Genomic DNA, 60,948 nt, shown 5'->3' with positions numbered 1-60,948 from the left:
TTCAGTCCCATAATGTTGTTTATTCCAGACAGGAGTCTGTCATCAGGACACCCAGCTGTCTCTTTCAATGACAGAATACTTTAAATATAAAAGATGGCGGCGTACACATTGTTGGATTACTTCATGGAGCAACAAAAAATATTTATTTTAATAACGGAGCATTTTCTAAATCCAAACGGACCCCCTGCAACTGGACAAAGACATTTTATGAGACTCCCGTTTCCTCGGATCGAGGACGAGGACGGTATTGCCAAGTATTGGTCGAAAATCGTCTGTGCAACACCAAACAGTACCTAACCTGTAACTCCCAGTATAATGGATACCACATTTGTTTGGTTAAATCACATTATCTGGTGTTACAATCTGTAGCTAAGTCTTGAAAGAAATGAACAATGATTAAGTGAATGGATAAAACACCAAGTCAATCAAAAGTGCCAGACGGACGTTGTGATATGTAGAATATCATGTTCAAGGAAGAATGTTGCAAATGTTTAGTGAGTGGACCATGATCTTTTCATCTTGTTTTGTGCATTACATGTGCATGATTGTTAATAATATGATGATGTATTTCCTTGAAAAATAATTAAAACTTAGAAATGAAGTAATGTTTTGTCTCCTCGTTTGTTGCGTTTAAACGTCTTTCTTTCTAAAACTACAAGTTCCAGCCGCCATGAGTCTACTTAAGTCATTCTGCTGCTGGCCGACCAAGCATGTTCACTGTGTTGGTGTGTTGACTTGAATCCGCTGCACAGTTCAGGGGAGCAGCGCACAGGTAAAACGATTCGTTAGAAACATTGTTCATTGATATAAACTTGGAAACAGATTTTATAATTGTATAGCATGTCCAACACCAACGTGTGTAAGTTAATGGTGTGTTTCTAATATCGTACCTAACTAGCTAAATAAATGACCGCACAACGACTTTACATAACTTCTGGTTTGGTAACCCCCCACATCCATTCATGCAAGTTAGCTGTAACTTTTGGATATTGCTTTGCATGCAATTTACCCGTGAATTATTTCTTGCATGTAACAAATTTCAAGACATTATGTCACCACTGTTAATTGAAAAATGTGAAAGTTAGCTACCTAGCTAGCTAACTAACGTTACATCACAGATAAATCGTCTTTGGTTACATAGTTGATCCGTCCATAGTGCGTTTAGAAGCATCAGATTTTTGTTGTTGATCTGGACCTTAACATAATGTAACCTAAACGAACCCCACACATTGTCAATTTGAAAATGTAGTACGAAAACTCATGACTGGAACCAAAGTCCCTGTGTCCTAACACCAATGTTGGTTAAGTATGTGCTAACACTTTATGACACTGACCAATATCCCCCTCTCTATCTGTCCCTCTGTCCCTCTCTATCTGGCCCCCTGTGTCTGTCCCCGTCTGTCTCTGTCCCCCTGTCCCTCTCTATCTGTCCTCCTGTCCCTCTCTATCTGGTCCCCTGTCCCTCTCTCTGTCCCCTCTATCTGGCCCCCTGTCCCTCTATCTGTCCCTCTCTATCCTTCCTCCTCTCCCCCTCTCTATCTGGCCCCCTGTCCCTCTCTATCTGGCCCCCTGTCCCTCTCTATCTGGCCCCCTGTCCCTCTCTATCTGGCCCCCTGTCCCTCTCTATCTGTCCCTCTCTGTCCCATTTCCCTCTCCCACTCCTACCCCTGTCCCTCTCCATCTGTCCCCTGCCTCTCTCTGTCTATCCCTTCTCTAGAACCACACCACCACCATGCCTGAGGGTCCAGAGCTACACTTGGCCAGTCTGTTTGTCAACAGGGTGTGTGGGGGGGTGGTCTTCACCGGCCCCGTACAGAGATCAGAGGTCAGTAAGAACCCCGAGGTCTCCTTCTCCTGCCCGGCCTACACCATCACCGCCACCTCCAGAGGCAAGGAGGTCTGCCTCACCCTCACCCCCAAGAAGAGTGACTCTGCCCTGGGGAGATGCAGGCGGTAGGTAACCTAGAAGTTTGAGGTGGACCAGTCGCCACAAGGTCACTGGTTCAAGTCCTGGGAATGGGAACTAATAATGGCGCCGGAGAAGATGGCTGCCGTTTTACAGCCCTCTAACCAATTGTACTATTATGTGTGTTTTTCCGCGTTATTTGTAATTTATTTTGTACATAATGTTTCTGCCATCGTCTCTTATAACCAAAAAGAGCTTCTGGATATCAGGACAGCGATTACTCACCTCGTATTGGACAAATCATTTTTCTTCAACGAGGCGGCCGCGAAGGATATCCTACAGACACCCGACAAGGCCCAAATCCCTGTCATTCGCATGAGGAAGAGATGGAGATATCGTGGACGTAGGTCGGGGTGCCTTGTAAGGATCCGACGGCGAGCGAGTAAACTGCCGCTCCCATCAACCCTATTAGCCAATGTTCAATATTTGGAAAATAAATTGGATGACCTAAGATTACGTTTATCCTACCAACAGGACATTAAAAACTGTAATATCTTATGTTTCACCGAGTCGTGGCTGAACGACGACATGGACAACATACAGCTAGCGGGCTATACGCTACATCGGCAGGATAGAACGGCTGACTCCGGTAAGACAAGGGGTGGTGGTCTGTGTATATTTGTAAACAACAGCTGGTGCACGATATCTAAGGAAGTCTCTAGGTTTTGCTCGCCTGAGGTAGAGTATCTTATGATAAGCTGTAGACCACACTATTTACCAAGAGAGTTTTCATCTATATTTTTCATAGCTGTCTATTTACCACCACAAACCAATGCTGGCATTAAGATTGCACTCAATGAGCTGTATAAGGCCATAAGTCAACAGGAAAACGCTCATCCAGAGGCAGCGCTCCTAGTGGCCGGGGACTTTAATGCAGGGAAACTTAAATCCGTTCTACCTAATTTCTACCAGCATGTTAAATGTGCGACCAGAGGGAAAAAAACTCTAGACCACCTTTACTCCACACACAGAGACGCATACAAAGCTCTCCCTCGCCCTCCATTTGGCAAATCTGACCATAACTCTATCCTCCTGATTCCTGCTTATAAGCAAAAACTAAAGCAGGAAGCACCAGTGACTCGGTTAATAAAAAAGTTGTCAGATGACGCAGATGCTAAGCTACAGGACTGTTTTGCTAGCACAGACTGGAACATGTTCCGGTATTCTTCAGACAGCATTGAGGAGTACACCACATCAGTCACTGGCTTCATCAATAAGTGCATCGATGATGTCGTCCCCACAGTGACCGTACGTACATACCCCAACCAGAAGCCATGGATTACAGGAAACATCCGCACTGAGCTAAAGGGTAGAGCTGCCGCTTTCAAGGAGCGGGACTCTAACCCGGACGCTTATAAGAAATCCCGCTATGCCCTCCGACGTGCCATCAAACAGGCAAAGAGTCAATACAGGACTAAGATTGAATCGTACTACACCGGCTCTGACGCTCGTCGGATGTGGCAGGGCTTGAAAACTATTACAGACTACAAAGGGAAGCACAGCCGCGAGCTGCCCAGTGACACAAGCCTACCAGACGAGCTAAACCACTTCTATGCTCGCTTCGAGGCAAGCAACACTGAAGCATGCATGAGAGCACCAGCTGTTCCGGATGACTATGTGATCACGCTCTCCGTAGCCGATGTGAGTAAGACTTTTAAGCAGGTCAACATTCACAAGGCCGCAGGGCCAGACGGATTACCAGGACGTGTACTCCGAGCATGTGCTGACCAACTGGCAAGTGTCTTCACTGACATTTTCAACATGTCCCTGACTGAGTCTGTAATACCAACATGTTTCAAGCAGACCACCATAGTCCCCGTGCCCAAGGACACTAAGAGAACCTGCCTAAATGACTACCGACCCGTAGCACTGACGTCTGTAGCCATGAAGTGCTTTGAAAGGCTGGTCATGGCTCACATCAACACTATTATCCCAGAAACCCTAGACCCACTCCAATTTGCATACCGCCCCATCAGATCCACAGATGATGTATTCTCTATTGCACTCCACACTGCCCTTTCCCACCTGGACAAGAGGAACACCTACGTGAGAATGCTATTCATTGACTACAGCTCAGCATTCAACACCATAGTGCCCTCAAAGCTCATCACTAAGCTAAGGACCCTGGGACTAAACACCTCCCTCTGCAACTGGATCCTGGACTTCCTGACGGGCCGCCCCCAGGTGGTAAGGGTAGGTAACAACACATCTGCCACACTGATCCTCAACACGGGGGCCCCTCAGGGGTGCGTGCTCAGTCCCCTCCTGTACTCCCTGTTCACCCATGACTGCATGGCCAGGCACGACTCCAACACCATCATTAAGTTTGCCGACGACACAACAGTGGTAGGCCTGATCACCAACAACGATGAGACAGCCTATAGGGAGGAGGTCAGAGACCTGGCCGTGTGGTGCCAGGATAACAACCTCTCCCTCAACGTGACCAAGACAAAGGAGATGATTGTGGACTACTGGAAAAAAAAGAGGACTGAGCACGCCCCCATTCTCATCGACGGGGCTGTAGTGGAACAGGTTGAGAGCTTCAAGTTCCTTAGTGTCCACATCACCAACAAACTATCATGGTCCAAACACACCAAGACAGTCGTGAAGAGGGCACGACAAAGCCTATTCCCCCTCAGGTGACTGAAAAGATTCGGCATGGGTCCTCAGATCCTCAAAAAGTTCTACAGCTGCACCATCGAGAGCATCCTGACTGGTTGCATCACCGCCTGGTATGGCAACTGCTTGGCCTCCGACCGCAAGGCACTACAGAGGGTAGTGCGTACGGCCCAGTACATCACTGGGGCCAAGCTTCCTGCCATCCAGGACCTCTATACCAGGCGGTGTCAGAGGAAGGCCCTCAAAATTGTCAAAGACTCCAGCCACCCTAGTCATAGACTGTTCTCTCTGCTACCGCACGGCAAGCGGTACCGGAGCGCCAAGTCTAGGTCCAAAAGACTTCTCAACAGCTTCTACCCCCAGGCCATAAGACTCCTGAACAGCTAATCATGGCTACCCGGACTATTTGCACTGCCCCCCCACCCCATCCTTTTACGCAGCTGCTACTCTGTTAATTATTTATGCATAGTCACTTTAACTCTACCCACATGTACATATTACTTCAACTACCTCAACTAGCCGGTGCCCCTGCACATTGACTCTGCACTGGTACCCCCCTGTATATATAGCCTCCCTACTGTTATTTTATTTTACTTCTGCTCTTTTTTTCTCAACACTTTTTGTTGTTGTTTTATTTTACTTTTTTATTAAAAATAAATGCATTGTTGGTTAAGGGCTGTAAGTAAGCATTTCACTGTAATGTCTGCACCTGTTGTATTCGGCGCATGTGGCCAATAAAATTTGATTTGAACTGGCAACTGGAGGGCTGCTGTTTTCATGGCTAACTTCTACCTTGAGCAAGGCACTTAACCCCCCACATTACTCCAGGGGAACTGCACTGCGGGTGACCTTGTGCTTCTCCAAAATATGTTGTGCGTGGTTGTTTCTGTGGTGTCGGGGGGTTGGGAGTGGACCAAAAATATGAAGTTACTTTGCAAGATCGACAATGAAGCACCATTCTATTGTATTGTAATGTATCAAGATCGACAATGAAGCACCATTGTATTGTATTCTATTGTCAGGGTGAAGGCAGGGCAGGCCAACCAGGGCCAGAACATGGACATCTTCTTCCGTTTCGGGATGTCTGGATTCTTCCGTTTCACCACGGAAGCGACGCTTCCTAAACACGCCCACCTGCGGTTCTACACCAATGAGAAGCCCTGTAGGGTTCTGAGCTTTGTGGATGCACGCCGCTTTGGCAGCTGGCAACCCAACGGGACCTGGCAACCCAACCGAGGGCCCTGTATCATGTTTGAGTACCAGAGCTACAGGTATAGTAGCTGTGGTTCAAACTCCAAAACCTAATAGAACATGAAATGGACCAGCATTACACAGTGGGGTTAGCTACTATTAGAACATGAAATGGACCAGCATTACACAGTGGGGTTAGCCACTATTAGAACATGAAATGGACCAGCATTACACAGTGGGGTTAGCCACTATTAGAACATGAAATGGACCAGCATTACACAGTGGGGTTAGCTACTATTAGAACATGAAATGGACCAGCATTACACAGTGGGGTTAGCTACTATTAGAACATGAAATGGACCAGCATTACACAGTGGGGTTAGCCACTATTAGAACATGAAATGGACCAGCATTACACAGTGGGGTTAGCCACTATTAGAACATAAAATGGACCAGCATTACACAGTGGGGTTAGCTACTATTAGAACATGAAATGGACCAGCATTACACAGTGGGGTTAGCCACTATTAGAACATGAAATGGACCAGCATTACACAGTGGGGTTAGCCACTATTAGAACATGAAATGGACCAGCATTACACAGTGGGGTTAGCTACTATTAGAACATGAAATGGACCAGCATTAGACAGTGGGGTTAGCTACTATTAGCACATGAAATGGACCAGCATTACACAGTGGGGTTAGCTACTATTAGAACTTGAAATGGACCAGCATTACACAGTGGGGTTTGCTACTATTAAAACATGAAATGGACCAGCATTAGACAGAGGGGTTAGCCACTATTAGAACATGAAATGGATCAGCATTACATAGTGGGGTTAGCTACTATTAGAACATGAAATGGACCAGCATTACACAGTGGGGTTAGCCACTAGTAGCACATGAAATGGACCAGCATTAGACAGTGGGGTTAGCCACTATTAGCACATGAAATGGATCAGCATTAGACAGTGTGGTTAGCCACTATTAGCACATGAAATGGATCAGCATTAGACAGTGTGGTGAGCCACTATTAGCACATGAAATGGATCAGCATTACACAGTGGGGTTAGCTACTATTAGAACATGAAATGGACCAGCATTAGACAGTGGGGTTAGCCACTATTAGAACATGAAATGGATCAGCATTAGACAGTGGGGTTAGCTACTATTAGAACATGAAATGGATCAGCATTACACAGTGGGGTTAGCCACTATTAGAACATGAAATGGATCAGCATTAGACAGTGTGGTTAGTCACTATTAGAACATGAAATGGATCAGCATTAGACAGTGTGGTTAGCCACTATTAGAACATGAAATGGACCAGCATTACACAGTGGGGTTAGCTACTATTAGAACATGAAATGGACCAGCATTAGACAGTGGGGTTAGCCACTATTAGCACATGAAATGGACCAGTATTAGACAGTGTGGTTAGCCACTATTAGAACATGAAATGGACCAGCATTAGACAGTGGGGTTAGCCACTATTAGCACATTAAATGGATCAGCATTAGACAGTGTGGTTAGCCACTATTAGAACATGAAATGGATCAGCATTAGACAGTGGGGTTAGCTACTATTAGAACATGAAATGGATCAGCATTAGACAGTGGGGTTAGCTACTATTAGCACATGAAATGGACCAGCATTAGACAGTGTGGTTAGCCACTATTAGAACATGAAATGGACCAGCATTAGACAGTGGGGTTAGCCACTATTAGCACATGAAATGGATCAGCATTAGACAGTGGGGTTAGCCACTATTAGCACATGAAATGGATCAGCATTAGACAGTGTGGTTAGCCACTATTAGAACATGAAATGGATCAGCATTAGACAGTGGGGTTAGCCACTATTAGCACATGAAATGGATCAGCATTAGGCAGTGGGGTTAGCCACTATTAGCACATGAAATGGATCAGCATTAGACAGTGGGATTAGCCACTATTAGAACATGAAATGGATCAGCATTAGACAGTGGGGTTAGCCACTATTAGCAAATGAAATGGATCAGCATTAGGCAGTGGGGTTAGCCACTATTAGCACATGAAATGGATCAGCATTAGACAGTGGGGTTAGCCACTATTAGAACATGAAATGGATCAGCATTAGACAGTGGGGTTAGCCACTATTAGCACATGAAATGGATCAGCATTAGACAGTGGGGTTAGCCACTATTAGAACATGAAATGGATCAACATTAGACAGTGGGGTTAGCCACTATTAGAACATGAAATGGATCAGCATTAGACAGTGGGGTTAGCCACTATTAGCACATGAAATGGATCAGCATTAGGCAGTGGGGTTAGCCACTATTAGCACATGAAATGGATCAGCATTAGACAGTGGGGTTAGCTACTATTAGAACATGAAATGGATCAGCATTAGACAGTGGGGTTAGCTACTATTAGCACATGAAATGGACCAGCATTAGACAGTGTGGTTAGCCACTATTAGAACATGAAATGGACCAGCATTAGACAGTGGGGTTAGCCACTATTAGCACATGAAATGGATCAGCATTAGACAGTGGGGTTAGCCACTATTAGCACATGAAATGGATCAGCATTAGACAGTGGGGTTAGCCACTATTAGCACATGAAATGGATCAGCATTAGACAGTGGGGTTAGCCACTATTAGCACATGAAATGGATCAGCATTAGACAGTGTGGTTAGCCACTATTAGAACATGAAATGGATCAGCATTAGACAGTGGGGTTAGCCACTATTAGCACATGAAATGGATCAGCATTAGGCAGTGGGGTTAGCCACTATTAGCACATGAAATGGATCAGCATTAGACAGTGGGGTTAGCCACTATTAGAACATGAAATGGATCAGCATTAGACAGTGGGGTTAGCCACTATTAGAACATGAAATGGACCAGCATTAGACAGTGTGGTTAGTCACTATTAGAACATGAAATGGATCAGCATTAGACAGTGGGGTTAGCCACTATTAGAACATGAAATGGATCAGCATTAGACAGTGGGGTTAGCCACTATTAGCACATGAAATGGATCAGCATTAGGCAGTGGGGTTAGCCACTATTAGCACATGAAATGGATCAGCATTAGACAGTGGGGTTAGCCACTATTAGAACATGAAATGGATCAGCATTAGACAGTGGGGTTAGCCACTATTAGCAAATGAAATGGATCAGCATTAGGCAGTGGGGTTAGCCACTATTAGCACATGAAATGGATCAGCATTAGACAGTGGGGTTAGCCACTATTAGAACATGAAATGGATCAGCATTAGACAGTGGGGTTAGCCACTATTAGCACATGAAATGGATCAGCATTAGACAGTGGGGTTAGCCACTATTAGAACATGAAATGGATCAACATTAGACAGTGGGGTTAGCCACTATTAGAACATGAAATGGATCAGCATTAGACAGTGGGGTTAGCCACTATTAGCACATGAAATGGATCAGCATTAGGCAGTGGGGTTAGCCACTATTAGCACATGAAATGGATCAGCATTAGACAGTGGGGTTAGCTACTATTAGAACATGAAATGGATCAGCATTAGACAGTGGGGTTAGCTACTATTAGCACATGAAATGGACCAGCATTAGACAGTGTGGTTAGCCACTATTAGAACATGAAATGGACCAGCATTAGACAGTGGGGTTAGCCACTATTAGCACATGAAATGGATCAGCATTAGACAGTGGGGTTAGCCACTATTAGCACATGAAATGGATCAGCATTAGACAGTGGGGTTAGCCACTATTAGCACATGAAATGGATCAGCATTAGACAGTGGGGTTAGCCACTATTAGCACATGAAATGGATCAGCATTAGACAGTGTGGTTAGCCACTATTAGAACATGAAATGGATCAGCATTAGACAGTGGGGTTAGCCACTATTAGAACATGAAATGGATCAGCATTAGACAGTGGGGTTAGCCACTATTAGAACATGAAATGGATCAGCATTAGACAGTGGGGTTAGCCACTATTAGAACATGAAATGGATCAGCATTAGACAGTGGGGTTAGCCACTATTAGCACATGAAATGGATCAGCATTAGGCAGTGGGGTTAGCCACTATTAGCACATGAAATGGATCAGCATTAGACAGTGGGGTTAGCCACTATTAGAACATGAAATGGATCAGCATTAGACAGTGGGGTTAGCCACTATTAGCAAATTAAATGGATCAGCATTAGGCAGTGGGGTTAGCCACTATTAGCACATGAAATGGATCAGCATTAGACAGTGTGGTTAGTCACTATTAGAACATGAAATGGATCAGCATTAGACAGTGGGGTTAGCCACTATTAGCACATGAAATGGATCAGCATTAGACAGTGGGGTTAGCCACTATTAGAACATGAAATGGATCAACATTAGACAGTGGGGTTAGCCACTATTAGAACATGAAATGGATCAGCATTAGACAGTGGGGTTAGCCACTATTAGCACATGAAATGGATCAGCATTAGGCAGTGGGGTTAGCCACTATTAGCACATGAAATGGATCAGCATTAGACGGTGGGGTTAGCCACTATTAGAACATGAAATGGATCAGCATTAGGCAGTGGGGTTAGCCACTATTAGAACATGAAATGGATCAGCATTAGGCAGTGGGGTTAGCCACTATTAGCACATGAAATGGATCAGCATTAGACAGTGTGGTTAGTCACTATTAGAACATGAAATGGATCAGCATTAGACAGTGGGGTTAGCCACTATTAGAACATGAAATGGATCAGCATTAGACAGTGGGATTAGCCACTATTAGCACATGAAATGGATCAGCATTAGGCAGTGGGGTTAGCCACTATTAGCACATGAAATGGATCAGCATTAGGCAGTGGGGTTAGCCACTATTAGAACATGAAATGGATCAGCATTAGGCAGTGGGGTTAGCCACTATTAGAACATGAAATGGATCAGCATTAGACAGTGTGGTTAGCCACTATTAGAACATGAAATGGATCAGCATTAGACAGTGTGGTTAGCCACTATTAGCACATGAAATGGATCAGCATTATACAGTGTGGTTAGCCACTATTAGAACATGAAATGGATCAGCATTAGACAGTGGGGTTAGCCACTATTAGAACATGAAATGGATCAGCATTACACAGTGGGGTTAGCTACTATTAGACATGAAATGGATCAGCATTAGACACTGGGGTTAGCCACTATTATAACATGAAATGGATCAGCATTAGACAGTGGGTTAGCCACTATTAGCACATGAAATGGATCAGCATTAGACAGTGGGGTTAGCTACTACGGGGGTATAGTGGCTACAGATCCCTTGGGGTTAGCTACTATTAAAACAACAGTATGGCGCTAAACAACATCAACATTAAACCGTCTTCTCTAAATCGCCTGTTCTTGTTTGTTGTCTACAAATCCTCCCACCATCAGTATTGCCTTATCTTTCTTCCAAGAAGCAGATGTTTTCCCACCCAAATTATCAGGGTTCAGAGTGTAACCCAGAGTATCAGGGTTCAGATGGTAACCCAGAGTATCAGGGTTCAGATGGTGACCCAGAGTATCAGGGTTCAGATGGTAACCCAGAGTATCAGGGTTCAGATGGTAACCCAGAGTATCAGGGTTCAGATGGTAACCCAGAGTATCAGGGTTCAGATGGTAACCCAGAGTATCAGGGTTCAGATGGTAACCCAGAGTATCGGGGTTCAGATGGTAACCCAGAGTATCAGGGTTCAGATGGTAACCCAGAGTATCAGGGTTCAGATGGTGACCCAGAGTATCAGGGTTCAGATGGTAACCCAGAGTATCAGGGTTCAGATGGTAACCCAGAGTATCGGGGTTCAGATGGTAACCCAGAGTATCGGGGTTCAGATGGTAACCCAGAGTATCAGGGTTCAGATGGTGACCCAGAGTATCAGGGTTCAGATGGTAACCCAGAGTATCAGGGTTCAGATGGTAACCCAGAGTATCAGGGGTTCAGATGGTAACCCAGAGTATCGGGGTTCAGATGGTAACCCAGAGTATCGGGGTTCAGATGGTAACCCAGAGTATCAGGGTTCAGATGGTGACCCAGAGTATCAGGGTTCAGATGGTAACCCAGATGGTAACCCAGAGTATCAGGGTTCAGATGGTAACCCAGAGTATCAGGGTTCAGATGGTAACCCAGAGTATCAGGGTTCAGATGGTGACCCAGAGTATCAGGGTTCAGATGGTAACCCAGATGGTAACCCAGAGTATCAGGGTTCAGATGGTAACCCAGAGTATCAGGGTTCAGATGGTAACCCAGAGTATCAGGGTTCAGATGGTAACCCAGAGTATCAGGGTTCAGATGGTAACCCAGATGGTAACCCAGAGTATCAGGGTTCAGATGGTAACCCAGAGTATCGGGGTTCAGATGGTGACCCAGAGTATCGGGGTTCAGATGGTAACCCAGAGTATCAGGGTTCAGATGGTAACCCAGAGTATCGGGGTTCAGATGGTAACCCAGAGTATCGGGGTTCAGATGGTAACCCAGAGTATCAGGGTTCAGATGTTGACCCAGAGTATCGGGGTTCAGATGGTAACCCAGAGTATCGGGGTTCAGATGGTAACCCAGAGTATCAGGGTTCAGATGGTGACCCAGAGTATCAGGGTTCAGATGGTAACCCAGATGGTAACCCAGAGTATCAGGGTTCAGATGGTAACCCAGAGTATCGGGGTTCAGATGTTGACCCAGAGTATCGGGGTTCAGATGGTAACCCAGAGTATCAGGGTTCAGATGGTAACCCAGAGTATCAGGGTTCAGATGGTAACCCAGAGTATCGGGGTTCAGATGGTAACCCAGAGTATCGGGGTTCAGATGGTAACCCAGAGTATCAGGGTTCAGATGGTAACCCAGAGTATCAGGGTTCAGATGGTAACCCAGAGTATCAGGGTTCAGATGGTAACCCAGAGTATCAGGGTTCAGATGGTAACCCAGAGTATCGGGGTTCAGATGGTGACCCAGAGTATCGGGGTTCAGATGGTAACCCAGAGTATCAGGGTTCAGATGGTAACCCAGAGTATCAGGGTTCAGATGGTGACCCAGAGTATCAGGGTTCAGATGGTGACCCAGAGTATCGGGGTTCAGATGGTGACCCAGAGTATCGGGGTTCAGATGGTAACCCAGAGTATCAGGGTTCAGATGGTGACCCAGAGTATCGGGGTTCAGATGGTAACCCAGAGTATCAGGGTTCAGATGGTAACCCAGAGTATCGGGGTTCAGATGGTAACCCAGAGTATCAGGGTTCAGATGGTGACCCAGAGTATCGGGGTTCAGATGGTGACCCAGAGTATCAGGGTTCAGATGGTAACCCAGATGGTGACCCAGAGTATCAGGGTTCAGATGGTGACCCAGAGTATCAGGGTTCAGATGGTAACCCAGAGTATCAGGGTTCAGATGGTAACCCAGATGGTGACCCAGAGTATCAGGGTTCAGATGGTAACCCAGAGTATCGGGGTTCAGATGGTGACCCAGAGTATCAGGGTTCAGATGGTAACCCAGAGTATCAGGGTTCAGATGGTAACCCAGAGTATCAGGGTTCAGATGGTAACCCAGATGGTAACCCAGAGTATCAGGGTTCAGATGGTAACCCAGAGTATCGGGGTTCAGATGGTAACCCAGAGTATCAGGGTTCAGATGGTGACCCAGAGTATCAGGGTTCAGATGGTGACCCAGAATTTCAGGGTTCAGATGGTAACCCAGAGTATCAGGGTTCAGATGGTAACCCAGAGTATCGGGGTTCAGATGGTAACCCAGAGTATCAGGGTTCAGATGGTAACCCAGATGGTGACCCAGAGTATCAGGGTTCAGATGGTAACCCAGAGTATCGGGGTTCAGATGGTAACCCAGAGTATCAGGGTTCAGATGGTAACCCAGAGTATCAGGGTTCAGATGGTAACCCAGAGTATCAGGGTTCAGATGGTAACCCAGAGTATCAGGGTTCAGATGGTAACCCAGAGTATCGGGGTTCAGATGGTAACCCAGAGTATCGGGGTTCAGATGGTAACCCAGAGTATCAGGGTTCAGATGGTAACCCAGAGTATCAGGGTTCAGATGGTAACCCAGAGTATCGGGGTTCAGATGGTAACCCAGAGTATCAGGGTTCAGATGGTGACCCAGAGTATCGGGGTTCAGATGGTGACCCAGAGTATCGGGGTTCAGATGGTAACCCAGAGTATCGGGGTTCAGAGTGTAACCCAGAATATCGGGGTTCAGGTGGTAACCCAGAGTATCAGGGTTCAGATGGTAACCCAGAGTATCAGGGTTCAGATGGTAACCCAGATGGTAACCCAGAGTATCAGGGTTCAGATGGTAACCCAGAGTATCGGGGTTCAGATGGTAACCCAGAGTATCGGGGTTCAGATGGTGACCCAGAGTATCAGGGTTCAGATGGTAACCCAGAGTATCAGGGTTCAGATGGTAACCCAGAGTATCAGGGTTCAGATGGTAACCCAGAGTATCAGGGTTCAGATGGTAACCCAGAGTATCAGGGTTCAGATGGTAACCCAGAGTATCAGGGTTCAGATGGTAACCCAGAGTATCGGGGTTCAGATGGTAACCCAGAGGGTAACCCAGAGTATCGGGGTTCAGATGGTAACCCAGAGTATCGGGGTTCAGATGGTGACCCAGAGTATCAGGGTTCAGATGGTAACCCAGAGTATCAGGGTTCAGATGGTAACCCAGAGTATCGGGGTTCAGATGGTAACCCAGAGTATCAGGGTTCAGATGGTGACCCAGAGTATCGGGGTTCAGATGGTGACCCAGAGTATCAGGGTTCAGATGGTAACCCAGATGGTGACCCAGAGTATCAGGGTTCAGATGGTGACCCAGAGTATCAGGGTTCAGATGGTAACCCAGAGTATCAGGGTTCAGATGGTAACCCAGATGGTGACCCAGAGTATCAGGGTTCAGATGGTAACCCAGAGTATCGGGGTTCAGATGGTGACCCAGAGTATCAGGGTTCAGATGGTAACCCAGAGTATCAGGGTTCAGATGGTAACCCAGAGTATCAGGGTTCAGATGGTAACCCAGATGGTAACCCAGAGTATCAGGGTTCAGATGGTAACCCAGAGTATCGGGGGTTCAGATGGTAACCCAGAGTATCAGGGTTCAGATGGTGACCCAGAGTATCAGGGTTCAGATGGTGACCCAGAATTTCAGGGTTCAGATGGTAACCCAGAGTATCAGGGTTCAGATGGTAACCCAGAGTATCGGGGTTCAGATGGTAACCCAGAGTATCAGGGTTCAGATGGTAACCCAGATGGTGACCCAGAGTATCAGGGTTCAGATGGTAACCCAGAGTATCGGGGTTCAGATGGTAACCCAGAGTATCAGGGTTCAGATGGTAACCCAGAGTATCAGGGTTCAGATGGTAACCCAGAGTATCAGGGTTCAGATGGTAACCCAGAGTATCAGGGTTCAGATGGTAACCCAGAGTATCGGGGTTCAGATGGTAACCCAGAGTATCGGGGTTCAGATGGTAACCCAGAGTATCAGGGTTCAGATGGTAACCCAGAGTATCAGGGTTCAGATGGTAACCCAGAGTATCGGGGTTCAGATGGTAACCCAGAGTATCAGGGTTCAGATGGTGACCCAGAGTATCGGGGTTCAGATGGTGACCCAGAGTATCGGGGTTCAGATGGTAACCCAGAGTATCGGGGTTCAGAGTGTAACCCAGAATATCGGGGTTCAGGTGGTAACCCAGAGTATCAGGGTTCAGATGGTAACCCAGAGTATCAGGGTTCAGATGGTAACCCAGATGGTAACCCAGAGTATCAGGGTTCAGATGGTAACCCAGAGTATCGGGGTTCAGATGGTAACCCAGAGTATCGGGGTTCAGATGGTGACCCAGAGTATCAGGGTTCAGATGGTAACCCAGAGTATCAGGGTTCAGATGGTAACCCAGAGTATCAGGGTTCAGATGGTAACCCAGAGTATCAGGGTTCAGATGGTAACCCAGAGTATCAGGGTTCAGATGGTAACCCAGAGTATCAGGGTTCAGATGGTAACCCAGAGTATCGGGGTTCAGATGGTAACCCAGAGGGTAACCCAGAGTATCGGGGGTTCAGATGGTAACCCAGAGTATCGGGGGTTCAGATGGTGACCCAGAGTATCAGGGTTCAGATGGTAACCCAGAGTATCAGGGTTCAGATGGTAACCCAGAGTATCGGGGTTCAGATGGTAACCCAGAGTATCAGGGTTCAGATGGTGACCCAGAGTATCGGGGTTCAGATGGTGACCCAGAGTATCGGGGTTCAGATGGTAACCCAGAGTATCGGGGTTCAGAGTGTAACCCAGAATATCGGGGTTCAGGTGGTAACCCAGAGTATCAGGGTTCAGATGGTAACCCAGAGTATCGGGGTTCAGAGTGTAACCCAGAATATCGGGGTTCAGATGGTGACCCAGAGTATCGGGGTTCAGATGGTAACCCAGAGTATCGGGGTTCAGAGTGTAACCCAGAATATCGGGGTTCAGGTGGTAACCCAGAGTATCAGGGTTCAGATGGTAACCCAGAGTATCAGGGTTCAGGTGGTAACCCAGAGTATCAGGGTTCAGATGGTAACCCAGAGTATCAGGGGTTCAGATGGTAACCCAGATGGTAACCCAGAGTATCAGGGTTCAGATGGTAACCCAGAGTATCGGGGTTCAGATGGTAACCCAGAGTATCGGGGTTCAGATGGTGACCCAGAGTATCAGGGTTCAGATGGTAACCCAGAGTATCAGGGTTCAGATGGTAACCCAGAGTATCAGGGTTCAGATGGTAACCCAGAGTATCGGGGTTCAGATGGTAACCCAGAGTATCAGGGTTCAGATGGTAACCCAGAGTATCGGGGTTCAGATGGTAACCTAGAGTATCAGGGTTCAGATGGTAACCCAGAGGGTAACCCAGAGTATCGGGGTTCAGATGGTGACCCAGAGTATCAGGGTTCAGATGGTAACCCAGAGTATCAGGGTTCAGATTGTAACCCAGAGAATCGGGGTTCATATGGTAACTTTTCAGAGGATGTGCTTATATGACTACTGTTCTACATTGCTGTACATCGTTTCTGTTCCAGGGAGAATGTCCTGTCCCACCTGTCCGACAGAGCGTTCGACCGGCCCATCTGTGAGGTTCTGTTGAACCAGAAGTACTTTAACGGCATTGGCAACTACCTGAGAGCAGAGATACTCTTCAGGTGACCGACATCAATCACTGCCCCAACATCTATGTTAACCTTGATTTATTTTAGAGTATGATATTGTTTTAGTATTAGAACCACGTCTTGTCAGATATTGTGAGTCAAAACAAAACTATCAACACCATAGTTGTACAAGCACATTTTCAAGCTATGACATTTTCTTTACTTAAAATTCCCACGAATTCTTCCTCATCTTGTGAGAAACAGACCTTCTTCTGACGTAATGAGCTACTCTTTCCTCTCTTCTTTTAGATTAAACATTCCTCCCTTTGTGAAGGCTCGGACGGTTCTGGAAGGACTTCAAACACATCTGTCGGAAGAGGACCAGAAGTCAGCTGTTAAAGTGGAGACCACAGACACCGAGGTCAAAGAGGAGGTCACAGACACCGAGGTCAAAGAGGAGGTCACAGACACAGAAGTGAGAGAGCAGGCCAGACTCACTGACCATTGTATGCTTTTACATTACCGTGTAGTTTACCAATAAAATGGTCTGACAGTGACGTGGACATACTCGGTATTCATATCCCGAAAGAAATACATTCTCTCACTACAATACATTTTAATAGAAAGTTAGCAATAAAAATAAATGGAGTCGCACACATCTATATATATACACACTACCGGTGAAAAAGGTTTAGAACACCTACTCATTCAAGGGTTTTTCTTTATTTTTACTATTTTCTACATTGTAGAATAATAGAAGACATCAAAACTATGAAATAAAACATATGGAATTGTGTAGTAACCAAAAAAGTGTTAAACACATTTTTTAAATAGCCACCCTTTGCCTTTGACAGCTTTGCACACTCTTGGCATTCTCTCAACAGTAGAAGGAGTTCCCACATACAGTTGAAGTCGGAAGTTTACCTACACCTTAGCCAAATACATTTAAACTCAGTTTTTCACAATTCCTGACATTTCATCCTAGTAAAAATTCATTGTCTTAGGTCAGTTAGGATCACCACTTTATTTTAAGAATGTGAAATGTCATAATAATAGTAGAGAGAATGATTTATTTCAGCTTTTATTTATTTCATCACATTCCCAGTGGGTCAGAAGTTTACATACACTCAATTAGTATTTGGTAGCATTGCCTTTAAATTGGGTCAAACGTTTCGGGTAGCCTTCCACAAGCTTCCCACAATAAGTTGGGTGAATTTTGGCCCATTCCTCCTGACAGAGCTGGTGTAACTGAGTCAGGTTTGTAGGCCTCCTTGCTCGCACACACTTTTTCAGTTCTGCCCACAAATGTTCTATAGGATTGAGGTCTGGGCTTTGTGATGGCCACTCCAATACCTTGACTTTGTTGTCCTTAAGCCATTTTGCCACAACTTTGGAAGTATGCTTGGGGTCATTGTCCATTTGGAAGACCCATTTGCGACCAAGTTCTTCGGCTTGCAAGCAACCCCCTTTTTCCTCCAAACATAACGATGGTCATTATGGCCAAACAGTTCTATTTTTGTTTCATCAGACCAGAGGACATTTCTCCAAAAAGTACAATCTTTGTCCCCATGTGCAGTTGCAAACCGTAGTCTGCCTTTTTTATGGTGGTTTTGGAGCAGTGGCTTCTTCCTTGCTGAGCGGCATTTCAGGTTATGTCGATATAGGACTCATTTTACTGTGGATATAGATACTTTTGTACCTGTTTCCTCCAGCATCTTCACAAGGTCCTTTGCTGTTGATCTGGGATTGATTTGCACTTTTCGCACCAAAGTACGTTCATCTCTAGGAGACAGAACGCGTCTCCTTCCTGAGCGGTATGATGGCTGCATGGTCCCATGGTGTTTATACTTGCGTACTATTGTTTGTACAGATGAACGTGGTACCTTCAGGCGTTTGGAAATTGCTCCCAAGGATGAACCAGACTTGTGGAGGTCTACAATCTTTTTTCTGAGGTCTTGGTTGATTTCTTTTGATTTTCCCATGATGTCATGCAAAGAGGCACTGAGTTTGAAGGTAGGCCTTGAAATACATCCACAGGTACACAAATTATGTCAATTAGCCTATCAGAAGCTTCTAAAGCCATCACATCATTTTCTGGAATTTTCCAAGCTGTTTAAAGGCACAGTCAACTTAGTGTATGTAAACTTCTGACCCACTGGAAATGTGATACAGTGAATTATAAGTGAAATAACCTGTCTGTAAACAATTGTTGGAAAAATTACTTGTCATGCACAAAGTAGATGTCCTAACCGACTTGCCAAAACTATAGTTTGTTAACAAGAAATTTGTGGAGTGGTTGAAAAACGAGTTTTAATGACTCCATCCTAAGTGTATGTAAACTTCTGACTTCAACTGTATGCTGAGCACTTGTTGGCTGCTTTTCCTTCACTCTGCCGTCCAACTAATCCCAAACCATCTCGATTTGGTTGAGGTCGGGGGATTGTGGAGGCCAGGTCATCTGATGCAGCACTCCATCACTCTCCTTGGTCAAATAGCCCTTACACAGCCTGGAGGTGTGTTGGGTCATTGTCCTGTTGAAAAACAAATGATAGTCCCACTAAGCCCAAACCAGATGGGATGGCGTATCGCTGCAGAATGCTGTGGTAGCCATGCTGGTTAAGTGTGCCTTGAATTCTAAATAAATCACACACAGTGTCACCAGCAAAGCACCCCCACACCATAACACCTCCTCCTCCATGCTTTACGGTGGGAAATACACATGTGGAGATCATCCGTTCACCCTTCCCACATCTCACAAAGACACAGCGGTTGGAACCAAAAATCTAAAATTTGGACTCCAGACCAACGGACAGCTTTCCACTGGTCTAATGTCCATTGCTCGTGTTTCTTGGCCCAAGCAAGTCTCTTCTTATTATTGGTGTCCTTTAGTAGTGGTTTCTTTGCAGCAATTCGACCACGAAGGCCTGATTCACACAGTCCCCTCTGAACAGTTGATGTTGAGATGTGTCTGTTACTTGAACTCTGTGAAGCATTAATTTGGGCTACAATTTCTGAGGCTGGTAACTCTAATGAACTTATCCTCTGCAGCAGAGGTAACTCTGGGTCTTCCATTCCTGTGGCGGTCCACATGAGAGCCAGTTTCATCATAGCGCTTGATCGTTTTTGCGACTGCACTTGAAGAAACGTTAAAAGTTTTTGAATTTTTCCGGATTGACTGACCTTCATGTCTTAAAGTAATGATGGACTGTCGTTTCTCTTTGCTTATTTGAGCTGTTCTTGCCATAATATGGACTTGGTCTTTTACCAAATAGGGCTTTCTTCTGTATACCCCCCCTACCTTGTCACAACACAACTGATTGGCTCAAACACATTAAGGAAAGAAATTCCACAAATTAACTTTTAAGAAGGCACACCTGTTAATTGAAATACATTCCAGGTGTTTACCTCATGAAGCTGGTTGAGAGAATGCCAAGAGTGTGCAAAGCTGTCATCAAGGCAAAGGGTGGCTACTTCGAAGAATCTCAAATGTAAATATATTTTGATTTGTTTAACACTTTTTTGGTTACTACATGGTTCCATATGTGTGATTTCATAGTTTTGATGTCTTCACTATTATTCTACAATGTAGAAAATAGTGAAAATAATGAATAACCCTGGAATTAGTAGGTGTGTCCAAACTTTTGAATGGTACTGTGTGTGTATGTATGTGTGTGTGTGTGTGTATGTGTATGTATATGTATATATATATATATATATATATATATACAGTGGGGAAAAAAAAGTATTTAGTCAGCCACCAATTGTGCAAGTTCTCCCACTTAAAAAAGATGAGAGGCCTGTAATTTTCATCAACACGTCAACTATGACAGACAAATTGAGAAAAAAAATCCAGAAAATCACATTGTAGGATTTTTAATGAATTTATTTGCAAATGATGGTGGAAAATAAGTATTTGGTCACCTACAAACAAGCAAGATTTCTGGCTCTCACAGACCTGTAACTTCTTCTTTAAGAGGCTCCTCTGTCCTCCACTCGTTACCTGTATTAATGGCACCTGTTTGAACTTGTTATCAGTATAAAAGACACCTGTCCACAACCTCAAACAGTCACACTCCAAACTCCACTATGGCCAAGACCAAAGAGCTGTCAAAGGACACCAGAAACAAAATTGTAGACCTGCACCAGGCTGGGAAGACTGAATCTGCAATAGGTAAGCAGCTTGGTTTGAAGAAATCAACTGTGGGAGCAATTATTAGGAAATGGAAGACATACAAGACCACTGATAATCTCCCTCGATCGGGGGCTCCACGCAAGTTCTCACCCCGTGGGGTCAAAATGATCACAAGAATGGTGAGCAAAAATCCCAGAACCACACGGGGGGACCTAGTGAATGACCTGCAGAGAGCTGGGACCAAAGTAACAAAGCCTACCATCAGTAACACACTACGCCGCCAGGGACTCAAATCCTGCAGTGCAAGACGTGTCCCCCTGCTTAAGCCAGTACATGTCCAGTCCCGTCTGAAGTTTGCTAGAGTGCATTTGGATGATCCAGAAGAGGATTGGGAGAATGTCATATGGTCAGATGAAACCAAAATAGAACTTTTAGGTAAAAACTCAACTCCGTCGTGATTGGAGGACAAAGAATGCTGAGTTGCACCATACCTACTGTGAAGCATGGGGGTGGAAACATCATGCTTTGGGGCTGTTTTTCTGCAAAGGGACCAGGACGACGGATCCGTGTAAAGGAAAGAATGAATGGGGCCATGTATCGTGAGATTTGGAGTGAAAACCTCCTTCCATCAGCAAGGGCATTGAAGATGAAACGTGGCTAGGACTTTCAGCATGACAATGATCCCAAACACACCGCCCGGGCAACGAAGGAGTGGCTTCGTAAGAAGCATTTCAAGGTCCTGGAGTGGCCTAGCCAGTCTCCAGATCTCAACCCCATAGAAAATATTTGGAGGGAGTTGAAAGTCCGTGTTGCCCAGCGACAGCCCCAAAACATCACTGCTCTAGAGGAGATCTGCATGGAGGAATGGGCCAAAATACCAGCAACAGTGTGTGAAAACCTTACAGAAAACGTTTGACCTGTGTCATTGCCAACAAAGGGTATATAACAAAGTATTGAGAAACTTTTGTTATTGACCAAATACTTATTTTCCACCATAATTTGCAAATAAATTCATTAAAAATCCTACTATGTGATTTTCTGGAATTTTATTTCTCATTTTGTCTGTCATAGTTGACGTGTACCTATGATGAAAATTACAGGCCTCTCTCATCTTTTTAAGTGGGAGAACTTGCACAATTGGTGGCTGACTAAATACTTTTTTTCCCCACTGTATATATATATATATATATAATAACTCCCAAGTAATTTATTGGGTAAACCACCAACGTTTCAGCATTACATCGAAAAAGTTATATATATATATATATATACACACACACAGACGGTATATATAATATATGTGTGCCTTTGGAAAGTATTACATTTACATTTACATTTACGTCATTTAGCAGACGCTCTTATCCAGAGCGACTTACAATTAGGTGCATTTTTTTTTCTTTTTCTTTTTTTATGGGGGGGTAGAAGGATTACTTTATCCTATCCCAGGTATTCCTTAAAGAGGTTCCACATTTTGTTACATTACAGCCTTATTCTAAAATGGATTAATACAAAAAAAATCCTCAATCTACACACAATACCCCATAATGACAAAGCGAAAAAAGTTTTTAAGTTTTTTCAAATATATTAAAATTTCAAAACAGGAATACCTCATTTACATAAGTATGCAGACCCTTTGCTATTAGACTCGAAATTGAGCTCAGGTTCATCCTGTTTCCATTGATCATCATTGAGATGTTTCTAGAACTACAACTCCGAGACAGGATTGTGTCGAGGCACAGATCTGGGGAAGGGTGCCAAAAAAAATCTGCAGCATTGAAGGTCCCCAAGAACACAGTGGCCTCCATCATTCTTAAATGGAAGAAGTTTGGAACCACCAAGACTCTTCCTAGAGCTGGCCGCCCGGCCAAACTGAGCAATCGGGGGAGAAGGGCCTTGGTCAGGGAGGTGACCAAGAACCCGATGGTCACTCTGACAGAGCTCCAGAGTTCCTCTGTGGAGATGGGAGAACCTTCCAGAAGAACAACCATCACTGCAGCACTCCACCAATCAGGCCTTTATGGTAGAGTGGCCAGACGGAAGCCACTCCTCAGTAAAAGGCTCATGACAGCCCACTTGGAGTTTGCCAAAGGCACTTAAAGAATCTCAGACCATTAGAAACAAGATTCTCTGGTCTGATGAACTCTTTGGCCTGAATGCCAAGCATCACGTCTGGAGGAAACCTGGCACCATCCCTACGGTGGCAGAATCGTGCTGTAGGGATGTTTTTCAGCTGCATGGACTGGGAATCTCCAAATGAGCTTCAATGCCATACAACACTCCTTCAGTAGCCTCCAACTGCTCTTAAACACTAGTAAAACTAAATGCATGCTCTTCAATCGAACGCTGCTGGCACCCGCCCACCTGACTAGAATCACCACTCTCGACGGGTCTGACCTAGAGTATGTGGACAACTACAAATACCTAGGTGTCTGGTTAGACTGTAAACTCTCCTTCCAGACTCACATTAAGCATCTCCAATCCAAAGTTAAATCTAGAATCGGCTTCCTATTTCGCAACAAAGCCTCCTTCACTCATGCTGCCAAACATGCCCTCGTAAAACTGACTATCCTACCGATCCTTGACTTCGGCGATGTCATTTACAAAATAGCCTCCAACACTCTACTCAGCAAATTGGATGTAGTCTATCACAGTGCCATCCGTTTTGTCTCCAAAGCCCCATACACTACCCACCACTGTGACCTGTACGCTCTTGTTGGCTGGTCCTCACTACATGTTCGTCGTCAAACCCACTGGCTCCAGGCCATCTATAAATCACTGCTAGGCAAATCCCCGCCTTATCTTAGCTCATTGGTCACCATAGCAGCACCCACCCGTAGTCTGCGCTCCAGCAGGTATATCTCACTGGTCATTCCCAAAGCCAACACCTCCTTTGGCCGCCATTCCTTCCAGTTCTCTGCTGCCAATGACTGGAAAAAAAAAAAAAAATCTCTGAAGCTGGAGACTCTTATCTCCCTCAATAACTTTAAGCATCAGTTGTCAGAGCACCTTACCGATCACTGCACCTGTACACAGCCCATCTGAAATTAGCCCACCCAACTACCTCATCCCTATATTGTTATTTATTTTGCTCTTTTGCACCCCAGTATCTCTATTTGCACATCATCTCTTGCACATCTAGCATTCCAGTGTTAATACTAATTGTAATTATTTTGCACTATAGCCTATTTATTGCCTTACCTCCATAACTTGCTACATTTGCACACACTGTATATATATTTTCTGTTGTATTTTTGATATATTTTTTTTTTTACCCCATATGTAACTCTGTGTTGTTGTTTTTATCGCACTGCTTTGCTTTATCTTGGCCAGGTCGCAGTTGTAAATGAGAACTTGTTCTCAACTGGCTTACCTGGTTAAATAAAGGTGAAATACAAAAAATAAAAAAATAAAATCTAGTCAGGATCGAGGGCAAGATGAACGGAGCAAAGTACAGAGAGATCCTTGATGAAAGCCTGCTCCAGAGCGCCCAGGACCTCAGACTGGGGCGAAGGTTCACCTTCCAACAGGACTACTACACAGTATAGCTGATAGCATGCTACTATACAGTATAGCTGATAGCATGCTACTATACAGTATAGCTGATAGCATGCTACTATACAGTATAGCTGATAGCATGCTACTATACAGTATAGCTGATAGCATACAGTATAGCTGATAGCATGCTACTATACAGTATAGCTGATAGCATGCTACTATACAGTATAGCTGATAGCATGCTACTATACAGTATAGCTGATAGCATGCTACTATACAGTATAGCTGATAGCATGCTACTATACAGTATAGATGATAGCATGCTACTATACAGTATAGCTGATAGCATGCTACTATACAGTATAGCTGATAGCATGCTACTATACAGTATAGCTGATAGCATGCTACTCCGCAGTAGTCTTTCTGTTATTCATATTCAACTAACTACTGTTTCCTGTGTTGACCAGGTCTCAGACAGAGCTGCTGTGAAGGTGGTGAAGGTTGAGAGTGAGACTCCTGATCTGCTCAGTCTCTGTCACACAGTACCTCTGGAGGTCATCAAGTTAGGTACAATAATAATATATCACTCAGTTTTCCATTTATCTTGACTATCAGGTTGGGTACAGTATCGCTCCACTGTATTACGGCTCTGCTGTTTTCTACAATCCCTGCTGGCGGTGTTAACTGAACTGGAATAATCCCTCATAAAAAGTACCCTAACTGGCTTGGTAAACCCAGTCTCCATTTCCTGACACTAACAGTAGTCATTTTACGTGACCACCAACCCAGTAACGTTACGAATCAACAGCTCTTGGACAAAGGACAGAGATTGGTAATGTAGAAGTCCTAGTGTTGACTCAGGTTTGTTATTTCCTGTTCTGACATCCTATTGGTTCTGCTCCATGCTTCCTTCCACTCTATAAACCCTATTGTCTATAGCGGGGGCGGGGCGGGGCGGGGCGGGGGGGCGGCTTTTAAGAAGTCACCAGAACTGACCCCCACTTAATGTGTTTAATGTTATTAGGTGGTGAAGCTTCCTCACTGTTTAATGTTATTAGGTGGTGAAGCTTCCTCACTGTTTAATGTTATTAGGTGGTGAAGCTTCCTCACTGTTTAATGTTATTAGGTGGTAAAGCTTCCTCACTGTTTAATGTTATTAGGTGGTGAAGCTTCCTCACTGTTTAATGTTATTAGGTGGTGAAGCTTCCTCACTGTTTAATGTTATTAGGTGGTGAAGCTTCCTCACTGTTTAATGTTATTAGGTGGTAAAGCTTCCTCACTGTTTAATGTTATTAGGTGGTGAAGCTTCCTCACTGTTTAATGTTATTAGGTGGTAAAGCTTCCTCACTGTTTAATGTTATTAGGTGGTGAAGCTTCCTCACTGTTTAATGTTATTAGGTGGTAACGCTTCCTCACTGTTTAATGTTATTAGGTGGTAAAGCTTCCTCACTGTTTAATGTTATTAGGTGGTGAAGCTTCCTCACTGTTTAATGTTATTAGGTGGTGAAGCTTCCTCACTGTTTAATGTTATTAGGTGGTAAAGCTTCCTCACTGTTTAATGATATTAGGTGGTGAAGCTTCCTCGCTGTTTAATGTTATTAGGTGGTGAAGCTTCCTCGCTGTTTAATGTTATTAGGTGGTAACGCTTCCTCGCTGTTTAATGTTATTAGGTGGTGAAGCTTCCTCACTGTTTAATGTTATTAGGTGGTGAAGCTTCCTCACTGTTTAATGTTATTAGGTGGTAAAGCTTCCTCACTGTTTAATGTTATTAGGTGGTAAAGCTTCCTCACTGTTTAATGTTATTAGGTGGTGAAGCTTCCTCACTGTTTAATGTTATTAGGTGTTAACGCTTCCTCACTGTTTAATGTTATTAGGTGGTAAAGCTTCCTCACTGTTTAATGTTATTAGGTGGTAAAGCTTCCTCACTGTTTAATGTTATTAGGTGGTGAAGCTTCCTCACTGTTTAATGTTATTAGGTGGTGAAGCTTCCTCACTGTTTAATGTTATTAGGTGGTGAAGCTTCCTCACTGTTTAATGTTATTAGGTGGTGAAGCTTCCTCACTGTTTAATGTTATTAGGTGGTAAAGCTTCCTCACTGTTTAATGTTATTAGGTGGTAAAGCTTCCTCACTGTTTAATGTTATTAGGTGGTGAAGCTTCCTCACTGTTTAATGTTATTAGGTGGTGAAGCTTCCTCACTGTTTAATGTTATTAGGTGGTAAAGCTTCCTCACTGTTTAATGATATTAGGTGGTGAAGCTTCCTCGCTGTTTAATGTTATTAGGTGGTGAAGCTTCCTCGCTGTTTAATGTTATTAGGTGGTAACGCTTCCTCACTGTTTAATGTTATTAGGTGGTGAAGCTTCCTCACTGTTTAATGTTATTAGGTGGTGAAGCTTCCTCACTGTTTAATGTTATTAGGTGGTAAAGCTTCCTCACTGTTTAATGTTATTAGGTGGTAAAGCTTCCTCACTGTTTAATGTTATTAGGTGGTGAAGCTTCCTCACTGTTTAATGTTATTAGGTGGTAACGCTTCCTCACTGTTTAATGTTATTAGGTGGTAAAGCTTCCTCACTGTTTAATGTTATTAGGTGGTAAAGCTTCCTCACTGTTTAATGTTATTAGGTGGTGAAGCTTCCTCACTGTTTAATGTTATTAGGTGGTGAAGCTTCCTCACTGTTTAATGTTATTAGGTGGTGAAGCTTCCTCACTGTTTAATGTTATTAGGTGGTAAAGCTTCCTCACTGTTTAATGTTATTAGGTGGTAAAGCTTCCTCACTGTTTAATGTTATTAGGTGGTGAAGCTTCCTCACTGTTTAATGTTATTAGGTGGTGAAGCTTCCTCACTGTTTAATGTTATTAGGTGGTGAAGCTTCCTCACTGTTTAATGTTATTAGGTGGTGAAGCTTCCTCACTGTTTAATGATATTAGGTGGTGAAGCTTCCTCGCTGTTTAATGTTATTAGGTGGTGAAGCTTCCTCGCTGTTTAATGTTATTAGGTGGTAACGCTTCCTCACTGTTTAATGTTATTAGGTGGTAACGCTTCCTCACTGTTTAATGTTATTAGGTGGTAACGCTTCCTCACTGTTTAATGTTATTAGGTGGTAAAGCTTCCTCACTGTTTAATGTTATTAGGTGGTGAAGCTTCCTCACTGTTTAATGTTATTAGGTGGTGAAGCTTCCTCACTGTTTAATGTTATTAGGTGGTGAAGCTTCCTCACTGTTTAATGTTATTAGGTGGTGAAGCTTCCTCACTGTTTAATGTGATTAGGTGGTGAAGCTTCCTCACTGTTTAATGTTATTAGGTGGTAAAGCTTCCTCACTGTTTAATGTTATTAGGTGGTGAAGCTTCCTCACTGTTTAATGTTATTAGGTGGTGAAGCTTCCTCACTGTTTAATGTTATTAGGTGGTGAAGCTTCCTTACTGTTTAATGTTATTAGGTGGTGAAGCTTCCTTACTGTTTAATGTTATTAGGTGGTGAAGCTTCCTCACTGTTTAATGTTATTAGGTGGTGAAGCTTCCTCACTGTTTAATGTTATTAGGTGGTGAAGCTTCCTCACTGTTTAATGTTATTAGGTGGTGAAGCTTCCTCACTGTTTAATGTTATTAGGTGGTGAAGCTTCCTCACTGTTTAATGTTATTAGGTGGTGAAGCTTCCTCACTGTTTAATGTTATTAGGTGGTAAAGCTTCCTCACTGTTTAATGTTATTAGGTGGTGAAGCTTCCTCACTGTTTAATGTTATTAGGTGGTGAAGCTTCCTCACTGTTTAATGTTATTAGGTGGTGAAGCTTCCTCACTGTTTAATGTTATTAGGTGGTGAAGCTTCCTCACTGTTTAATGTTATTAGGTGGTAAAGCTTCCTCACTGTTTGTTATTAGGTGGTGAAGCTTCCTCACTGTTTAATGTTATTAGGTGGTGAAGCTTCCTCACTGTTTAATGTTATTAGGTGGTGAAGCTTCCTCACTGTTGAATGTTATTAGGTGGTGAAGCTTCCTCACTGTTGAATGTTATTAGGTGGTAAAGCTTCCTCACTGTTGAATGTTATTAGGTGGTAACGCTTCCTCACTGTTTAATGTTATTAGGTGGTGAAGCTTCCTCACTGTTTAATGTTATTAGGTGGTGAAGCTTCCTCACTGTTTAATGTTATTAGGTGGTAAAGCTTCCTCACTGTTTAATGTTATTAGGTGGTAAAGCTTCCTCACTGTTTAATGTTATTAGGTGGTAAAGCTTCCTCACTGTTTAATGTTATTAGGTGGTGAAGCTTCCTCGCTGTTTAATGTTATTAGGTGGTAAAGCTTCCTCACTGTTTAATGTTATTAGGTGGTAAAGCTTCCTCACTGTTTAATGTTATTAGGTGGTAAAGCTTCCTCACTGTTTAATGTTATTAGGTGGTGAAGCTTCCTCACTGTTTAATGTTATTAGGTGGTAACGCTTCCTCACTGTTTAATGTTATTAGGTGGTAAAGCTTCCTCACTGTTTAATGTTATTAGGTGGTGAAGCTTCCTCACTGTTTAATGTTATTAGGTGGTAAAGCTTCCTCACTGTTTAATGTTATTAGGTGGTAAAGCTTCCTCACTGTTTAATGTTATTAGGTGGTGAAGCTTCCTCACTGTTTAATGTTATTAGGTGGTGAAGCTTCCTCACTGTTTAATGTTATTAGGTGGTGAAGATTACAATACTCGTAAAGAACCAGAAGGTCATCACACTTCACCACTTTATTGACAACGTTTCGCTCCCAAACGGATCTTCGTTAGGTCAAACAAACCGAGTGCTCACATCCCAAAATATACACATTTCACCTCACAGGACCATTACGGACATGACACATGGTGGGTCCGTAAACAATGTGTATCTCTAATAATTTGATATCAATGAGATGGGCACATGTAGTAGTTACAGACAATTAGATATATTTACAAAAGGACCAAGTAGGAATGTGAGCACTCAGTGTGTTTGTTTGACCTGACAAAGATCCGTTTCGGAAGGAAACGTTGCCAATAAAGTGGTGAATTGGTAGTTTAACAGTGTGAGGACCTTCTTGTTCATTACTTGTATTCTGTATTAGCTCAGCACCTATGTTTTAAAGGATGTGCGTAAGGCCGCCTCTGGAATATACCTCTTCCATATAGCTACAGTTCTATCACTATGATTCCTTCCCCGGATGACTGTTTCTGTTATGAACCAGAGAATAAGGCTGTATTGTGTTATTAGGTGGTAAAGGTTATGACCCAGAGAATAAGGCTGTATTGTGTTATTAGGTGGTAAAGGTTGTGACCCAGAGAATAAGGCTGTATTGTGTTATTAGGTGGTAAAGGTTATGACCCAGAGAATAAGGCTGTATTGTGTTATTAGGTGGTAAAGGTTATGACCCAGAGAATAAGGCTGTATTGTGTTATTAGGTGGTAAAGGTTATGACCCAGAGAATAAGGCTGTATTGTGTTATTAGGTGGTAAAGGTTATGACCCAGAGAATAAGGCTGTATTGTGTTATTAGGTGGTAAAGGTTATGACCCAGAGAATAAGGCTGTATTGTGTTATTAGGTGGTAAAGGTTATGACCCAGAGAATAAGGCTGTATTGTGTTATTAGGTGGTAAAGGTTATGACCCAGAGAATAAGGCTGTATTGTGTTATTAGGTGGTAAAAGGTTATGACCCAGAGAATAAGGCTGTATTGTGTTATTAGGTGGTAAAGGTTATGACCCAGAGAATAAGGCTGTATTGTGTTATTAGGTGGTAAAGGTTATGACCCAGAGAATAAGGCTGTATTGTGTTATTAGGTGGTAAAGGTTATGACCCAGAGAATAAGGCTGTATTGTGTTATTAGGTGGTAAAGGTTATGACCCAGAGAATAAGGCTGTATTGTGTTATTAGGTGGTAAAGGTTATGACCCAGAGAATAAGGCTGTATTGTGTTATTAGGTGGTAAAGGTTATGACCCAGAGAATAAGGCTGTATTGTGTTATTAGGTGGTAAAGGTTATGACCCAGAGAATAAGGCTGTATTGTGTTATTAGGTGGTAAAGGTTATGACCCAGAGAATAAGGCTGTATTGTGTTATTAGGTGGTAAAGGTTATGACCCAGAGAATAAGGCTGTATTGTGTTATTAGGTGGTAAAGGTTATGACCCAGAGAATAAGGCTGTATTGTGTTATTAGGTGGTAAAGGTTATGACCCAGAGAATAAGGCTGTATTGTGTTATTAGGTGGTAAAGGTTGTGACCCAGAGAATAAGGCTGTATTGTGTTATTAGGTGGTAAAGGTTATGACCCAGAGAATAAGGCTGTATTGTGTTATTAGGTGGTAAAGGTTATGACCCAGAGAATAAGGCTGTATTGTGTTATTAGGTGGTAAAGGTTATGACCCAGAGAATAAGGCTGTATTGTGTTATTAGGTGGTAAAGGTTATGACCCAGAGAATAAGGCTGTATTGTGTTATTAGGTGGTAAAGGTTATGACCCAGAGAATAAGGCTGTATTGTGTTATTAGGTGGTAAAGGTTATGACCCAGAGAATAAGGCTGTATTGTGTTATTAGGTGGTAAAGGTTATGACCCAGAGAATAAGGCTGTATTGTGTTATTAGGTGGTAAAGGTTATGACCCAGAGAATAAGGCTGTATTGTGTTATTAGGTGGTAAAGGTTATGACCCAGAGAATAAGGCTGTATTGTGTTATTAGGTGGTAAAGGTTATGACCCAGAGAATAAGGCTGTATTGTGTTATTAGGTGGTAAAGGTTATGACCCAGAGAATAAGGCTGTATTGTGTTATTAGGTGGTAAAGGTTATGACCCAGAGAATAAGGCTGTATTGTGTTATTAGGTGGTAAAGGTTATGACCCAGAGAATAAGGCTGTATTGTGTTATTAGGTGGTAAAGGTTATGACCCAGAGAATAAGGCTGTATTGTGTTATTAGGTGGTAAAGGTTATGACCCAGAGAATAAGGACTACTCTGCCTTTAAGTCGTGGCTCCAGTGTTACTATGTGGACGGGATGAGATCTATACGAGATCACAACGGCAGGACTGTGTGGTTCAAGGTGAGCACCGAGCCACACACACACACACACACACACACACACACACACACACCACCTCAGCCATTTAGACAGCTCATGTAATGTCAATGTTTTGTCTGGTTTCAGGGAGACCCAGGTCCCATGGCTCCTAAAGGTGAGGCACTAGCAGAGCCTAAAACAGAAGAGAACCCTTCCACAATGCAACAGCCTCTTACTCTGTTTAGTGGTTAACATGGCCATGCCTTTCCTAAGAAACTGACTGAGTGTATAGAATGCATCAGTAATCCACTGGCTTGATCTCATCCTCTAGATTCCAAATCTCCCAAAGCAAAGATGACCGTGAAGAAAGAGGATGACCATGATTATACAGGAAAGAAAAAGGTGAGTTGGGGGTATAAAGCTCCTTGTTTCCGGGGTAGTGTGACTGTCCTCCCATCTCGTCCCTCATCAGGTAAAGAAGGCCTGCGATGAGAGCGCAGTGAAGCCAAAAGACGGCAAAAAAGAAACCGTCAAAAAGGAAACGGTGCAGAAAAAGGTGACGAAAGAAAAGGAAGTCCCTCAGAGGCGGGCAGGAAGGAGGAAGTCTGCCCAGGAAGTGAAAGCAAACACGCCTCAGCAGAAGAAGAGAACAGCTGCTGCTGGACCACGCAGGAAGACCACCAGGACAGAGACCAGTGCTGCAGGTGAGACGCTGCACGTAATGCAAAACGTTTTGAAAGTTTGTCCTTAAGTTTGCCTGCATCATGTGATTTATAATGATTATGAATCCTCCGTGTTCAAGCCCCACAGACGCCGAGTGGGAGAGGGACCAGAAACAGTGCCAGACAGTAGAAGAATATTGTCCATTTTCATGCAGGAAACAGAAATTACTATTTTTTGTAGCTTTCAACCCAGAAAGCTGGAGGCGCAGAACTACTACAGAACGGGGCCATTTTTAATACTGTATAAGATACTTTTTCAAACAAACTGCCCATGATATATGATCCATGCAAGAGAAATCCCCTTTTGTACCATGTAATAAACAACGTTTGATATCATTTTGGTCTGCTGCTTTGAGTGCTGTGTGATGCAAAGGAATATTGAGAGCCAAGGTTTTAATGTGATATAAATGCTTTATTTACTTATTTCAACAGCATCCAAAAGCTCAATTTGAAATAAGAAAAACAAAAATGCAAGGGGGTCCCGCTTTAAATGACATGCAGCTTATAAAGCCTTTATAAACACTACATAAGTGTTACAAATCATATGTTACCGTATGTCATGCTTTATAAAGGGTTCATAAATGTGGCATAACTGTGACAATCACCAATGTCAAATATGACATAACCCTGTGCTTTATAAAGGGTGGCATGAGCACCGCTTAATAAAGGCTTTATAAATCATATTGAATTGAGGCTTCACAAAGCATTTATAACCCTGTCATGCATCTTGGTGCAGCATTGCAACGCCAGGATAGTGGGGTTCGATTCCCGGACCACCCCATGCGTAAAAATGTATTCATGCATGACTAAGTCGCTTTGGAGAAAAGCGTCTGCTAAAACATTTCTATGATGGCCCAACCTCTCAGTCTTTAGTGCATAGTCAACATTGGACCTGACCTTCCCCAAAAATGCTGTGCTACAGGATGACACTAAAGCGCTAGTGTAATGACGCTCCAGGAGAGTGAGGATCCATTTGCAGTTTTATTACAATCTTGGTCGTACAAACAGGGTCAATCGCCAGCAGACACAACAGTAGGGATAAGGCAACTCGTAATCCAGGTACAGGCATAAGGTCAGGGCAGGCAGCAAGCTTACAAAAATCAGTCCAGTAAAGAATATAGTCCAGGGCAGGCAGCAAAGAATCAAGGAGGGAAAAACAGTCCAGAGTAAATCCACGGGTAGACAGACACAGGCGAAACGCTCAGGAATGATCACCAGGGTAAACAAGACTTCGCAAAGAGAGAGAGTTTGAGAGCACCTAAATAGTCTACTGATGGGAGTCAGGTGCAACGGTAATCAGAGCCAGGTATGTGGGAAATGTAGTTCAGGGGTTTAATACTCAGGAGAGGGTTCCCTCTGGTGGTGAGCAGGAGGAACAGCGGGAGTCTCGTTTGTGACAGAGCCCCCCTGCGAGCGGCTCCTGACGCGAAGAGGCGAACGACGCCGGGGTCTTCCTCGAGGTCGGGGCCCGGTTTCTCCGGGTGCGTCTATGGAACTCAGTCATGAGTGCGGGGTCGAGTATGTCCTCTGTATTAACCCAGGATCGCTCTTCGGTCCGTACCCCTCCCAATCCACCAGATATTGGAGGAGCCTGCCCCGGCGTCTGGAATCGAGTAGATCTCGAACCTGATATGCCTCCTCGCCGTCCACCAAGATGGGTGGGGGGCCCTGATCACTGGTCTGCTCCTCCTCCTCCGCTCTCGGACCACCAGCGGGTTTGAGAAGTGATACATGAAAAGTGGGAGAGATACGATAATTAGAGGGTAATGCCAAACGGAAGGAAACTGGTGTAATCTGTTTAACAATTTGGAAGGGACCTACATACCTGGGACTGAGTTTCTTGCAAGGAAGTCTGAGGCGTAGGTCTCGAGTGGATAGCCAGACCCATTGACCTGGAGTATATTCGGGATTGGGGCGACGGTGACGATTGGCCTGCAACTTCTGTCTCCTGACAGCACGTAGCAAGTGGGTGTGAGCCTGACTCCAGATGTCCTCGCTTCTCTGGAGCCAATCGTTGACAGAGGGTACCTCGGTGGGTTCCCCTGACCATGGAAATAGGGGAGGTTGGAAACCCATTACACATTGGAATGGAGTTAGACCGGTGGAGGGTTTCTGGAGTGAGTTCTGTGCATACTCCGCCCACATGAGGAATCGACTCCAGTCTGCTTGGTTCTGATGACAGTAGGCTCTGAGAAACCGGGTGATCTCCTGATTGAGGCGTTCTGTCTGACCATTAGATTGTGGGTGATATCCTGAAGTGAGGCTAATGTTGATGTTGAGTTGTTGGAAGAATGCTGACCATACTCTGGATGTGAATTGGGGCCCCGGTCCGACACGATGTCCTCAGGCAGGCCATAGAAGCGAAACACAAGGTTGCACATGAGTTCGGCTGTTTCCAATGCTGTGGGCAGTTTGGGAAGTGGAATCAACCGGCAGGCCTTGGAGAAGCGATCTATGACAGTGAGTATTGTGGTGTTCCCATTGGACTTGGGAAGATCGGTAATAAAGTCTATGGCAAGATGGGACCATGGTCGGTGGGGAACTGGCAGTGGTTGCAGTAGGCCCGATGGTAGTTGTCTGAGATGTTTGCTTGTGTTACAGGTGGTGCATTCGTTAATGAATTTTATTGTGTCTGCCCGCAAGGTTGGCCACCAAAAGCTGTTCTGAAGCAGGTGAACAGTGGCAGCGATTCCAGGATGACCGGAGCTGAGTACGGAGTGAACTTGCTGTAGCACTTTCTGACAGAGATCCTGAGGTACAAAAGTTTTGTTAGGGGGCATTCGGGAGGAGGGGTCTTTTGTGAATTGGCCTGGGTGAGCTCTGTCATGATGTCCCACTGAATAGGGGCCACGATTAATGACTCAGGAAGCAGGGTTTCCTTGGATTCAGTGGGAACTACACCGTCGTGTTGGCGTGATAATGCGTCTGCTTTGGTGTTCTTTGAACCGGGACGATAGGTAACGGTGAAGTCAAATCGTGTAAAGAAGAGAGCCCACCTCGCTTGTCTGGGATTCAGTCTCTTGGCAGATCGCAAGTATTCCAGATTCTTGTGGTCAGTTAGAATCACAAACGGGTGTTTAGCTCCCTCCAGCCAATGACGCCACTCCTCCATAGCTGCTTTCATGGCCAACAGTTCTCGGTTTCCGGCGTCGTAGTTCTGTTCGGCTGGACTAAGTTTGCGGGAGTAATAGGCGCACGGATAGAGCTTGAGTGGGGATCCGTGCCGCTGTGAGAGGATGGCTCCAATGCCCGTATTAGAAGCGTCCACCTCAACTGTAAACGGGATTTCAGGATTAGGGTGGTGGAGGATGGGGGCAGATGTGAAACGTGACTTGAGTTCTGCGAAAGCCTCCTGTGCTGTAGTTGACCAGGTGAGGTGTGGTGCATTTCTCTTAGTCATAGAGGTTAAGGGAGAGGCTACCGAGCTGAAATTCCTGATGAAGCGTCGGTAGAAGTTCGCAAATCCCAAGAAGCGTTGTAACTCCTTTAAGGTTACTGGCAGTGGCCAGTCTAGAACGGCCTTGACCTTCTTCTCGTCCATGGCGACTCCCTCCTGGTTGATGATGTAGCCCAAGAAAGACGTGGAAGTCTGGTGAAATTCGCACTTCTCTGCTTTGGCGTATAATTGGTGATCAATGAGTCGCTGTAATACTGTTCTCACGTGTTGCACGTGTTCCTCATAGGTGTTGGAATAGACGAGAATGTCATCGATGTAAACAATTACCCAACGATTAAGCATGTCCCGAAAGACGTCATTGATAAACGACTGAAATACGGACGGACTATTGGACAGCCCGAAAGGCATCACCAAATACTCATAGTGCCCAGTGCTGGTAGAGAAGGCTGTCTTCCATTCATCACCGTCCCGGATGCGAATGAGATTGTAGGCGCTGCGGAGGTCCAGTTTGGAGAAGTACTTGGCTTTGCGGAGTTGTTCTAGGGCAGCTGGTACCAGCGGTAAAGGATATCGAAACTTGACGGTGATGTCGTTGAGACCCCGGTGAGTCGATACAAGGGCGTAGGCCACCGTCTTTTTTTTAACAAAGAAGAAGCCAGAGGCTGCAGGTGATGTCGACGTTCTAATGAACCCCTTCGAAAGTTCCTCCTCGATGTAGTTGTTCATGGCTTCTGATTCGGGTTGTGATAGGGGGAAGATTCGGCCCTTCGGTGGTGTTGTGCCTGGTAATAGTTCGATGGAACAGTCGCTTGATCGGTGAGGGGGAGTTCCATCGCCTTGGTCTTGCTAAAAGCTTCGATGAGGTCAGAGTATTCAATGGGAAGAGTGGGGAAAAGGGCCGGCTCGTCCCTTTAGCGTGACGGTCTGAATGGAGAGTGAAGGGCTGCCAGTTAAGCAGTTGGAGTGACATGACGGGTCCCATTTGATGATACGACCCTCCCTCCATGAGATGAGGGGATTATGTTGGCGTAGCCAGGGGAGTCCAAGAATAACCGGGTTATGAGGTGATGAGATGACGTAGAAACGAATTACCTCAGTGTGAAGGGTACCGGTCTGTAGTTGAAGGTCCACGGTGGTGTGCAGGACCCTCCCATCGCCGAGAGGCCGTCCATCTAGCGCCTCCACTGCCAATTGAGAGTTACAGGAGATTAATGGGAGTTGTTGTTGTTGGGCAAACTCGTGAGACATAAAGTTCCCGGCTGCTCCTGAGTCTACTAGAGCTGATGTGGATATATGATTGCCCTCTAGAGATAATACTATAGGTACTTTGATGCAAGAACTGGAATGATGTGCTTGAACACAAGGACTCACCGAAGAGGGATTACGAGGAGGTGGTCTTGTGGGGCAAAACGCCCTCAGATGGCCCGGTTGACCACAATAGAGGCAGAGATGTTGACGTATGCGGCGTTCTCGTTCTTCCCGGAGTCAGGTGAGTATATCCGAGCTGCATGGGTTCAGTTTGAGACAGAGTGACCGGGTATTGTGTGCTGGTGGGTACCGTTCTGAGTGGACGACGTGAACGAATCAGATTGTCAATCTGAATGGTTAGTTCGATGAATTGATTCAGCGATTTCCCTTCATCTCGGCAGGCCAGTTCGGATTGCAACTCCAAGCTGAGTCCCTTGCGAAAGAGCAGTTTAAGTGTGCTCTCCACCCAGTCGGTTTGAGCTGCTAGAGTGCGAAATGTCAAAGCATATTCTGCTGCGGTATTCCTGCCCTGGCTCAACGCAAGTAGTCGGTCATCAGCTCTCATACCTCCCTCCGGGTGTTCAAATATTTCCCGGAGCGTTGAAGAAAGGTACCAAACGATGGAAAAGCAGTGCCATCCTCTCTCCAAACCGCCGTCACCCACTCTAACGCCTTGTCAGCGAGGAGTGAGCATACCAAGGAAATCTTGCTGGCATCGGTGACATACATAGCTGGTTGTTGATCAATGAATAATGAACATTGCAGTAGAAATCCCTTACTTTTAGTTGGGTTGCCGTCGAACTTATCAGGGAGAGCCAGACGTGGGTTAACTGTGAGTGACGGTGGTGGAGAAGCGCCCACACTCGCGTTCGGTGGAGGAGGGGCTGGGTTCGTTAGCGACACCGGCAACCTCTGTAGCGTCCTGACGAGTTCCTCTGTTACTGTAGTTAAATGGGTTAGCTGCTGTTGATGAATGGCGAGTTGGTGAGCTTGAGTGGAGATCTCCGTGGACATCTGAACCAGAGCTGCTGGATCGTGTGTTGGCGAAGTCTTCTGTAATGACGCTCCAGGAGAGTGAGGATCCATTTGCAGTTTTATTACAATCTTGGTCGTACAAACAGGGTCAATCGCCAGCAGACACAACAGTAGGGATAAGGCAACTCGTAATCCAGGTACAGGCATAAGGTCAGGGCAGGCAGCAAGCTTACAAAAATCAGTCCAGTAAAGAATATAGTCCAGGGCAGGCAGCAAAGAATCAAGGAGGGAAAAACAGTCCAGAGTAAATCCACGGGTAGACAGACACAGGCGAAAACGCTCAGGAATGATCACCAGGGTAAACAAGACTTCGCAAAGAGAGAGAGTTTGAGAGCACCTAAATAGTCTACTGATGGGAGTCAGGTGCAACGGTAATCAGAGCCAGGTATGTGGGAAATGTAGTTCAGGGGTTTAATACTCAGGAGAGGGTTCCCTCTGGTGGTGAGCAGGAGGAACAGCGGGAGTCTCGTTTGTGACAGCTAGGGCCTTTTTAAAATCGGTTGTAATTTTCTGCCTACTTCTGTTCTTTCAACGGATATGTATTCCATATTCAGTGATTTGCATTTACTTGGAACATGTTTTAAACCCCCAATTTAATGCAAATGTCACCGAAATATGAATCTTTGTTAATGTTTAGACTTATTTTTCATATCATGAATGGTTATTGACACTTTTCCACTATTACGTGGGGGACTTTTATTTTGAAATTCCGTGACCCGGAAGTACTTTTTTAGTGTTGCTGAGAAGCCACTGATCATGTGATCAGGCTCGCAAATCAAAATGTCCACTTGTGCTGCCACTGGACAGCGAAAGACAAGTTAACCTTTATTGTAATTTAAATTAGTTTGTAGTTAAGTGTTGTTAGATTACATACTGTAGCTACCTCAATCGTTATTTCAAATACTTCCTGTGATTTCACAGCAATTGCTAGCTAGCCAACTCAGCTAAATCCAAATTCCCCTAGATACAGTCACATCATGAGATTTGTAAATGAAAGAGGAATATAATACGAATTGAATGGAGTTTCCCATCTCCCCATTTAGAGTATCCAGATGTGACCAAGGCATTTCCTCACAGACCTGCTAACTTTCTTAGTTGTTACTTTAAGGTTGGAACCAACATGCAGTACCTCCAGCAGGCAGAGAGGCAAGAATCATTTGTCCTCCAGCTCAGGGACAAGCTCCACTATTCACAGCCCTGTGTAATGTTTAATGTATTGCATTGCTGGACTTTTTGAATTGTATTGTTTAAAAAATATACGGTTTAAACATCTTTAGTGTTTGTTTTAGCTGTTCGTGATAATTCTCTAAGTGTTAATACATTTATTTTCATCATTAAGACTTTATGGATGTGTTATGAATGACCGAAGGGGTCTGACTTCAAACTAAGTATTACAGGACACTACATAAACAGGTTGTTAACGTTCTGCTGATTTATGAAGGTTCTCTCATGATCCATGAGAGGTATTTAAATGGGTTGATGGACCTGCAAAGCTTGTGTGTTTGTCAGAACCAAGATGATTTGAAGTAGTCCAACCTGAGACCACCTCACCAGGTATTCCTCTTCTGTTCCCATGGAGACCAGGACTTCATTACAACCTGTTACAATGGTGGCAACATTTTGTGGTTGATCTTTCAGCGGGGGAGTGGGTGAATGTGTCAAAGACCTGACTGGGCCCAGCACCGCTCGGTATGGCTCGTTATATTGTTGTGTTAAAGACCTGACTGGGCCCAGCACCGCTCGGTATGGCTCGTTATATTGTTGTGTTAAAGACCTGACTGGGCCCAGCACCGCTCGGTATGGCTCGTTATATTGTTGTGTTAAAGACCTGACTGGGCCCAGCACCGCTCGGTATTGGCTCGTTATATTGTTGTGTTAAAGACCTGACTGGGCCCAGCACCGCTCGGTATTGGCTCGTTATATTGTTGTGTTAAAGACCTGACTGGGCCCAGCACCGCTCGGTATTGGCTCGTTATATTGTTGTGTTAAAGACCTGACTGGGCCCAGCACCGCTCGGTATGGCTCGTTATATTGTTGTGTTAAAGACCTGACTGGGCCCAGCACCGCTCGGTATGGCTCGTTATATTGTTGTGTTAAAGACCTGACTGGGCCCAGCACCGCTCGGTACGGCTCGTTATATTGTTGTGTTAAAGACCTGACTGGGCCCAGCACCGCTCGGTACGGCTCGTTATATTGTTGTGTTAAAGACCTGACTGGGCCCAGCACCGCTCGGTACGGCTCGTTATATTGTTGTGTTAAAGACCTGACTGGGCCCAGCACCGCTCGGTATGGCTCGTTTTTGTGTGTACTGAGGTACATGTAACTTGGATCCAGAAGAAAGACACATTTCTTTAGGTTGGGGGGCTTTCATCAAGGTGAGTGTTTCTTGGTGTACCGTCCTCCCCAGGCTATTGAACACACAGCACATATAACCCTGGGAGATCAACCATTCAGAGTTGGTCTTAGTGGGAGTGACCATAGAGTTCTATAGGAGTGACCTCACTGAGTAAAGGATTTGTCCTCATCGCTACTAACACAGTCAGAAAGCCATTATGGCTAAACCCCGCCCATTTCCACAATTTATCTCCTTAAAATTAGAATTGAAACCTAACCCTAACTAATGAAGGCCAAGGTTGATGCGTTGGTCCACCAGACCTTACGAACGCATGACGTCACATTAGAGCGCAACATGTCACCCTGTATGGGAACGAGATGAGGTGTAATATGACTAACATGACCACTTCACCACAACCCCACATTTATGAACCCTTTATAAAGCATGACATACAGTTATAGATGCTTTGTAACACATTTATGCAGTGCTTATGAAGGCATTATGAAGGCTTTATGAAGCGCAACGTCATTTATAGCGGGTCCAAATGCAGTTACGAGAGACTGTAATGATGACAACATCCTGGTCCCACTAAAGACACACAGGGACAAAGTGTGCATACTAAATGCACCCTATACCCTATTTACTGCACTACTTTGGACCAGAACAAAAAACAATTTTACTTTAGGTAAAGTAGAAGGGACACAATCTGGAAGGGACTGAAGTTGATAGAGATTCCGGAGGCTGTGATTGGTGCAGGGCGAGAGGGATCCACTCGCTCCAGTAGATCACAGCTGAGGAGAGGACGAATGAGAAGAGGGTTCAGTGGTTGAAAACCGCAACAGGGTGTAAAGACCGCTACTTCAAATTACAATCTGTGATACAGATATCATCTGTGATATAGCACTACAGATATAGAATCTAGGCCTAAATTACAATCTGTGATATAGCACTACAGATATAGAATCTAGGCCTAAATTACAATCTGTGATATAGCACTACAGATATAGAATCTAGGCCTAAATTACAATCTGTGATATAGCACTACAGATATAGAATCTAGGCCTAAATTACAATCTGTGATATAGCACTACAGATATAGAATCTAGGCCTAAATTACAATCTGTGATATAGCACTACAGATATAGAATCTAGGCCTAAATTACAATCTGTGATATAGCACTACAGATATAGAATCTAGGCCTAAATTACAATCTGTGATATAGCACTACAGATATAGAATCTAGGCCTAAATTACAATCTGTGATATAGCACTACAGATATAGAATCTAGGCCTAAATTACAATCTGTGACATAGCACTACAGATATAGAATCTAGGCCTAAATTACAATCTGTGACATAGCACTACAGATATAGAATCTAGGCCTAAATTACAATCTGTGACATAGCACTACAGATATAGAATCTAGGCCTAAATTACAATCTGTGACATAGCACTACAGATATAGAATCTAGGCCTAATTTACAATCTGTGACATAGCACTACAGATATAGAATCTAGGCCTAAATTACAATCTGTGACATAGCACTACAGATATAGAATCTAGGCCTAAATTACAATCTGTGACATAGCACTACAGATATAGAATCTAGGCCTAAATTACAATCTGTGACATAGCACTACAGATATAGAATCTAGGCCTAAATTACAATCTGTGACATAGCACTACAGATATAGAATCTAGGCCTAAATTACAATCTGTGACATAGCACTACAGATATAGAATCTAGGCCTAAATTACAATCTGTGACATAGCACTACAGATATAGAATCTAGGCCTAAATTACAATCTGTGACATAGCACTACAGATATAGAATCTAGGCCTAAATTACAATCTGTGACATAGCACTACAGATATAGAATCTAGGCCTAAATTACAATCTGTGACATAGCACTACAGATATAGAATCTAGGCCTAAATTACAATCTGTGATATAGCACTACAGATATAGAATCTAGGCCTAAATTACAATCTGCGATATAGCACTACAGATATAGAATCTAGGCCTAAATTACAATCTGCGATATAGCACTACAGATATAGAATCTAGGCCTAAATTACAATCTGTGATATAGCACTACAGATATAGAATCTAGGCCTAAATTACAATCTGTGATATAGCACTACAGATATAGAATCTAGGCCTAAATTACAATCTGTGATATAGCACTACAGATATAGTATCTAGGCCTATATTACAATCTGTGATATAGCACTACAGATATAGAATCTAGGCCTAAATTACAATCTGTGATATAGCACTACATATATAGTATCTAGGCCTATATTACAATCTGTGATATAGCACTACAGATATAGAATCTAGGCCTAAATTACAATCTGTGATATAGCACTACAGATATAGAATCTAGGCCTAAATTACAATCTGTGACATAGCACTACAGATATAGAATCTAGGCCTAAATTACAATCTGTGATATAGCACTACAGATATAGAATCTAGGCCTAAATTACAATCTGTGATATAGCACTACAGATATAGAATCTAGGCCTAAATTACAATCTGTGACATAGCACTACAGATATAGAATCTAGGCCTAAATTACAATCTGTGACATAGCACTACAGATATAGAATCTAGGCCTAAATTACAATCTGTGACATAGCACTACAGATATAGAATCTAGGCCTAACTTACAATCTGTGACATAGCACTACAGATATAGAATCTAGGCCTAAATTACAATCTGTGACATAGCACTACAGATATAGAATCTAGGCCTAAATTACAATCTGTGACATAGCACTACAGATATAGAATCTAGGCCTAAATTACAATCTGTGACATAGCACTACAGATATAGAATCTAGGCCTAAATTACAATCTGTGACATAGCACTACAGATATAGAATCTAGGCCTAAATTACAATCTGTGATATAGCACTACAGATATAGAATCTAGGCCTAAATTACAATCTGTGATATAGCACTACAGATATAGAATCTAGGCCTAAATTACAATCTGTGATATAGCACTACAGATATAGAATCTAGGCCTAAATTACAATCTGTGATATAGCACTACAGATATAGAATCTAGGCCTAAATTACAATCTGTGATATAGCACTACAGATATAGAATCTAGGCCTAAATTACAATCTGTGATATAGCACTACAGATATAGAATCTAGGCCTAAATTACAATCTGTGATATAGCACTACAGATATAGAATCTAGGCCTAAATTAATCTGTGATATAGCACTACAGATATAGTATCTAGGCCTATATTACAATCTGTGATATAGCACTACAGATATAGAATCTAGGCCTAAATTACAATCTGTGACATAGCACTACAGATATAGAATCTAGGCCTAAATTACAATCTGTGACATAGCACTACAGATATAGAATCTAGGCCTAACTTACAATCTGTGACATAGCACTACAGATATAGAATCTAGGCCTAAATTACAATCTGTGACATAGCACTACAGATATAGAATCTAGGCCTAAATTACAATCTGTGACATAGCACTACAGATATAGAATCTAGGCCTAAATTACAATCTGTGACATAGCACTACAGATATAGAATCTAGGCCTAACTTACAATCTGTGACATAGCACTACAGATATAGAATCTAGGCCTAACTTACAATCTGTGACATAGCACTACAGATATAGAATCTAAGCCTAAATTACAATCTGTGACATAGCACTACAGATATAGAATCTAGGCCTAAATTACAATCTGTGACATAGCACTACAGATATAGAATCTAGGCCTAAATTACAATCTGTGACATAGCACTACAGATATAGAATCTAGGCCTAAATTACAATCTGTGACATAGCACTACAGATATAGAATCTAGGCCTAAATTACAATCTGTGACATAGCACTACAGATATAGAATCTAGGCCTAAATTACAATCTGTGATATAGCACTACAGATATAGAATCTAGGCCTAAATTACAATCTGTGATATAGCACTACAGATATAGAATCTAGGCCTAAATTACAATCTGTGATATAGCACTACAGATATAGAATCTAGGCCTAAATTACAATCTGTGATATAGCACTACAGATATAGAATCTAGGCCTAAATTACAATCTGTGATATAGCACTACAGATATAGAATCTAGGCCTAAATTACAATCTGTGATATAGCACTACAGATATAGAATCTAGGCCTAAATTACAATCTGTGATATAGCACTACAGATATAGAATCTAGGCCTAAATTAATCTGTGATATAGCACTACAGATATAGTATCTAGGCCTATATTACAATCTGTGATATAGCACTACAGATATAGAATCTAGGCCTAAATTACAATCTGTGACATAGCACTACAGATATAGAATCTAGGCCTAAATTACAATCTGTGACATAGCACTACAGATATAGAATCTAGGCCTAACTTACAATCTGTGACATAGCACTACAGATATAGAATCTAGGCCTAAATTACAATCTGTGACATAGCACTACAGATATAGAATCTAGGCCTAAATTACAATCTGTGACATAGCACTACAGATATAGAATCTAGGCCTAAATTACAATCTGTGACATAGCACTACAGATATAGAATCTAGGCCTAAATTACAATCTGTGACATAGCACTACAGATATAGAATCTAGGCCTAAATTACAATCTGTGACATAGCACTACAGATATAGAATCTAGGCCTAAATTACAATCTGTGACATAGCACTACAGATATAGAATCTAGGCCTAAATTACAATCTGTGACATAGCACTACAGATATAGAATCTAGGCCTAAATTACAATCTGTGATATAGCACTACAGATATAGAATCTAGGCCTAAATTACAATCTGTGATATAGCACTACAGATATAGAATCTAGGCCTAAATTACAATCTGTGATATAGCACTACAGATATAGAATCTAGGCCTAAATTACAATCTGTGATATAGCACTACAGATATAGAATCTAGGCCTAAATTACAATCTGTGATATAGCACTACAGATAGAGAATCTAGGCCTAAATTAATCTGTGATATAGCACTACATATATAGTATCTAGGCCTATATTACAATCTGTGATATAGCACTACAGATATAGATTCTAGGCCTAAATTACAATCTGTGATATACCACTACAGATATAGAATCTAGGCCTAAATTACAATCTGTGATATAGCACTACAGATATAGAATCTAGGCCTAAATTACAATCTGTGATATAGCACTACAGATATAGAATCTAGGCCTAAATTACAATCTGTGATATAGCACTACAGATATAGAATCTAGGCCTAAATTACAATCTGTGATATAGCACTACAGATATAGAATCTAGGCCTAAATTAATCTGTGATATAGCACTACATATATAGTATCTAGGCCTATATTACAATCTGTGATATAGCACTACAGATATAGATTCTAGGCCTAAATTACAATCTGTGATATACCACTACAGATATAGAATCTAGGCCTAAATTACAATCTGTGATATAGCACTACAGATATAGAATCTAGGCCTAAATTACAATCTGTGATATAGCACTACAGATATAGAATCTAGGCCTAAATTACAATCTGTGATATAGCACTACAGATATAGAATCTAGGCCTAAATTACAATCTGTGACATAGCACTACATATATAGAATCTAGGCCTAAATTACAATCTGTGACATAGCACTACAGATATAGAATCTAGGCCTAAATTACAATCTGTGACATAGCACTACAGATATAGAATCTAGGCCTAACTTACAATCTGTGACATAGCACTACAGATATAGAATCTAGGCCTAAATTACAATCTGTGACATAGCACTACAGATATAGAATCTAGGCCTAAATTACAATCTGTGACATAGCACTACAGATATAGAATCTAGGCCTAAATTACAATCTGTGACATAGCACTACAGATATAGAATCTAGGCCTAAATTACAATCTGTGACATAGCACTACAGATATAGAATCTAGGCCTAAATTACAATCTGTGACATTGCACTACAGATATAGAATCTAGGCCTAAATTACAATCTGTGACATAGCACTACAGATATAGAATCTAGGCCTAAATTACAATCTGTGACATAGCACTACAGATATAGAATCTAGGCCTAAATTACAATCTGTGATATAGCACTACAGATATAGAATCTAGGCCTAAATTACAATCTGTGATATAGCACTACAGATATAGAATCTAGGCCTAAATTACAATCTGTGATATAGCACTACAGATATAGAATCTAGGCCTAAATTACAATCTGTGATATAGCACTACAGATATAGAATCTAGGCCTAAATTAATCTGTGATATAGCACTACAGATATAGAATCTAGGCCTAAATTACAATCTGTGACATAGCACTACAGATATAGAATCTAGGCCTAAATTACAATCTGTGACATAGCACTACAGATATAGAATCTAGGCCTAACTTACAATCTGTGACATAGCACTACAGATATAGAATCTAGGCCTAAATTACAATCTGTGACATAGCACTACAGATATAGAATCTAGGCCTAAATTACAATCTGTGACATAGCACTACAGATATAGAATCTAGGCCTAAATTACAATCTGTGACATAGCACTACAGATATAGAATCTAGGCCTAAATTACAATCTGTGACATAGCACTACAGATATAGAATCTAGGCCTAAATTACAATCTGTGACATAGCACTACAGATATAGAATCTAGGCCTAAATTACAATCTGTGACATAGCACTACAGATATAGAATCTAGGCCTAAATTACAATCTGTGACATAGCACTACAGATATAGAATCTAGGCCTAAATTACAATCTGTGACATAGCACTACAGATATAGAATCTAGGCCTAAATTACAATCTGTGATATAGCACTACAGATATAGAATCTAGGCCTAAATTACAATCTGTGATATAGCACTACAGATATAGAATCTAGGCCTAAATTACAATCTGTGATATAGCACTACAGATATAGAATCTAGGCCTAAATTACAATCTGTGATATAGCACTACAGATATAGAATCTAGGCCTAAATTACAATCTGTGATATAGCACTACAGATATAGAATCTAGGCCTAAATTAATCTGTGATATAGCACTACATATATAGTATCTAGGCCTATATTACAATCTGTGATATAGCACTACAGATATAGATTCTAGGCCTAAATTACAATCTGTGATATACCACTACAGATATAGAATCTAGGCCTAAATTACAATCTGTGATATAGCACTACAGATATAGAATCTAGGCCTAAATTACAATCTGTGATATAGCACTACAGATATAGAATCTAGGCCTAAATTAAAATCTGTGATATAGCACTACAGATATAGAATCTAGGCCTAAATTACAATCTGTGACATAGCACTACATATATAGAATCTAGGCCTAAATTACAATCTGTGACATAGCACTACAGATATAGAATCTAGGCCTAAATTACAATCTGTGACATAGCACTACAGATATAGAATCTAGGCCTAACTTACAATCTGTGACATAGCACTACAGATATAGAATCTAGGCCTAAATTACAATCTGTGACATAGCACTACAGATATAGAATCTAGGCCTAAATTACAATCTGTGACATAGCACTACAGATATAGAATCTAGGCCTAAATTACAATCTGTGACATAGCACTACAGATATAGAATCTAGGCCTAAATTACAATCTGTGACATTGCACTACAGATATAGAATCTAGGCCTAAATTACAATCTGTGACATAGCACTACAGATATAGAATCTAGGCCTAAATTACAATCTGTGACATAGCACTACAGATATAGAATCTAGGCCTAAATTACAATCTGTGATATAGCACTACAGATATAGAATCTAGGCCTAAATTACAATCTGTGATATAGCACTACAGATATAGAATCTAGGCCTACATTACAATCTGTGATATAGCACTACAGATATAGAATCTAGGCCTAAATTACAATCTGTGACATAGCACTACAGATATAGAATCTAGGCCTAAATTACAATCTGTGACATAGCACTACAGATATAGAATCTAGGCCTAAATTACAATCTGTGACATAGCACTACAGATATAGAATCTAGGCCTAAATTACAATCTGTGACATAGCACTACAGATATAGAATCTAGGCCTAAATTACAATCTGTGATATAGCACTACAGATATAGAATCTAGGCCTAAATTACAATCTGTGACATAGCACTACAGATATAGAATCTAGGCCTAAATTACAATCTGTGATATAGCACTACAGATATAGAATCTAGGCCTAAATTACAATCTGTGATATAGCACTACAGATATAGAATCTAGGCCTAAATTACAATCTGTGATATAGCACTACAGATATAGAATCTAGGCCTAAATTACAATCTGTGATATAGCACTACAGATATAGAATCTAGGCCTAAATTACAATCTGTGATATAGCACTACAGATATAGAATCTAGGCCTAAATTACAATCTGTGATATAGCACTACAGATATAGAATCTAGGCCTAAATTACAATCTGTGATATAGCACTACAGATATAGAATCTAGGCCTACATTACAATCTGTGATATAGCACTACAGATATAGAATCTAGGCCTAAATTACAATCTGTGATATAGCACTACAGATATAGAATCTAGGCCTAAATTACAATCTGTGACATAGCACTACAGATATAGAATCTAGGCCTAAATTACAATCTGTGATATAGCACTACAGATATAGAATCTAGGCCTAAATTACAATCTGTGACATAGCACTACAGATATAGAATCTAGGCCTAAATTACAATCTGTGATATAGCACTACAGATATAGAATCTAGGCCTAAATTACAATCTGTGATATAGCACTACAGATATAGAATCTAGGCCTAAATTACAACCTGTGATATAGCACTACAGATATAGAATCTAGGCCTAAATTACAATATGTGATATAGCACTACAGATATAGAATCTAGGCCTAAATTACAATATGTGATATAGCACTACAGATATAGAATTTAGGCCTAAATTAATCTGTGATATAGCACTACAGATATAGAATCTAGGCCTAAATTACAATCTGTGACATAGCACTACAGATATAGAATCTAGGCCTAAATTACAATCTGTGATATAGCACTACAGATATAGAATCTAGGCCTAAATTACAATCTGTGATATAGCACTACAGATATAGAATCTAGGCCTACATTACAATCTGTGATATAGCACTACAGATATAGAATCTAGGCCTAAATTACAATCTGTGATATAGCACTACATATATAGAATCTAGGCCTAAATTACAATCTGTGACATAGCACTACAGATATAGAATCTAGGCCTAAATTACAATCTGTGATATAGCACTACAGATATAGAATCTAGGCCTAAATTACAATCTGTGACATAGCACTACAGATATAGAATCTAGGCCTAAATTACAATCTGTGATATAGCACTACAGATATAGAATCTAGGCCTAAATTACAATCTGTGATATAGCACTACAGATATAGAATCTAGGCCTAAATTACAACCTGTGATATAGCACTACAGATATAGAATCTAGGCCTAAATTACAATATGTGATATAGCACTACAGATATAGAATCTAGGCCTAAATTACAATCTGTGATATAGCACTACAGATATAGAATCTAGGCCTAAATTAATCTGTGATATAGCACTACAGATATAGAATCTAGGCCTAAATTACAATCTGTGATATAGCACTACAGATATAGAATCTAGGCCTAAATTACAATCTGTGATATAGCACTACAGATATAGAATCTAGGCCTAAATTACAATGAAGACGCCTCACTGACGGTATGGGACGGGGACGGGGACGGGGACGGGGACGGGGACAGGGACGGGGACGGGGACGGGGGGTAGAGAGACACACTGACACTGCTGCCATGTGATGCAGAGAGCTCAGTACAACTGTCTGACCCCTTCAGAACCCGAAGTGAAGTTAGAACTCACTGCCAAGCCTCTGTGACGGGGAGGCGTGTAGAGAGGGACGCTGTGACACTGCTACCATGTGCCTCATAGAGACGCACCACCAGAGCATCCTTCCTGTCCTCCGCCTGGAAGGAGAGAATAGGACCATTAAATACGTTGGAAATCGCATGATAGAAACTGTCAGGAAATACAATCAGCAATGAAACATGCAATACAAATCCCAAAGTTGCTGAACAGAACGTATTACAGTAAAGCAGGCCAATTTGTCATCTTCCGCGTCTGCTAAATGGCATATTATATTATATTCAGTCAGCTATTCAGTATCCACACTACTTGGTACCCTCCCAGGAAATGGCCCTTTGTCTAAACTCACTGAGCCCTTCCCAGCTCACCCAACCTGCTTTGACACATGTGGAAAACAAGTAAGGGTTATTTCCTGGCAGGGTCCCCACCTGTTTGATGGTCTCCAGGATGACGGCTGCAGCGCTGACAGAGAAGGCGCTCCAGACTGCAGAGCCGGGGGAATGGTCGATTAGCCTCAGAGGGTAGTTGAGGTTGTAGGCATACTGGATGACTGACGCTTCCTGGAAGGTTCCTGAAGGGCAGCAGGAAGCCTAGCGGTTAGCGCGTTGGGCCAGTAACTGAAAGGTTGCTGGTTTGAATACCCGAGCCCACACGGTGAACAATCTGTCTGTGCCCTTGAGCAAGGCACTTAATCCTAATTTGCTCCAGGAGTGCTGTACAACACATTACACTGGACCTATCATACTACTATGGCTGACCCTGTAGAACAACACATTACACTGGACCTATCATACTACTATGGCTGACCCTGTAAAACAACACATTACACTGCACCTATCATACTACTATGGCTGACCCTGTAGAACAACACATTACACTGGACCTATCATACTACTATGGCTGACCCTGTAGAACAACACATTACACTGGACCTATCATACTACTATGGCTGACCCTGTAAAACAACACATTACACTGGACCTATCATACTACTATGGCTGACCCTGTAGAACAACACATTACACTGCACCTATCATACTACTATGGCTGACCCTGTAAAACAACACATTACACTGCACCTATCATACTACTATGGCTGACCCTGTAAAACAACACACTGCACCTATCATACTACTATGGCTGACCCTGTAGAACAACACATTTCAATGCACCTATCATACTACTATGGCTGACCCTGTAGAACAACACATTACACTGGACCTATCATACTACTATGGCTGACCCTGTAAAACAACACATTACACTGGACCTATCATACTACTATGGCTGACCCTGTAAAACAACACATTACACTGGACCTATCATACTACTATGGCTGACCCTGTAGAACAACACATTACACTGCACCTATCATACTACTATGGCTGACCCTGTAAAACAACACACTGCACCTATCATACTACTATGGCTGACCCTGTAGAACAACACATTACACTGCACCTATCATACTACTATGGCTGACCCTGTAGAACAACACATTACACTGGACCTATCATACTACTATGGCTGACCCTGTAGAACAACACATTACACTGCACCTATCATACTACTATGGCTGACCCTGTAGAACAACACATTACACTGGACCTATCATACTACTATGGCTGACCCTGTAGAACAACACATTACACTGCACCTATCATACTACTATGGCTGACCCGGTAAAACAACACATTTCAATGCACCTATCCAGTGTATGTGACAAAACATTTTTGGATATAGTTTATTATGTGGCTTGCGACAGCAGCCACATTTTAAATATTGTAAGAATAATTTATAACTTATTAAATGGGGCTTACGAAGCAAGAGTCCCCACTTTAAATCTTCTACATACTTCTTATTAGGTGGGACTTGTAGTGTATATATATATATATATATATAAACGCCATTCAAACTTTTAAAAGTTCAGACTGGTCTGGAATAGTGTGCTTGCATTAAACTTGTTGATTCTGTATTTCTTTTTGTGGGACTTTTTTCAACATTCTAAAGCTACCCATTGTGACATCATCAATTCCATTTCCACTGTAAACTGACACAAATCGGCTACTTTGACCACTTTGCCAACAACTTAGACAAAAAGTTAGAGCGTGTGAAAACAACAGCTGCAAAATCCAATAAAACTACGTCAGGTTTTGAAGTTAACTTTCCTTGGTTTGTCTAACACTATCATGAATCTAGCAAAGAAGTTGTGGGTCAGACTGCAGTTTCATAGCACAAACGTTTGTTAGCATTTTTCTCACACTGGTTTTAGCCATGGAGGGTGAAGGCCTGCCAAGGCAACAGTTGCCTAGCAACACGTGCCTTGGAGGGAGACAACTCCTCATGGCGTGACAAATTTCCATAATTGTTTGTATCTGTTTCGGACTGAACAGCTAGTGCTAAGAATTCTAATGCTTCCCCTATCTGGACGACCTGGAATGTTACAGAACATATTTCTAATGCTCACTAGCTTCGTCCTCCTTCTCAGGATCGTACCACATGCTCTAGTTTGCCTGTCTGTAAAGAGAGAGGCTGGCTGTACATTGATCCTGCTGCTCTGATTGGATAGAATGAAGAGTCTCCATTCACTTCATATTTCACCTGATAAATTCTCATTGCACCTTTCCGTTTTCACACGCAACAACTGTAGTTCAGACACTGACCACAACCACACAACTACTGAACCACACAACTGCTGAACCACACAACTGCTGAACCACACAAATACTGACCACAGTTACTGACCACAACCACACAACTATTGACCACACAACTACTGAACCACACAACTACTGAACCACACAAATACTGACCACAGTTACTGACCACAACCACACAACTACTGAACCTACACAACTACTGACCACAGTAACTGACCACAACCACACAACTACTGACCACAGCTACTGACCACAACCACACAACTACTGACCACAGTTACATCTATAGAAGAGACAGAAATGCTTATTGGGAAGGTGTTGCTGTATATATTCAGAGCCATATCCCTGTAATGCTTAGAGAAGATCTTATGTAAAGTGTTATTGAAGTGTTGTGGTTGCAGGTTCACCTGACAGATCTAAAGCGTTTTCTTTTGGGGTGTTGCTATAGGCCACCAAGTGCTAACAGTCAGTATTTAAATAATATGTGTGAAATGCTTGATAGTGTATGTGATGTAAACAGAGAGGTCTACTTTCTTGGGGACCTGAATATTGACTGGTTTTCATCAAGCTGTCCGCTCAAGAGGAAGCTTCTCACTGTAACCAGTGCCTGTAATCTGGTTCAGGTTATTAATCAACCTACCAGGGTGTTTACAAACACTACAGGAACAAGATCATCCACATGTATTGATCACATTTTTACTAATACTGTGGAACTTTGTTCTGAAGCTGTATCCGTACCCATTGGATTCAGTGATCACAATATAGTGGCTATATCCAGGAAAGACAAAGTTCCAACAGCTGGGCCTAAAATAGTGTATAAGAGATCATACAAAAGATTCTGCTGTGACTCGTATGTGATGTAAAAAATATGTGTTGGTCTGATGTGATTAATAAGGAGCATCCAGACGCTGCACTTGATGAATTTATGAAATTGCTTCTTCCAATTATTGATAAACATGCACCTGTTAGGAAACTGACTGTTAGAGCTGTTAAGGCTCCGTGGATTGATGAGGAACTGAAAAACTGTCTGGTTGAAAGAGACGGGGCAAAAGGAGTGGCTAATAAGTTTGGCTGGCTGACTGGCTGACTTACTGCAAACTGAGAAATTATGTGACTAAACTCAACAAAAAGAAGAAGAAACTATATTATGAAGCCAAGATCAATGATATAAAGAATGATGGAAGAAATGAAATTATGGGTAGAAAGACCAATTCAACTCCATCTTTCATCGAATCAGATGGCTTATTCATCACAAAACCATTTGATGTTGCCAATTATTTTAATGATTACTTCATTGGCAAAGTGGGCAAATTTAGGCAAGAAATGCCAACAACGAACAGTGAGCCAACGTTTTCATGCATAAAAAAACAAATAATGAAAGAAAAGCATTGCAAGTTTGAATTTTGTAAAGTTAGTGTGGGAGAGGTGGAAAAATTATTGTTATCGATCAATAATGACAAACCTCATGGCATTGACAACTTAGATGGAAAGCTACTGAGGATGGTAGCTGACTCTATAGCCACTCCTATCTGTCATATCTTTAATCTGAGCCTAGAGGAAAGTCTTTGTCCTCAGGCCTGGAGGGAAGCCAAAGTCATTCCGCTACCCAAGAGTGGTAAAGCGGCCTTTACTGGTTCTAACAGCAGACCTATCAGCTTGCTGCCAGCTCTTAGCATAATGTTGGGAAAAAATGTGTTTGACCAAATACAATGCTATTTCTCTGTAAACAAATTAACTACAGACTTTCAACATGCTTATAGGGAAGGGCACTCAACATGTACTGCACTGACACAAATGACTGATGATTGATTGAAATAAATTGATAATAAGAAGATTGTGGGAGCTGTACTGTTAGATTTCAATGCAGCCTTGGATATTATTGACCATAACCTGTTGTTGAAAAAACTTGTGTTATGGCTTTTCAACCTCTGCCATAGTATGGATTCAGAGCTATCTATCTAACAGAACTCAAAGGGTTTTCTTTAATGGAAGCTTCTCTAATGTCAAACATGTAAAGTGTGGTGTACCGCAGGGCAGCTCTCTAGGCCCTCTACTCTTTTCTATTTTTACCAATGACCTGCCACTGGCATTAAACAAAGCATGTGTGTCCATGTATGCTGATGATTCAACCATATACGCATCAGCAACCACAGCTAATGAAGTCCCCGAAACCCTTAACAAAGAGTTGCAGTCTGTTTTGGAATGGGTGACCAGTAATAAACTGGTCCTGAACATCTCTAAAACTAAGAGCATTGTATTTGGTACTAATCATTCCCTAAGTTCTAGATCTCAGCTGAATCTGGTAATGAATGGTGTGGTTGTTGAACAAGTTGAGGAGACTAAATTACTTGGCGTTATCTTAGATTGTAAACTATCATGGTCAAAACACATAGATTCAATAGTTGTAAACATGGGGAGAGGTCTGTCCATAATAAAGAGATGCTCTGCTTTTTTGACCCCACACTCCACAAAGCAAGTTCTGCAGGCTCTAGTTTTGTCTAATCTTGATTATTGTCCAGTCGTGTGGTCGAGTGCTGCAAGGAAATACCTAGTTAAGCTGCAGCTGGCCTAGAACAGAGCGGCACGTCTTGCTCTTCATTGTAATCAGAGGGCTGATGTAAATACTATGCATGCCAGTCTCTCTTGGCTAAGAGTTGAGGAGAGACTGACTGCATCACCTCTTCTTTTTATAAGAAACGTTAATGTGTTGAAAATCCCAAATTGTTTGCATAGTCAACTTACACACAGCTCTGACACACACACTTACCCCACCAGACATGCCACCAGGGGTCTTTTCACAGTCTCCAAATCCAGAACAAATTCAAGAAAGCATACAGTATTAACTAGAGCCATTATTGCATGGAACTCTGTTCCATCTCATATTGCTCAAATAAACAGCAAACCTGGTTTCAAAAAACAGATAAAGCAACACCTCACGGCACAACGCCTCTCCCCTATTTGACCCAGATAGTTTGTGTGTATGTATTGATATGTACGCTACATGTGCCTTTAAAAAAATGTTTTATGTAGTTCTGTCCTTGAGCTGTTCTTGTCTATTAATGTTCTGTGTTATGTCATGTTTCATGTTTTGTGTGGACCCCACGAAGAGTAGCTGCTGCTTTTGCAACAGCTAATGGGGATCCTAATAAAATACCAAATTACCAATACAGCTACTGACCACAACCACACTACTGATCACAACTACTGACAACAACCACAAAACAAATACAGACCACAACTACTGACCACAACTACTGACCACAGCTACTAACCACAACTACAACTACTGACCACAGTTACTAACCACAACTAATGACCACAACACACACAACTACTGAACCACACAACTACTGACAATACCTACTGACCAGAATCACTGACCACAACTACTGACCACAACCACAAATCTACCTACCACAACCACACAATTACTGACCACACAATTACTGACAACAACACAACTACAGGCCATAACTTCTTACCACACCTACTGACCACAAATACTGACCACAGCTACTGACCACAACCACACAACTACTGACCACAACTCCTGACCACAACTACTTACCCCAACAACACAACTAATGACCACACCTACTGACCACAACAATACAACTACTGACCACACCTACTGACCACAACAATACAACTACTGACCACAACCACACAACGACTGACCACAATTACTGACCACAATTACTGACCACAACCAAAAAACCACTGACCACAACTACTGACAACAACATAACTATAGACATAACTCCTGACCATAACGACTGAACACAACTACTGACCACAACCACACAAATATTGAACACAACAACACCACAACTACTGAGTGGTACTACTGACCACAACTACTGACCACAACCACTAAACTACTGACCACAACTACTGACCACAACCACATAATTACTGACCACAACTAGTGACAACAACCACATAATTACTGACCACACAACTACTGAAGCACACAACTAATGACCACAACCACACAACGACTGACCACAACTACTGACCACAGCTACTGACCACGACTGACTACTACAGACCACAGCTACTGACCACAACCACACAACTACAGACCACAACCACACAACTACTGACCACACAACTACTGACCACAACCACTGACCACAATGACTGTCTACTACTGCTCTGGTCTAACTCTGGTCCTGGGCATAGCTATCTAGCTCTGGTTCGCACTAGCTCTGGTCCTGGGCATAGCTATCTAGCTCTGGTTCGCACTAGCTCTGGTCCTGGGCATAGCTATCTAGCTCTGGTTCGCACTAGCTCTGGTCCTGGGCATAGCTATCTAGCTCTGGTTCGCACTAGCTCTGGTCCTCACTATAAATTATAACAACTTAAATGTACATAAATTAGCATATAATACCCACCAACAATAACTGTAACTCTTGAACCATTCAAGCTAGAGATACCAAACCAACTTTCACATGTTCTGGCTATCCTAACTTCAAATTCTTTAAAACGTTGTCAACTGTAACTATATAAATTAGCATAAAATAACCCACCAACAGTAAAAAAATATACTTTCAAAAGAGCTGAAGCCAGTCACACAATTTTTCTCAATGGAAAATGACCATCTAGTTTCTTCCTTGTTTTCTGATTTTGTATTGTGTTATTATTGTTTCATGATAGCTTGGCAGAGTAAGATTTCCAATGTCTTCACTTCCAATGGCAAATAAACATTTCACTTAAAAAAAAAAAAAAAAAAAAAAACGTTTTTCAAAAGTAACTCACCTGTGTGTGGCATGACAGCGTAGGTGAACTGATGACTGCCCATGTCAGCGTTGGCATCAGGAGCCTTAGGAGCTCGCAGTCTTTTAAGAAGAACAATACAAGAACAGTCTTAGGAAGGACAGAAAGAATGCTGTTACGTTAACTATGTTAGTAATATGTGGAACCCACTATCCTGGCGTTGACAGAATGCTGTTACGTTAACTATGTTAGTAATATGTGGAACCCACTATCCTGGCGTTGACAGAATGCTGTTATGTTAACTATATTAGTAATATGTGGAACCCACTATCCTGGCGTTGACAGAATGCTGTTATGTTAACTATATTAGTAATATGTGGAACCCACTATCCTGGCGTTGACAGAATGCTGTTACGTTAACTACGTTAGTAATATGTGGAACCCACTATCCTGGCGTTGACAGAATGCTGTTACGTTAACTATGTTAGTAATATGTGGAACCCACTATCCTGGCGTTGACAGAATGCTGTTATGTTAACTATGTTAGTAATATGTGGAACCCACTATCCTGGCGTTGACAGAATGCTGTTATGTTAACTATATTAGTAATATGTGGAACCCACTATCCTGGCGTTGACAGAATGCTGTTACGTTAACTACGTTAGTAATATGTGGAACCCACTATCCTGGCGTTGACAGAATGCTGTTACGTTAACTATGTTAGTAATATGTGGAACCCACTATCCTGGCGTTGACAGAATGCTGTTACGTTAACTATGTTAGTAATATGTGGAACCCACTATCCTGGCGTTGACAGAATGCTGTTACGTTAACTATGTTAGTAATATGTGGAACCCACTATCCTGGCGTTGACAGAATACTGTTAGTAATATGTGGAACCCACTATCCTGGCGTTGACAGAATGCTGTTACGTTAACTATGTTAGTAATATGTGGAACCCACTATCCTGGCGTTGACAGAATGCTGTTATGTTAACTATGTTAGTAATATGTGGAACCCACTATCCTGGCGTTGACAGAATGCTGTTATGTTAACTATGTTAGTAATATGTGGAACCCACTATCCTGGCGTTGACAGAGTGCTGTTACGTTAACTATGTTAGTAATATGTGGAACCCACTATCCTGGCGTTGACAGAGTGCTGTTACGTTAACTATGTTAGTAATATGTGGAACCCACTATCCTGGCGTTGACAGAATGCTGTTATGTTAACTATGTTAGTAATATGTGGAACCCACTATCCTGGCGTTGACAGAATGATGTTATGTTAACTATGTTAGTAATATGTGGAACCCACTATCCTGGCGCTGACAGAATGCTGTTCCAACTGAGCTACCCACATCCAATGTGTTAAACGTATTTGTCAGACTCACAGAGAGAGCGTCATGGTGTTCTGGTGAACTGAGTATCCATATTTACTGTCGTTCAGCAGAGACACTCCAAAGCCGTGCTCTGATAGGTCTGCCCATTTGTGGCCCCAAACCTAGGAAGAAGCATTATTATATTGTTATATGACCAGCAACAAAACAATGTCAAGGGGAATTAGTAGATGTTTTTTTTGTGTCAGTGTATGTCAGTCAATAGCAGTAGGGAATTGTCTCTCGCTTGCTCTTTTGGGTCTAAGCCAGTATACTGTAAAGCTCTTTGGGGTCTAAGCCAGTATAATGTACAGCTCTTTGGGGTCTAAGCCAGTATACTGTAAAGCTATTTGGGGTCTAAGCCAGTATAATGTAAAGCTCTTTGGGGTCTAAGCCAGTATACTGTAAAGCTCTTTGGGGTCTAAGCCAGTATACTGTAAAGCTCTTTGGGGTCTAAGCCAGTATAATGTAAAGCTCTTTGGGGTCTAAGCCAGTATAATGTAAAGCTCTTTGGGGTCTAAGCCAGTATAATGTAAAGCTCTTTGGGGTCTAAGCCAGTATACTGTAAAGCTCTTTGGGGTCTAAGCCAGTATAATGTAAAGCTCTTTGGGGTCTAAGCCAGTATACTGTAAAGCTCTTTGGGGTCTAAGCCAGTATAATGTAAAGCTCTTTGGGGTCTAAGCCAGTATAATGTAAAGCTCTTTGGGGTCTAAGCCAGTATAATGTAAAGCTCTTTGGGGTCTAAGCCAGTATAATGTAAAGCTCTTTGGGGTCTAAGCCAGTATCCTGTAAAGCTCTTTGGGGTCTAAGCCAGTATAATGTAAAGCTCTTTGGGGTCTAAGCCAGTATACTGTAAAGCTCTTTGGGGTCTAAGCCAGTATACTGTAAAGCTCTTTGGGGTCTAAGCCAGTATAATGTAAAGCTCTTTGGGGTCTAAGCCAGTATAATGTAAAGCTCTTTGGGGTCTAAGCCAGTATCCTGTAAAGCTCTTTGGGGTCTAAGCCAGTATACTGTAAAGCTCTTTGGGGTCTAAGCCAGTATCCTGTAAAGCTCTTTGGGGTCTAAGCCAGTATAATGTAAAGCTCTTTGGGGTCTAAGCCAGTATACTGTAAAGCTCTTTGGGGTCTAAGCCAGTATAATGTAAAGCTCTTTGGGGTCTAAGCCAGTATAATGTAAAGCTCTTTGGGGTCTAAGCCAGTATAATGTAAAGCTCTTTGGGGTCTAAGCCAGAATACTGTAAAGCTCTTTGGGGTCTAAGCCAGTATAATGTAAAGCTCTTTGGGGTCTAAGTCAGTATACTGTAAAGCTCTTTGGGGTCTAAGCCAGTATAATGTAAAGCTCTTTGGGGTCTAAGCCAGTATAATGTAAAGCTCTTTGGGGTCTAAGCCAGTATAATGTAAAGCTCTTTGGGGTCTAAGCCAGAATACTGTAAAGCTCTTTGGGGTCTAAGCCAGTATAATGTAAAGCTCTTTGGGGTCTAAGTCAGTATACTGTAAAGCTCTTTGGGGTCTAAGCCAGTATAATGTAAAGCTCTTTGGGGTCTAAGCCAGTATAATGTAAAGCTCTTTGGGGTCTAAGCCAGTATAATGTAAAGCTCTTTGGGGTCTAAGCCAGTATAATGTAAAGCTCTTTGGGGTCTAAGCCAGTATAATGTAAAGCTCTTTGGGGTCTAAGCCAGTATCCTGTAAAGCTCTTTGGGGTCTAAGCCAGTATAATGTAAAGCTCTTTGGGGTCTAAGCCAGTATAATGTAAAGCTCTTTGGGGTCTAAGCCAGTATACTGTAAAGCTCTTTGGGGTCTAAGCCAGTATAATGTAAAGCTCTTTGGGGTCTAAGCCAGTATCCTGTAAAGCTCTTTGGGGTCTAAGCCAGTATAATGTAAAGCTCTTTGGGGTCTAAGCCAGTATAATGTAAAGCTCTTTGGGGTCTAAGCCAGTATAATGTAAAGCTCTTTGGGGTCTAAGCCAGTATAATGTAAAGCTCTT

At 42.5% G+C, this 60,948-nt stretch overlaps 2 protein-coding genes across 5 annotated transcripts in view; one reads left to right on the top strand and one right to left on the bottom strand.

Annotated features, from left to right (window-relative positions):
• Nucleotides 1–699: 699 nt before the first annotated feature.
• neil1 (nei-like DNA glycosylase 1) lies at nt 700–32,554 on the top strand. Of its 2 annotated transcripts, none has more exons than XM_045207827.1 (11): nt 700–772; nt 1,718–1,953; nt 5,608–5,856; nt 16,821–16,940; nt 17,196–17,334; nt 24,981–25,080; nt 31,417–31,538; nt 31,644–31,671; nt 31,828–31,898; nt 31,969–32,200; nt 32,299–32,554. In XM_045207827.1, the coding sequence occupies exons 2-11, from the start codon at nt 1,733–1,735 to the stop codon at nt 32,346–32,348; spliced, it is 1,332 nt and encodes a 443-aa protein (XP_045063762.1). In that variant the 5' UTR covers nt 700–772; nt 1,718–1,732; the 3' UTR covers nt 32,349–32,554. The 2 variants fall into 2 exon arrangements, with proteins under 2 accessions (XP_045063762.1, XP_041705620.2); XM_041849686.2 differs by having other exon boundaries at nt 17,196–17,361.
• A 7,552-nt stretch (nt 32,555–40,106) lies between these two features.
• Nucleotides 40,107–60,948, bottom strand: part of man2c1 (mannosidase, alpha, class 2C, member 1) — a 113,794-nt gene continuing 92,952 nt past the window's right edge. For all 3 annotated transcript variants that reach the window (XM_045207824.1, XM_045207825.1, XM_045207826.1), the window contains 5 exons: nt 58,981–59,090; nt 57,630–57,709; nt 50,637–50,779; nt 50,206–50,309; nt 40,107–41,024 (listed from right to left, as the gene is read on the bottom strand). In XM_045207824.1, coding sequence (XP_045063759.1) covers nt 40,910–41,024; nt 50,206–50,309; nt 50,637–50,779; nt 57,630–57,709; nt 58,981–59,090 — 552 coding nt within the window. In that variant the 3' untranslated portion in view covers nt 40,107–40,909. The remainder of the gene's footprint in view (nt 41,025–50,205; nt 50,310–50,636; nt 50,780–57,629; nt 57,710–58,980; nt 59,091–60,948) is intronic.

Source organism: Coregonus clupeaformis, chromosome 26 (assembly GCF_020615455.1).
Source record: "Coregonus clupeaformis isolate EN_2021a chromosome 26, ASM2061545v1, whole genome shotgun sequence".
NCBI lineage: Eukaryota > Metazoa > Chordata > Actinopteri > Salmoniformes > Salmonidae > Coregonus > Coregonus clupeaformis.
Note: the sequence above shows the minus strand (reverse complement) of the source record. Positions and strands in the feature narration are given on the sequence as shown.

Bases quoted from the DNA above. Each gene is read 5' to 3' on its own strand.
- neil1 (XM_041849686.2), top strand. From the start codon at position 1,733: ATGCCTGAGGGTCCAGAGCTACACTTGGCCAGTCTGTTTGTCAACAGG. The intron at 5,857-16,820 runs GTATAGTAGCTG...TTTCTGTTCCAG, and splicing joins TTTGAGTACCAGAGCTACAG to GGAGAATGTCCTGTCCCACC. The intron at 25,081-31,416 runs GTACAATAATAA...TTGTGTTATTAG, and splicing joins TCTGGAGGTCATCAAGTTAG to GTGGTAAAGGTTATGACCCA.